General features: G+C 43.1%; 2 protein-coding genes across 4 annotated transcripts; both read left to right on the plus strand.

Annotated features, from left to right (window-relative positions):
* Positions 1 to 290: 290 nt before the first annotated feature.
* On the plus strand, positions 291 to 27707 carry LOC110523352 (KN motif and ankyrin repeat domain-containing protein 1). Of its 2 annotated transcripts, XM_021601976.3 has the most exons (13): positions 291 to 524; positions 16657 to 16782; positions 17879 to 18714; positions 18976 to 20884; positions 21044 to 21205; positions 21718 to 21826; positions 23760 to 23930; positions 24099 to 24186; positions 25617 to 25836; positions 26184 to 26326; positions 26501 to 26701; positions 26811 to 26909; positions 27048 to 27707. In XM_021601976.3, the coding sequence occupies exons 2-13, from the start codon at positions 16746 to 16748 to the stop codon at positions 27108 to 27110; spliced, it is 4038 nt and encodes a 1345-aa protein (XP_021457651.3). In that variant the 5' UTR covers positions 291 to 524; positions 16657 to 16745; the 3' UTR covers positions 27111 to 27707. The 2 variants fall into 2 exon arrangements, with proteins under 2 accessions (XP_021457651.3, XP_090090157.1); XM_090234031.1 differs by lacking the exons at positions 291 to 524; positions 16657 to 16782 and adding an exon at positions 17133 to 17271.
* An 18486-nt stretch (positions 27708 to 46193) lies between these two features.
* LOC110523353 (SWI/SNF-related matrix-associated actin-dependent regulator of chromatin subfamily A member 2) lies at positions 46194 to 53401 on the plus strand. Of its 2 annotated transcripts, none has more exons than XM_036976966.2 (6): positions 46194 to 46747; positions 49695 to 49924; positions 50348 to 50453; positions 51949 to 52050; positions 52213 to 52351; positions 52647 to 53401. In XM_036976966.2, exons 1-6 carry the CDS (start codon positions 46580 to 46582, stop codon positions 52784 to 52786), a joined length of 885 nt encoding a protein of 294 aa, XP_036832861.1. In that variant the 5' UTR covers positions 46194 to 46579; the 3' UTR covers positions 52787 to 53401. The 2 variants fall into 2 exon arrangements, with proteins under 2 accessions (XP_036832861.1, XP_036832862.1); XM_036976967.2 differs by having other exon boundaries at positions 46352 to 46747; positions 49698 to 49924.
* Positions 53402 to 72089: the final 18688 nt, after the last annotated feature.

Here is a 72089-nt window from a genome sequence, read left to right on the forward strand (position 1 = left end):
TGTGTTTAAATGATGTGTGTGTGTCTAGGTGCAGCTGCCCTACAATGATAGACTATGTTGTCCTAACTCACTCACAGTTCCACATTGTGTCACGCATCTGTAAATAGACACCAAAAGGATGTAGGCTACTTTGCATTTCAGAACCAGTCACCAGCGGTTTGAGTCAGCGTTTGAAAAAGCTTCATCAATATTTCATCCATATGGAATCAACCCATTCTCACCATCAACAGAAGCACGTTCACGAGCGTCGCTCAGCTCTCGGTGGTGCTTTGTTGACACATTTCTGCGCATGGGCAGTGAAAGGGCCGGTGGATAGTGAAACATTGGATCGGACAGAATAAATGAGTGGCGCACCAAACTGAAGGCCAAAGGAAGTGAAATTGGATGAAAAGTAAATTATGTAGCGTGAATGTTCACGAGAAGTTGTAAAACGAGTTGTATGCACGATTTTTACATTTTATTTTTTACTTTAAACACTTATTCAACAATGGCATGCTAAACGTTTGCACAACTCTCTGATCCAGGTGAGTCGAATTAATTAGCTAATTATTTAAACGTTCATGCATTAATGTGACTTTTTTTCTTAAATGTTCGTAGTAACTTTTACCTCTTGTCTGTATATATAAACATTTGTCTGCCACATAAACGTATTGTAGGAAAAGGATTTCGATATAGACCTATGTCAACATGCTGTGGACGTTTTATTGCACCCAACCGACCACTACACTCAGGGTAACGTACCGCTGTACATTTGTTTTTACTTTCGATATTCTGAGTTCGGTCGTCAATAGCTCTCCGGCGGGAGGTACTAGGATGATGAGTGATATATCTAGTATAAGATGACTCTAGAGGGCAAGGTACACCCTTTGTATTTACCTATAGTAGGACTATTACCTTAATAACAGAGCCGAAGGAGGTAATATACTGTGTTCTAGCGCTCAGGTGTTTTAGGGACCGTCGTAAAGGTGCAATACCGGCGTTTGCACGAAAGCAAAAAAAAGAAAAAGATTTTGCATTCTCATCCTGGGGTAGCCCTACATGAATATTACACACACTGCTTCCAGTCACTGAATGGACTAACATTTTTATTAGTAACCTCTAACTACTGTGCTATATTTGACCCATTTACAAGGATACTTTTCAAAAGCTTCCTATCCATGTGAGATGGATAAAACCACATAATATGAAGTCACTGACATCGCTCATCCATGCTACAGAACATTCATTAGAATTCCAGTTCACCAGTTACCTGATTTTTATAGGCATATTTCTTATGATGGGTAGGTATGGTGCAGTGTGTTCCTTGACATCTCAAATTAAAGGTACACCTTTTATTTTTTTCATAATTCCCCACCTTTGATTTTCTACAAATATTTATCCTATTACAGCTGTGGTTAATAAAATGACATACAGATCAAATGTTCAATAGCTTCCAGTCCAAATGACATGTACACCTAAAACAACTTGATGCTAGGTCACCTCCACTGACCTCCTTCATATTTAGACTAAACAGGGAAGCATACTTGTTTTCAGTTTGGATATGACTGGGCTTATCACCACTTTAGGGCACCACAACGGTGCTGGCGATAGAGGGCGGCTTGAGAACGTTCATAACAATGGCATGACGCGACCAAGTGATGGAGGTGCAACCTATGAATAGGGGAAATGTTTCTAGAAAATCTAAGAAAAAAATGCTTTCATAATAAAGGTCAGGGAACACACATTTGTCTGTGGATCGGAAGCCATTATAATTACTTATAATCATATTACTTTAAAATGTGAATTCTAATGGGGGTATCATGGATTAGGGACATCAGTCACTTTGCTACAAGTGATTTGAGCTATCTAGGTCATGCAAGTAGGCTACAGTAGCTTGTGTATGAGTTAGAAATGTGACCCAATTCAGGAAACTAGGCATATGTCGCAAGTCACGACTTCACAGGAGAGCCATTTTGAATGTAAAAAATATTTATTTATCAAATGCGGTTTTTGTCAGAAATGCCTTCTCGAACATGTGAACGTTCATGTGCCTTAATAACAAATTTGTATGCCATCTGTAAATATGAATAAAATTGTTCAATTGTGAGCCTTGTTGGTTAAGTCACAGAAAAAGTTAGCAACCTTCCCACTAGCCATGATTGGCTGAGATGAGTATGTATGTATAGCTAAAGAGATGGAGAATACACCTGTCTCCGGATTACATATTCAAACTAAGGGAAACTGTGGCATGGCATTCCTGACAGTGAGACGTGTCCATGCACGATGATGTGTGTATATATATATATATATATAGAAAGTTGTTTAATTTCAAGCTGAAGTGTACTGTTAGCCAGCTAACGTTAGCTGGCTGGCTCCCTAGCTGACATTATTATTTGTTTCCCAGAGCCGTTTGCTGTTCTAGTTAGAGCCTAATGTTAGCTAGCTAACATTAAACATGGTTGGTTAGCTGCCAGCACTGTGGCCTTGTTGGCACTGTTCATTGTTGTTTAACTAGCTAAAGTTAGCTGGCTGGCTTGTTAGCTAAAGTGACGTGTGTACAACACCCGTTGAATATGGCCAGTGTCAGTAAACATCTGCAAAAAAGCTAAATTAAATTGTTGCCAGCAGAGCTGGTTAGGCTGTTTTCATGTCATCCAGGGGTAACCAAATCATCAGCCAGAGCGTCAAGTGTGCGCTTTGAGAGCAAAACAAGATGGGTAGGGCTAAAGCTTAAGAGGGTGCGAACAATGCTGAATGGATATAGCCAAAGAAGAGCTCCTCACTAGATAGCAAAACTTTCAAAGATGATTTTCTCAAAAGTGAATTTACCAGTTGATCAACTTTCAAAGCAGAATTACTTTCCCATTGTTCCTCACATGCAGTGTATGATATACCATTTTGTAGCTCTGAGTCTCTACTTTTATCTAATGTAAAAAAATACAATTTTGCTACATAAGACCGAATCCAAGTGGTGAGTCATAAATATCATAGGCCTGTTTTTTTTTAGCTATATTTTTACATAAAATCCTTTAAAATTAAACGATCACATTTTAACATGTAATTGTTGTGGGAGAAGACATAATTAGTTTAAGATCTCTAGATAATTTGAATAGTTAGAAGTAAAAATGTTTAGCTGATTGCACTTTTAAGACGGTCCCTTAGCGTGGAGTGCATAATTGCACCCATTGAAACCAACTGAAGTCACTTTTTGAAAACATGGGGAAGGGAGGGAAACGTCTGTACTTTGCTCTTTATCGTTATCTGATTCTAGGTAAACTCAGCAAAAAAAGACATCCTCTCAATGTCAACTGCGTTTATTTTCCTGCAGGAAGGGTACCACATGAGGGAGGAGGATGTCTTCCCTGAAACGTACAGCGTTGAGATTGCCTGCAATGACAACAAGCTCAGTCCGATGATGCTGTAACACACCGCCCCAGACCATGACGGCCTCGGTGTAACGCTCATTCCTTCGACGATAAACGAGAATCTGACCATCAACCCTGTGAGACAAAACCGCGACTCGTCAATGAAGAGCACTTTTCGCCAGTCCTGTCTCTTCCAGCGACGGTGGGTTTGTGCCCATAGGCGGCGTTGTTGCCGGTGATGTCTGGTGAGGACCTGCCTTACAACAGGCCTACAAGCCCTCAGTCCAGCTTCTCTCAGCCTATTGTGGACAGTCTGAGCACTGATGGAGGGATTGTGCGTTCCTGGTGTAACTCGGGCAGTTGTTGTTGCCATCCTGTACCTGTCCCGCAGGTGTGATGTTCGGATGTACCGATCCTGTGCAGGTGTTGTTCCATGTGGTCTTCCACAGCGAGGACGATCAGTTGTCCGTCCTGTCTCCCTGTAGTGCTGTCTTACAGTACGGACATTGCAATTTATTGCCCTAGCCACATTAGCAGTCCTCATGCCTCCTTGCAGCATGCCTAAGGCATGTTCATGCAAATGAGCAGGGACCCTGGGCATCTTTCTTTTGGTGTTTTTCCAGAGTCAGTAGAAAGGCCTCTAGTGTCCTAAGTTTTCATAACTGTGGCCTTAATTGCCTACTGTTGAAAGCTGTTAGTGTCTTCGAGACCGTTCCACAGGTGCATGTTCATTAATTGTTTATGGCTCATCGAACAAGCATGGGAAACCGTGTTTAAACCCTTTACAGTGAAGGTCTGTGAAGTTATTTGGATTTTTACGAATTATCTTTGAAAGACTGTGTCCTGAAAAAGGGACGTTTCTTTTTTTGCTACGTTTATATCATCCTAGGACCTTCTGTCGACGTAATCTCTGAATATCAAACCAATCATTTTTGTTTTTACTTAGGCCTGAAACTTTACAAATGTGTTCTTCCCAAATTATGCTATTCTCCTATTTTTGTTTTTTATTGGACCAATGAATCCTGCCTCAATCTACACCACTGCAAACCATGCATATTCATTTGGTGTTTGGACTGAGCGGCTGAAAATGATGGATGTGATGGGCTATTATGATCTAAAAAGGTTTGATCGATGGATGGATGGAGAAGTTAAGAAATAGGACTATTCTGTACCAGTCCCCCAAATCCAGGTAATCCATAGATCTGGCAAAATTGTTCCTGGTTGTAATTTGTACCAAGTAGAGATAATCTCACACATCAAAGCATTCATGCACTGGTCTGGTTAGAGATTTCTGAGAAACCATAGGGTAGAAGTATTTTGTAGGACTTTTATTGGATATTTAGTCTTGAGAAATTTATTTTTTTTAACAATATGAAAACATTCCTCTTTGCATTCAGCAAGGTTTAAGTGGGATTACTTCCAGGGCTGGGACTTTGACATCCAGTCACCAAATGCATGGTTTATAGTTACACGCTTTCTGACAATCAGGTCTCCCTTAGTGTCTCCCATCTGTGTCAGGAGCTTGTTCATTTTGGATCACAGTGAAATATTAGACTGTAGTGAGGAAGTTTCAACATGGTTTCAGTCACAAGGAAATGAAAAGGACTTGGAGATGGGTCACAGCTCAGAAACATTCAGGATCCACTGTCCTAGAGTGCTGTGTAGAGTTCTAAAGGCTTGGTGTGTGTGTGTGGTGTTGGTTGTTCAGCCTCCTCAGCTCAGTGTCTGTTATAAAGGCCCTCTCAGAGAAAGGCCCTCTCAGGTTTCTGCCCTCACAGCAGAGACTGGGCCAGGGAAGGATCACCTTGGCAACAGGGCTTCTGTGTCAACCAGTGTGCTGAATGGGAACATCCTCGCTGAGGGAGAGCAAGATAAAATAGGTGCTGGAGGTCTTTTCTCAGGACAATATCAGCATGAAGCCTTGTTCTCTTCCATTTCCTCCCCCTCTTTCCTCTGTCATTTGTCCCTCTCTCCTTCAGTTTGCTCGTCCTTCTTTTCATCCCATTCCCTATAACTTATTTTCAACTTCATTTCGCCTCGTACCTAAGAACAGCCCTTAGCTGTGCTATATTGGCAAATATACCACACCACCTCAGACCTTATTGCTTTAATGTACCATGGCTAAGGGCTGTTCTTCTGCACGACAAGAAGTGGAGTGCCTGGATACAGCCCTTAGCAGTGGTATATTGGCTATTATAAACTGGTTGCCAACATTAATAGAACAATAAACAAGTATCTATACATCATACTAGTGATATATTGTCAAGACTCAAACTTGAATTCATGTTCCAGCTGTGTGGTGCCCTCCCAAGCCTCCTTCCCAGCACATTCTATGCATGCTTTGAGGCAGACAATAACGAGCCATCCAGGAAGACTCTTGCTGCTCCGCACGACCAGATTCTTTCGCTCTCCAAGGCTGACGTGAGAAACTCACAAAGCCACCGGTCCAGATGGTATCCCTGGCCGTGTCCTCAGTGTTCTGACATCTTCTTTGAGATCTTCAACCTGTCCCAGGCTGTAGTTCTCACCTGCTTCAAGGAGACCATCGTCACAGTGCCCAAGAAAAACAAGGTGACGTGCCCAAATGACCCGGACATCATGAAGTGCTTCGAGAGGCTGGTCATGGCCCACATCAAGGCTTGCATGGCAGGCACACTGGACAACTCCAATTTGACTACCGCTCCAACAGATCCATGGAAAATTCCCACTGCTATTCACACAGCTGTAACTCATATGGACAAGAGAAACATCTATGTGAGAATGCTGTTCATCGACCCACAGTTCATCATTCAACAGTATTGTTCCCACCAAGCTCAGAGCCTGGGTCTGGACACCACCCTCTGCAACAACTGGATCCTGGACTTTCTGACGGGCAGACCACAGGCTGTGAGGATTAGCAACAACACCTCATCCACACTGACTCTTAACACCCCACAGGGGTGTGTCCTCTGCCCTCTGCTGTGCTTCCTGTTCACACACGACTGCGTGGCTTTGAACAAAACCCACTCGATCATCAAGTTAGCTGATGACACCAAGGTTGTAGGCCTGATAACCAACAACAACGAATCAGCCTATAGGGAGGAGGTAAGTGAACTTGCATTGAGATGCCAGGACAACAACTTTGCCCTCAACGTCAGAAAAACAAAAGAGTTGATTGTTGCAGAGGAGCGAACATCAACAGGACTGCAGTAGAGAGAGTCAGCAGTTTTGAGTTAATCTGCGTCCACATCACTGAGGACTTGACATGGACGAACAACACCACCACTATTGTCAAGAGGGCGCAACAGCGTCTTCTTCCTAAGGCAACTGAATAAATTCTCTCCAAATAATACTGCTGCACGATCATGAGTATCATGGCCTGGTGCGAGAATTGCTCCATCCACGACCTCAAGCCCCCCCCAGCGGGTGGTGAAGATGGCCCAGTACATCACTGGGACGGTGCTCTCACCCCTCCAGGACATCTACTGGAAACGGTGCTTGAGGAAGGCCCACAGCATCATCAAGGAACCCACACAAACCAGCCACGAGCTGTTCACTCCCTTAACATCAGGCAGACGCTATCGGAACATGAGGTCTGATACCAACAGGTTCAGAGACCGTTTCTATCTACAAGCCATTAGACTGCTGAAGACGAACTGGACTGACCACCTCCTCTGACTCTCCGGACCTTACCGCACGCAGACACACATACAGTACCAGTCAGAAGTTTGGACACACCTACACATTCAAGGGTTTTTCTTAATGTTTTATTATTTTCTACATTCTAGAATAATAGCGAAGACATGATACAGTGCCTTGCGAAAGTATTCGGCCCCCTTGAACTTTGCGACCTTTTGCCACATTTCAGGCTTCAAACATAAAGATATAAAACTGTATTTTTTGTGAAGAATAAACAACAAGTGGGACACAATCATGAAGTGGAACGACATTTATTGGATATTTCAAACTTTTTTAACAAATCAAAAACTGAAAAATTGGGCGTGCAAAATTATTCAGCCCCCTTAAGTTAATACTTTGTAGCGCCACCTTTTGCTGCGATTACAGCTGTAAGTTGCTTGGGGTATGTCTCTATCAGTTTTGCACATCGAGAGACTGACATTTTTTCCCATTCCTCCTTGCAAAACAGCTCGAGCTCAGTGAGGTTGGATGGAGAGCATTTGTGAACAGCAGTTTTTAGTTCTTTCCACAGATTCTCGATTGGATTCAGGTCTGGACTTTGACTTGGCCATTCTAACACCTGGATATGTTTATTTTTGAACCATTCCATTGTAGATTTTGCTTTATGTTTTGGATCATTGTCTTGTTGGAAGACAAATTTCCGTCCCAGTCTCAGGTCTTTTGCAGACTCCATCAGGTGGTCCTGTATTTGGCTCAATCCATCTTCCCATCAATTTTAACCATCTTCCCTGTCCATGCTGAAGAAAAGCAGGCCCAAACCATGATGCTGCCACCACCATGTTTGACAGTGGGGATGGTGTGTTCAGCTGTGTTGCTTTTACGCCAAACATAACGTTTTGCATTGTTGCCAAAAAGTTCAATTTTGGTTTCATCTGACCAGAGCACCTTCTTCCACATGTTTGGTGTGTCTCCCAGGTGGCTTGTGGCAAACTTTAAACAACACTTTTTATGGATATCTTTAAGAAATGGCTTTCTTCTTGCCACTCTTCCATAAAGGCCAGATTTGTGCAATATACGACTGATTGTTGTCCTATGGACAGAGTCTCCCACCTCAGCTGTAGATCTCTGCAGTTCATCCAGAGTGATCATGGGCCTCTTGGCTGCATCTTTGATCAGTCTTCTTCTTGTATGAGCTGAAAGTTTAGAGGGACGGCCAGGTCTTGGTAGATTTGCAGTGGTCTGATACTCCTTCCATTTCAATATTATTGCTTGCACAGTGCTCCTTGGGATGTTTAAAGCTTGGGAAATATTTTTTGTATCCAAATCCGGCTTTAAACTTCTTCACAACAGTATCTCGGACCTGCCTGGTGTGTTCCTTGTTCTTCATGATGCTCTCTGCGCTTTTAACGGACCTCTGAGACTATCACAGTGCAGGTGCATTTATACGGAGACTTGATTACACACAGGTGGATTGTATTTATCATCATTAGTCATTTAGGTCAACATTGGATCATTCAGAGATCCTCACTGAACTTCTGGAGAGAGTTTGCTGCACTGAAAGTAAAGGGGCTGAATAATTTTGCACGCCCAATTTTTCAGTTTTTGATTTGTTAAAAAAGTTTGAAATATCCAATAAATGTCGTTCCACTTCATGATTGTGTCCCACTTGTTGTTGATTCTTCACAAAAAAATACAGTTTTATATCTTTATGTTTGAAGCCTGAAATGTGGCAAAAGGTCGCAAAGTTCAAGGGGGCCGAATACTTTCGCAAGGCACTGTAACTATGAAAAAAATCAAACTTTGTCACATGCGCCGAATACAACATGTGTAGACATTACTGTGAAATGCTTACTTACAAGCCCTTAACACTGCAGTTCAAGAGAAAGTTAAAATATTTAGCAAATAAACTAACTCGATAACAATAACGAGGCTATATACAGGGAGTACCGGTACGGAAGTACAGGTTTGTTGAGGTAATTTGTACATGCAGGTATGGGTGAAGTAAATAGATAATAAACGGCCTGTAGCAGAAGTGTAAATGTATTTATTTTTTTAAATGGGGGGGTTGTCGATGTAAATATTCCGGTGGCCATTTGATTAATTGTTCAGCAGTCTTATTGCTTGGGGTTAGAAGCAGTTAAGGAGCCTTTAAGTCCTAGACTTAGCGCTCCGAAACCGCTTGTCGTGCGGTAGCGGATAGAACAGTCTATGACATGGGTGACTGGAGTCTTTGACAATTTTTTGGGCCTTCCTCTAACACCGCCTAATGTATATAGGTCCTGGATGGCAGGAAGCTTGGGCCCTGTGATGTACTGGGCCGTACGCACCACCCTCTGTAGGGCCTTACAGTCAGATGCCGAGCAGTTACCATACCAGGCGGTGATGCAACCAGTCAGGATGCTCTCGATGGTGCAGCTGTAGAACCTTTTGAGGATCTGGGGACCCATGCCAAATCTTTTGTCTCCTGAGGGCGAAAAGGTGTTGTGCTGCTGTCTTCATGACTGTCTTGGTGTGTTTGGACGATGATAGTTCATTGTTGATGTGGACACCAAGGAACTGGAACTCTCGACCTGCTACAGCACCGTTGATGTTCGGCCCGCATTTTGCTGTAGTCCACGATCAGCTCTTTAGTCTTGCTCACATTGATGGAGGGGTTGTTTTCCTGGTACCACACTGCCAGGTCTCTGACCTCCTCTCTATAGGCCGTCTCATCGTTGTTGGTGATCAGGCCTACCACTGTTGTCGTCAGCAAACTTAATGATGGTGTTGGAGTTGAAGAGGGAGTAAGCCAGGGGACTAAGCACACACCCCTGAGGGGCCCCAGTGTTGAGGATCAGTGTGGCAGTTGTTGTTGCCTACCATTACCACCTGCGGGCGGGCCGTCAGGAAGTCCAGGATCCAGTTGCGGAGGGATGTGTTTAGTCCCAGTGTCCTTAGCTTAGTGATAAGCTTTGTGGGCACTATGGTGTTGAATGCTGAGCTGTAGTCAATGAACAGCATTCTCACATAGGTGTTCCTCTTTCCCCGATGGGAAAGGGCAGTATGGTGTTCAATTTGATATTGCGTCATCTGTTGGGGTGGTATGCGAATTGGAGTGGGTCTAGGCGTATATGGGAGGATGCTGTTGATGTGAGTCATGACCAGCCTTTCAAAGCACTTCATGGGAAAGGGAGATACCTAGTCAGTTGTCCAACTTAAATGTGTCTTCAGCATTTAACCCAACCCCTCTGAATCATAGAGGTGCGGGGGGCTACCTTCGGGGAACAGGGACAGAACGACAGATTTTTACCTTATCAGCTCGGGGATTTGATCCAGCAACCTTCCAGTTAATGGCCCTGGCTACCGATGTGAGTGCTACGGGGAGGTAATCATATAGGTAGGTTACCTTCGCTTTCTTGGGCACAGGGACTTTGGTGGTCTGCTTGAAATATGTAGGTATTGTAGACTCGGTCAGGGAGAGGTTGAAAATGTCAGTGAAGACACTTGCCAGTACACGTCTTGGTCCCGCAGCATTGTGAATGTTGACCTATTTAAAGAACTTGCTCACATCGGCTACGGAAAATGTGATCACACAGTCGTCCAGAACAGCTGGTGCTCTCAGTGTTTCTTGCCTCGACGCGAGCATAAAAGGCATTTCGCTCATCTGGTAGGCTCGTGTCACTGGGCAGCTCGCGGCTGGGTTTCCCTTTGTAGTCCGTAATAGCTTTCAAGTCCTGCTTGTTTGATGGTTTGTCTGAGGGCATAGCAGGATTTCTTATAACGTCCCGATTAGTGTCTCACTCCTTGAATGCGCCAGCTCTAGCCTTTAGCTTGATGTGGACGTTGCCTATAATCCATGGCTTTTGGTTGGGATATGTATGTACGGTCACTGTGGGGACGACGTTGTTGATGCACTTATTGATGAAGCCGATGATTGAGGTGGTATATTCCTCAATGCGATTTGATGAATCCAGGAATATTATTCCAGTCTGTGCTATCAAAACATTCCTGTAGAGTAGCATCCACATCTTCTGACCACTTCCGTATTGAGCGAGTCACTGGTACTTCCTGCTTTAGTTTTTTCTTGTAAGCAGGAATCAGGAGGATAGAATTAAGGTCAGATTTGCCAAATGGACAGCGGCAGAGAGCTTTGTATGCATCTCTGTGTGTGGCGTAAAGGTGGTCTAGAGTGTTTTTCCCCCTCTGGTTGCACATGTGACATGCAGGTAGAAATTAGGGAAAAATGGATTTAATGTCCCAGAAGCTCTGCTTCTGGATTAGCATTTTTTTGTTTGCTTATGGCCTTATACAGCTGGTTGAGTGTGGTCTTAGTGCCAGCATCGGTTTGTGGTGGTAAATAGACGGCTGCAAATAATATCGCTGAGAACTCTCTTGGTAGTGTGGTCTACAGCTTATCATAAGGTACTCTACCACAGGGAAGCAATACTTCAAGACTTCATTAATATTAAACAATGTGCACCAGCTGTTATTGACAAATAGATATACACCCCCGCCCCTCGTCTTACCAGACGTAGCTCTTCTGTCCAGCCGGTGCATGGAAAATCCCGCCAGCTCTATATTATCCATGTCGTCTTTCTGCTACGACTCGGTGAAACATAAGATATTACAGTTTTTAATGTCCCGTTCGTAGTATAATCTTGGTCGTAGGTCATTCATTTTATTTTCCAATGATTGCACGTTGGCCAATAGAACGGATGGCAGTGGGGGTTTACTCACTCGCCTACGAATTCTCAGAAGGCAGCCAGATCTCTGCCCCATTTTCTCCATCTTTTCTTCACGCTGTTATGTTCTAATTCTCAGAGTAAAAAAACTCAACGGACACTATGAAAGCTTAACCAAGTTTATTCTTCCAAGAGGATCAATACAGCTGCATTAGACAAAGACATTTTCACACAAGCACGGATATTTAACATTTTAACAGTCCCCTCCTACACATCTGAACAGCCAATGCATTTCTGTTGCTAGACAGAACCTTAGTGATATCTGTTCTTCCTCACGTCATCTGACCTGACCTCTACCCCAAAGTGCTCACTCCTCCCCAACTCACGGCTGTCATGGTGCCTGGTACCAGACTGTGTCTCTTCTCCACCCAGAAGATCCCTGATGGCTAACAATAACATATCCTGACATAATGTAAACGTTCTACATTACCTGCTCTCCCTCAGTGACATGAATAAGTACATTTCATATTCTCAGAACCCAACAATGCAAATGACAGGGATTTGGGCACGTTCCCAAGAAAGCAGTATATCCTTCGCGTTGGACTCTGCCAGTTCGAGGTGAGTAATCGCTGTTCTGATGTCCAGAAGTTATTTTCGGTCAGAAGAGACGGTAACAGCAACATTCTGTTCAAAATAAGTTAAACAATGTGAAATAAAATAGCAAAATAGCACAGTTGGAGCACGTAAAACGTAAGCCATCCCCTCCGGCGCCATTCGACCTGAAATAACACATGGAATCATGTAGTAACCGAGAAAGGGTTAAACTAATCAAAGTATATGTTTAACACTAAGTAGCCACCTTTTGCGTTGATGACAGCTTTGCACACTCTTGGTATTCTCTCAACTAGCTTCATGAGGTAGTCACCTGGAATGCATTTCAATTAGCAGGTGGGGCTTGTTTAAAAGTGAATTTGTGGAATTTCTTTCCTTAATGCTTTTGAGCCAATCAGTTGTGTTGTGACAAGATAGGGGTGGTATACAGAAGATAGCCCTATTTCGTAAAAGACCAAAGAGAAATGACAGTCCATCATTACTTTAAGACATGAAGGTCAGTCAATACGAAACATTTCAAGAACTTTGAAAGTTTCTTCAAGAGCAGTCGCAAAAACCATTGTGCACTATAATGAAACTGGCTCATGAGGACCACCACAGGAAAGGAAGACCCAGAGTTACCTCTGCTGCATAGGATAAGTTCATTAGAGTTAACTGCACCTGAGATTGCAGGCCAAATAAATGCTTCACAGAGTTCAAGTAACAGACACCCCTCAACATCAACTGTTCAGAGGAGACTGCGTGAATCAGGCCTTCATGGTCGAATTGCTGCAAAGAAACAAATAATAAGAAGAGACTTGCTTGGGCCAAGAAACACGAGCAATGGACACTAGACCAGTGGAAATCTGTCCTTTGGTCTGATGAGTCCAAATGTGAGATTATTTTTGGTTCTAATGGATTATCTCTGCCTGTGTGGTTCCCACCGTGAAGCATGGATATGGTGTGATGGTGCTTTGCTGCTGACAATGTCAGTGATTTATTTAGAATTCCAGGCACACTCAAACGGCATGCCTACCACAGCATTCTGCCATCCCATCTGGTTTGCGCTTAGTGAGACTATCATTTGTTTTTCAACAGGACAATGACCCATCACACCAACAGGCTGTGTAAGGGCTATTTGACCAAGGAGAGTGGTGAAGTGCCGCATCAGATGACCTGGCCTCACCTGAACTCAATCCAATTGAGATGGTTTGGGATGAGTTGGACCGCAGAGTGAAGGAAAATCAGCCAACAAGTGCTCAGCATATGTGGGAACTCCTTCGAGACTGTTGAAAAAGCATTCCAGGTGAAGCTGGTTGAGATATTGCCAAGTTTGTGCAAAGCTGTCATCAAGGCAACGGGTGGCTTCTTTCAAGAATCTAAAATGTAACTTTTTTTCATTACTACATGATTCCTTTTGTTATTTCATAGTTTTTATGTCTTCACTATTCTACAATGTAGAAAATAGTAAAAATAAATAAAACCCCTTGAATCAGTAGGTGTGTCCAAACGTTTGACTGGTACTGTGTGTGAGATATATTGCATTCTACTGAACCATTTACTTAAATTCTTATCTTTTATTATTTCTTATTGTTCCATTGTTGAAGGAACCTGCAAGTGAGCATTTCGTTGGACAGTGTATCCCGTACATACGACTAATAAAATGCTCAGCTTTCAACACCATATTTCCCACAAAGCTCATTACTAAGCTGAGGACCCTAGGACTAAACACATCCCTCTGCAACTGGATTCTGGACTTACTGACGTGCCGCCCCCAGGTGGTAAGGCTAGGCAACATCTGCCACGCTGATCCTCAGCACAGGGGCCCCTCAGGGGTGCGTGCTTAGTCCCCTCCTGTACTCCCTGTTCAACCACGACTGCGTGGCCAAGCACAACTCGCGGACATCACAACAGTGGTAGGCCTGATCACCGACAATGAGACAGCCTATAGGGAGGAGGCCAGAGACCTGGCATTATGGTGCCAGGACAACAACCTCTCCCTCAACATAAGCAAGACAAAGGAGATAATTGTGGACGACAAGAAAAGGAGGGCCGAACAGGCCCCTATTAACATCGACGGGGCTGTAGTGGAGCAGGTCGAGATTTCCAGTTCCTTGATGTCCACATCACCAACGAACTATCATTGTCCAAACACACCAAGACAGTCTTGAATAAGGCAGGACAACACATTTTCCCCCTCAGGAGACTGAAAAGATTTGGCATTGTTCCCCAGATCCTCAAAGTTATATAGCTTCACCATCGAGAGCATCCTGACCGGTTGCAACACCACCTGGTATGGCAACTGCTCAGCGCTACAGAGGCTAGTGCGTACGGCCCAGTACACCACTGGGGCCAAGCTTCCTTTCATCCAGTACCTAATATACTAGGCGATGTCAGAGGAAGGCCCAAAACATTGTCAAAGACTCCAGTCACCCAAGTCATAGACTGTTCTCTCTGCTACCGCACGGCAAGCGGTATCGGAGCCTTTAATCCGCTACTCGCTGTTTATTATCTATGCATAGTCATTTTGCCCCTACCTACATGTACAAATAACCTCGACTAACCTTTACCCCAGCACATTGACTCAGTACCGGTACCCCCTGTATTTAGCCTTATTATTATTTTATTTTTTACTTTAGTTTGTTTTGTAAATATTTTCTTAACTCTTTTTTAACTGCATTGTTGGATAAGGGCTTGTAAGTAACCATTTCATGTTGAGGTCTGCACCTGTTGTATTCGGCACGTGACAAATAAAATTTGATTTTGATTTGACACACGGCTGAAATGCTGTAATAGCCAATCAGCATCCAGGACCCAAACTACTCAGTTTATAATGAAGTATAGAACACCAAGTTTGTTCTTTCTTCTCTCCTGAAGTTACACAGCCAGCTTCCTTCTCACACAAGCAGACAAATCCATAATTGACCTCTGGCATGCTTGTGAGTTTTTCTGTGGCTACTTAGTGTTAAATGTCCTAAACTCCCAGTTGTCTGCCGAGGAAAATCTGAACCAAATTGCATTCACTGACTTCATCCAAGAGGATGTCTTTAAGAAATGGACCAGTACAAACAGCCATATATCCAAATTCTGCCTCCTCACCCAACAATGGCAGGACCTGTGAACCTCTAAATATAATATAAGCTGTTGATGAGTGTGTTCTTCAGGCCACCTGGCCCTGATGCAGGTGTCTTGGACTGGGTCAATAAGGGTTGGCTTGGCTCAGGGGCAGTCTCTGACTGTCCTGGATGTTCTCAGTTTGGCCCTGCATCATGGACTCATTTCCATATCTGTCTACTCTGTGTGACAAAATAGTCTGATTTGGGCTTGAATGTTTTTTTTCTAATTTTCATGATTGGCCAAATCAAATGTTGCCAATTCTGCTCAGCTCTTACCAAACATGTTATTCTCCAAGCCCTACAGATGGCAGTGCAGGGTTAGGTTGGGTCGAGGCAGGCTGCTGCTGCATCTGTTCTGCCTTGGCTCTGAGCTGGAGCCAATGGTGGCTTCTCACCACCACCTAACAGTCCTAACCAGAGTCCTCAAATAGAGAGCTTTTTATGGGGCAGAGCGGAGCGTTTCCAACCAAAATCAACCCTCCCTGCCAGCTTCACCCCATACATAAACTATGCAGTGATTTGAATGGGATCATAAGGACTTGGAGCAGCCTGACAGAATTTGACATACTTTTAATTTTAGAGTTGTGAAGTGTAGTTCACAAGTCCCAATGCCAAACATGTCCCTCCTTACCTGCTTCAGATTGGCATGTGCTGATTAAGTGCTAGGCTGCATGCATTCCACACAGTCCTAAGCCAGTGTGTGTTTTCAGAGTCCAGCCATAGAAATAGAATTTGAACACCATTATGTATTGAGTTGACACTACTGTTGTCTGCAGCACTACATATGTACCTGGACAGTGTCAGAAGTTGACAGTAGGAATTGGCTGGATTAGAAAGGTGTGAGAAAGAGCAGGTTCATAGGACAGAACTCTTTTGTGTGTCCCAAATAGCACCCTATTCCCTATATGTAGTGTACTACTCTGGTCAAAAGTAGTGCACTGCATAGAGACTTGCTGTGAGGAATAGCCTTTTTATAAGAGAACCCCTTCCTAGTAGAAATGTTCCTTCAATGAAATTACATTACTCTCTAAAGAAGACAATGGTCTGTCTTAATCAGACTGGGTGCTTCTTCTTTACAGGAAAAGGGATACAGTATTATAATGCGGGTGACAAGCATACTAGTGCAGTAAGAACTGTTTGATTCTAAGGATCGGTGTTGAGCTTTGTTATCTCTGCAGAATTATCCCTCATACAGTATGTCTCATTTAGTATTTAGTTACATGTGTAAGCACTGTTTATCTGTTATTGACTGTGTGTGTGAGAAAAGGAGAAGATATGCTTTATATTCTTCCAAGATATTATAAGATATTTCTGTCTATTCGACAGTCTTCCAAGATGCACATTAGGCCTTGAGCTGGACTTCACACATGGATGGACTCAGAACCATTTCTTTGCCATAAGGATCAACTGTACCAATGGATCAAGACACACACATTTACAGAAATGGCCAAGGTATTGTACAATTGTTGTTTCTGTCCTTACCTAAGTGGTGTCCTAGTCATTCACTGAGGTTGTGAAGGAGTTGTAACGCTGTGAAGGACAGTAAACTGCTGATAACCCGAATTCTGATATGCATAGTTAGTCAATATCCTTATGTAAGTGAGCAGCTAAAATATTTGTAAAAGGAGCAAGTTTATAGAATGAATGCCAAGAAAATGGTTGGGCAATATAATTACTTGCACAGTAATTATAGAGTTCAGTTGGTCCAGTCTAAGTAGAGAGGCTTACTGATTGGAGGGTTCTGTCAGCCAATGACGTTCCATTCTGTGTTGGTATAGTCTACTCTTGGCCGATCTCATTTTGCCTCATTGGAAAGACTGGAGAGGATAGGGTATTGTCAGAAAAGTTAGGAGAGGCAACAATCTTAATACAGGGAGGAGAGAACCAAGGACAACAATACCATGTAGGCCTACTGGATTGAAAATTATGTTCAACATTTAGGTAAGGCTGATGCCACTCAGTACTGTTAAATTTGAAAAAATACTTTGTCGTTACTTGAACTTGTATCTTCCTTTATTTGCCTTACAAATTTCAGAAACATACGTGCAAATATTATTGGTTAGATTTAGCCAAATATGTCTTCATCTATATTCTAAAGAAATATCTCTAAAGAATCTTGATTCAGACAATTAATTAATTAATTAATTAATAAATAAATAAATTGATTCAAATTGAATGCTTTTAGTTCTAGGTCATCGGATGACAAATCAAATACTGGTATGTCTAGGCCTATTGCATTCAAAATCTTTATTGCAAACTAACAGTAGTTGTACATGATACAGTTTGACAACTTTGTCTTCTACATTTAACTGAATCATGATTTCTACCCTATGTTTGATACCAGGGAAAGCTCTCAGGAATCTGATAATTTCCACATTCCTGCCTGCTGTCTTTCATTTCCTCATATCAACCAACCCAATGTTTTGTTTAATATTTCTTCATGAATTCAAGAGCCATAACATAACTTCCTGCTTTCTTCTCCTCTGGTCCTGATGGTAGGACATGTACAATTGAACAATAGTCATTTTCTTTAACTCTCTTCTACCAGGTAACAGGGGAAGGTCAGTCAGTGCTACTGAGGAGACCACCCCCTACTATCTGGAGACGCCTTACGGCTACCAGCTGGACCTGGACTTCCTCAAGTACGTGGACGACATTCAGAACGGCTCCACCATTAATAGGCTGAGGAAGAAGCCCCTCAGGGCGACCAACAGCAGGGCAGAAGCGCAAAGTGGCACCACACCCAGCCAATCATGGACCTCATCGGAATCCCTGTCCTCGGCGAGTAGTGGTGACACGCGGGTGAGTCAGTCTGCCATGTCGACCGGTAACCGAGGAAGACCCCCTCTTCCTCCACCCCACAGTGCCTCTACCACCAGCAACACCACCCCGTCTAGTCAGGAGGGGTCCTCCGTCCCTCTGAAACCCCAAGAGGGGAAGCCTGCTCTGGCCGTCCGCTCCCTGAACACCCCCAGGTTCAACCCTCTAGTGGAGAAGACCCTGGTGGAGACCCGTAGGCGCTTAGAGCAGGAGAAAACCTCCAGCACCACCCCAGCCCAGCCCCACCCTGAGCCACATCCCCGCCGGCGCCTAGCCAGCTTCGGGGGAGTGGGCTCCAGTGGCTCCCTGTCCGCCTTCACCGGCTGGGGTTCCTACAACCAGAACAACAGCGGAAATGTCAACAAGCCCCATGCTGAAGGTGAGCTTTCCCTGCCCCTATCCCTCCACCACGGCTCTTCCCTGGGCAGCGGAGGGTCCCTGAGACCCAGCCCCCAGAGCTCTGGCAGGGATACCCCAGTCACGGGCCTCAGCCCCCTGCACCTGCAGCATGTCAGGGACCAGATGGTGATGGCCATCCAGAGGCTGAAGGAGCTGGAGGAACAGGTCAGCATTGAATTAAATAGAACACTAGAATGGACATTGGCATCAGGTGTAAAATCTTAGCCATCTTGGTCAGGGAATCTTTCATTCTAGAAACTGACTTAATGTGGTAAAATAAAGTATAAAAGATATTGTGTGTTTCAATCCCAGTATTAATTTATATTTAAAAAATATCAGTATAATGATTTTGTAGATTTGCTTGCACACTGTTAGTTAGCTAGCTAGTCAGTTTTAATTAGCTGATTTTAATGTATCTTTACGCAGGTGAGGAGCATCCCTGTTCTACAGGTGAAGATCTCTGTCCTCCAGGAGGAGAAGAGACAGCTGGTCTCTCGGATGAAGAACCAGGACCAAGAAGAGCTGAGTGACGTGTTCCGGAAGAGAGCCCACAGCACGGGCAGCGCCGGTCGGTTCCGGGTTGGGAAGGGCTCTGAACTTCTAGGGAAACCTGAAGATGGGCTGGAGAACAAGGCAGAGCACAACAGTGCCTCCTCTGGCCTGAAGGAGTTCCAGCAGCTGACTGCTGAGATGGAGGCTTTGGAGAGGACCATCAAGGGTGGTCGCTTGCAAGCACGGCATGGCCTCAACCAGAACACATTACGCAGCAACTGCAGAGCTCACAAATCAGTAGCCATCGGCATTGATGAAGACTTAGATGCCATCTTAGATGTCAGGTCCTCAAAACAACACAGGGACATCGCTTTGAAGACCAAGCCCACAGACACACGATGCATAGCAACGGGTGTAACTGAGGCCCACCTCGTTGTCACCGCGGATAAGGGGTCGGAGCTAGATGCCCAGCAGAGAATCATAGAAGCCCTGAAGGAGAGGGTGTGTCAGTTGGAGGCAGAGGTAAAGGAGTCCACCCTGCAGATGGAGATGGGCAGGCTGAAGCTGGAGCTACAGGCTGCCGGGGCCAGGAACAAGGCTGATAAAGGCTCCATCGCCAGGCCATCCACCCACAGCACCTCCACAGCCACGGAGGCCCCGGAGGCCAGGCCCAAGGCCCAGACCAGGAGCCTGGGGGTGGGCAACCACACAGAGGTCCAGGACGCCTCTGCTGGAGGTAGGCTGGAGGTGGAGGGGTGGGGCTGTAGTGTTGGAGTGTCCTGTAGGCCGGAGCTGAAGAGTGTGAGCTCAGGACCAGAGGTACCGATGACTTGGTGGGTGGTCAGAGAGAGAGTGGAGACCCAGGACCAATGTGTTGGGAGACAGGTGGTGATGGTCACCCAAGGTGTGGGGACAGGGGTGAGGGTGTGTGAGGCAGGTGTCAACACAGATCTGACCATGGAGAGTTTGGCTGCAGCGAGAAGATGGGGGATGGGGGAGTGTCAGTTGGTGTCGGTGGGGAGCGGGGACTGTACGGTCGACGACGTGATGAGTGCTGTAAAGGAGGTCGGCATGGCAACCGACCCTCCAGTCAGAGGGGTGGATTCAGGTGTCATGGTGTCACCTCAGACGTTCTCCCAGCGCACCAACACATCACCAACACTCAGCTCGGTCTCCCGTTTCACAAACACCTGCCGCTTGTTCAACACCACCTCCAGCACCAACACCGTGCTCAACACCCAGGAGAAACACACCAACACCGTGCACACCGTCACCCGGAACATCGCTGTTGGCAACAGCAGGGTCCTAGAGCTAATCCAGACCGTTGCTAAGACCCGCTCCGTTGGCATTGAAACGACCGTGCCATGGGGAGGAAACGCAGAACAACCAACCCAAACCAATGCGGCCGTCACCAAGGCAACGACCAGAGACGCTGGGGTCGGGATGACTAACGTGAACGACAACTTCCTGGTTGGACTGAAGACCCGGAACATCGCCTGTGGTCCTTCCTGTCTCCCCGACCCCACCAAGACCAGGAGTATTGGGATCGGGGTGGGTGAGGGGCGCATACGGGACCTTGCAGGACCACCATCACTGACACAGACATCCCATTCTCACCAGGCCCAGGGCCAATCCCAGTTAGAGCCTGGTCTGGACCACTACATAGAGAAGATGCAGTGTCTGCTGAGGGAGCAGCAGGGCCTGCTGACTGAGAGCTATAGTGAGCTGGGAGAGGTGTTCATCCAGCCGGCGTCAGACAACACCACCCTCATCATGTCACCCGTCAACTCTGCCATGATACAGGGAGGCACAGAGGACAGGCCAATACCCTCACAATCCACAGGTATGGATATAGTCTGTCTAGTCTTTACACTCACAGTTTGCATCTGCGGTGGGTATTTACTAGGGATAATTGTTTTGTATTATGGACATTTTTCTTTATACACAATAATCCAGTGGGTGATTTCTTCCTCTCTCCCTTCTCTCTGTCTCCCTTGTACAGATTGTGTACAGTTCCAGTCCATTGCAGGGCCCGGCCAGTTCACTAACACCTCACCTAAGAGAAACACAGAAAGGTCAGGGGTCAGCCAGTGTTTCACTAAGGAGTCAGAGGTCAAGCAAAAGATACTACGCATAGAACACCAAACATCCTCTGCATTGCACGGTGTGTTTTTTTGTTTTGTTGGTATGTGTCAGTTTGTTTGTGTGTGCATGTAAGGGGCTGAATTCAGTTGTATCCCAGTGGTGCCTTTAAATAGTTCCATAATGTTGATGGGTTGAGAGCGGGAGAAAAATAGAAACTAAAGGAGCATTCTGCTGGCAGACCGCTCCCTAGAAGAAGCCTGGCCTCCTTTGAACCAGTAGAACCATGGAGGAGGAAATAGCTCTTTCTCTGGTTTGGCATTGGCTCTGGAAGACCTACTATTGAAATATTTGGGTGGATGCTGAGTTTTGGAAAGCACACATCTCTCACTACACAGCGGTCTGTGGCTGACAGGCTGGAGCTGAAATTGTATGTCTATGTATGAGTGTTTGTATATTTGAGAGAGTTTGTACTCTCTGTAGAAAGTACTAGGTGAAGTAGACATTCAATAAGTTAAACAAATTCTCAGAACTTCACAACAAGTGGTTCACAACAATCAAATTAGAATTCATTGGGAAACATTAACCCTCCAGGTCAGCCCACGACCGCCAACATGCTGAGGTCCATCATGAAGAAACAAGATGGTGACCGAGGCTACACTGGAACCAGGAAGAGCCTGAAGTTTGTGGGCGTGACCACAGGGTGAGGGTCTGATAAAACAGTACCAGTCAAAAGTTTGGACACACCTACTTATTCAAGGATTTTTTTATTTTTATTTAGACTATTCTATATTGTAGAATAATAGTGAAGACATCAAAACTATGAAATAACACATATGGAATCATGTAGTAACCAAAAAATTGTTAAATAAAATTAATATATTTTAGATTCTTCAAAGTAGCCACCCTTTGCCTTGACAGCTTTGCACACACTTGGGATTATCTCAACCAACTTCACCTGGAATTTCCAACAGTCTTGAATGAGTTCCCACATATGCTGAGCACTTGGCTTTTCCTTCACTCTGCGGTCCAACCCAAACCATCTCAATTGGGTTGAGGTCAGGTGATTGTGGAGTCCAGGTCATCTGATGCAGCACTTCATCACTCTCCTTCTTGGTCAAATAGCCCTTACACAGCCTGGAGGTGTGTTATGGGTCATTGTCCTTTTGAAAAATAAATGATAGTCCCATTAAGCGCAAACCAGATGGACTGGCATATCGCTGCAGAATGCTGTGGTAGCCATGCTGGTTAAGTGTGCCTTGAATTCTAAGTAAATCAACAATAGTGTCACCAGCAAAGCACCATATCACCACCACCTCCATGCTTCACGGTGGAAACCACACATGCAGAGGTCATCCGTTCACCTACTCTGTGTCTCACAAAGACACGGCGGTTGGAACCAAAAACCTCAAATTTGGACTTATCAGACCAAAGGACAGATTTCCACCAGTCTAATGTCCATTGCTTGTGTTTCTTGGCCCAAGCAAGTCTCTTCTTATTGGTGTGCTTTAGTAGTGGTTTCTTTGCAGCAATTCAAGCATAAAGGCCTGATTCACGGAGTCTCCTCTTCTTATTGGTGTGCTTTAATAGTGGTTTCTTTGCAGCAATTTAACCACGAAGGCTTGTTTCACGCAGTCTCCTCTGAACAGTTGATGTTGAGATGTGTTTGTTACTTAAACTCTGTGAAGCATTATTTTGGGCTGCAATTTTGGAGGTGCAGTTAACTCTAATGAACTTATCCTCTGCAGCAGAGAACTCTAGGTCTTCCTTTCCTGTGGCGGTCCTCATGAGAGCCAGTTTCATTATAGCACTTGATGGTTTTAGCGACTGCACTTTAAGAAACTTGAAATATTCCGTATTGACTGACTTTCATGTCTTGAAATAATGATGGACTGTCATTTATCTTTGCTTATTTGATCTGTTCTTGCCATAATATGGACTTGGTCTTTTGCCAAATAGCCCTATCTTTTGTATAACAACCCTACCTTGTCACAACACAACTGATTGGCTCAAACACATTAAGAAGGAAAGAAATTCCACAAATGAACTTTTAACAAGGCACACCTGTTAATTCAAATGCATTCCAGGTGACTACCTCATGAAGCTGGTTGAGAGAATGTGTTATTGGCTTATTTGAAGAATCAAACATCTTGCATATATTTTGATTTGTTTAACACTTTCTGGTTATTACATGATTCAATGTGTTATTTCATAGTGTTGATGTCTTCACTATTATTCCATAATGTAGAAAATAGTGAAAATAAAGAAAAACCCTTGAATAAGCAGGTGTCCAAACTTTTGGCTGGTACTGTGTGTGTGTGTGTGTGTATATATATATATATATATATATATATATATATATATATATATATATATATATATATATATATATATATATATATATATATATATATATATATATATATATATATATATATATATATATATATATATATATATATATATATATTAGTTTTATTCTGATCAGACTGATATGTTTCACTGGTTAAAATCTTCTCAGTTCTGTGTGTTGGCTGCAGGTTCAAGTCTACATATTATGGATTAAACATATTTAGTTTGTGTAAGCTATGGCCTAGTAGAGGAAAGTTTGAAATAACTGAGGGTATTGGCTGCAGGTGTGAGTCCATGTCAACTAGTGAACCATCCAGCTCTGAAGAAGAAGAGAAGAACGGGAACGGGAGGTGGAGGGAGGTCTGTGGCCTCCAGGATCGGAGCCGAACGGGCGGGAACAAAGGCGTGGCCAACAGAGAATGTAGTGGCCATGGGAGGACGGAGATACAGGAGAGGTGAATATGGTAGTGGTTTTAGGGAATGTACTTCACTTAATCCCCTCAGGGAGCATCAGCCATCAATAAGTTTGCATCGCACTCGGGGAATTATTCTCCAGCTTGTTCAGGGTATATAGTTATTGTGCAATTAGTGTATCAAATAACTACTAGGTCCTATCCCTACAGTTTTCAGTTGAGTGAGAAGATGCTGTCTGCTTGCCATGCACTGAAGACCCATCTGAGTGACGACCAGATTTTATCCAGCAGAGAACTGGTGAGTACTGCTAAACAGAGGCCAGTGGCACAAGTAGACTGAATGGAAGTGCGTATGTATGAATGTGTTTTTGTTTGTCTGTTAACAAGAATGTATGGGAATGGTCATGAACATTACTGGTTAATGACTACAATTGTGACTTTAGGAGCTATCTAATTGCCTGTGTCCCTTTGCTTCATCATACAAGAATTTATGAAACCATATAAAATGTTGGCACGAGGTCAACTCGATGTCTTGGAATCTAAACTAGAGGAAAAAATATTTCATTTGTGACATGTATAACTGAGGAATGTGCCGACTCCTGTAATTTTCTGCCGTCTGGTAGTGTTTCTGGGCAGGGACTTCAAGGCCTGGTTGTGTATGAGTTACATAGACACCCTCTCTCTCTCTGTGTTCCACCCAGACAACAACATCTAGCTCTGTCTTGGTTTACGTCCTTTATGCCTCTTGAAACCAAACTAACTCTGACGCCACCATATGTGTTCCACATCATCTGCTTTTTATCTTGTCATAGTGACTGGTTGAGTGATAGAAAACAGAAGGAGAAAGAAGAGCAGGGATGTAGTGATTAGTCCAAACAGTTTCAAAATGGAATGTTTTGCAACAAAAATTTCTACTTGACAAATTCAGGTACTGTAGGTCCCTCCCCCCATTTTGTTCTGGTTGCTTCTGTTTAAGTAACGTTTTGCAACAGTTGGTATAATGAATACACCCCAGGGGAGAAAGAAGAGCAGGGATGGAGAGACTGAGGTCAGAATTATTCCCATATTACAAGAACAGGATGATATCCAGAAGTGTTTCGGCCCTCCAGGACTGACATTGAACCTAAGTTCCTGAACCTAATACCTAATGTTCTGAAGACCACTCAAAATGCCCTGGGCACTAGTCCCCTGTAATAGTTATTTTTGTGGTGAGAGGGAAGTCGTGGATGATCTGTAACTGCCATCGGCAGTCAGTCAGTCTTCCCCCTAAGGAAGAGGGTTTGGTGAGGTCAAAGGAACTGAAGTATTGGCTGATTATGTTTATTTTCATTCAGTAATGTCCCTATAATTACAATATGTCTTTGGTAATTCACTGTTCAAAATTCTCTGCACACACTGCATGATGGAGGGTTGCTAAATTACAGTACTGCGTGTTCGTCCTGACAGACAACAACGCCTGTTTGTGCTTTTTCCGAATTAAAAACACGAAGGCTTGACAGTGTGTCTTTGTTTGGCTGCATTTGTTTTAGCTCACCCTGGTTTGCAGGGTTTGGACCTTTAGACCATGCCATTGGTTCTGAAGTGAAATCTCTGCCTGTCCAGGCGAGCTAGAACAAATTCACCCAATGTAGGTCTCTACAAGGAGTGTGTGTATGTCAAATGTTTGTGTGCCCATACATGTTGGTTGACGTCCTGCTTAGAATGTATTATCCTGTGTCCCACCCTCAGCGGTCCTGCCTGAACATGCTGCAGCACGAGTGGTTCCGTGTGTCCAGTCAGAAGTCAGCTGCTCCGGCTGTGGTGGGGGACTATTTAACGGCGTTCCGGTCAGTTTCTCCAGCCGTGCAGAGACACGTAGCCAACTTGGCAGACGGTAACGGTAACACAGCACTCCACTACAGCGTGTCCCACTCCAACTTCACCGTCGTAAAGAGGATGCTGCTGGCAGGTACTGATTCTGACTCAGACCTGAACCTGACTTCCATTTAAACCTCTCACTCATATGATGTTCTGTTGAGTACATTAATCTAAAATGTGTTCTTTCAAAGTATATAAAAGTTTGCGGTGGTCATGTGAGGTGAAATGTGTATATTCTGGGATGTGAGTACTCAGTTTGTTTGGTTGACCTGACAAAGCAGTGAATTGGGAGCTTTAACAGTGTGCGGGCCTTCTTGTTCTATACTTCTTTCAGAGTATCCCCGCAATCTGGTCAGAGTTTTAACTGAGCTACCCGTAGTGTTATTTTTAATTCTGTGCCATTGTTTTGTCACCTTTCTTCTTTGGCTTCCATTCAAGATGTGTGTAACGTGAACAAGCAGAACAAGGCAGGATATACCCCCATCATGCTGGCTGCCCTGGCTGCTGTGGAGGCCCCAGAGGACATGGAGGTGGTGGAGGAGCTCTTCATTAAAGGAGATGTTAATGCCAAGGCCAGCCAGGTATGTGGAGGGCCAGAGGTATGCGGGGGGGGGTTTAAGCTTTGACAAGTTAAGTCCGAGCTTGTCTGGTCACTGGCTGAGTGTGTTGACTTCAAGCTCCCGAGTGGCCATCTCTTTGAGCCCATCTTTTTGTCTTTGACCTCTTACTGCTGACCTCTAACCCTTGACCCCCAGGCTGGTCAGACAGCCCTGATGCTGGCAGTGAGCCACGGCAGGATGGACATGGTGCGGGCCCTGCTGGCCAAGGGGGCAGAGGTCAACCTTCAGGATGATGAGGGCTCTACAGCTCTAATGTGTGCCAGCGAACACGGCCACGCTGAGATAGTCAGGCTGCTGCTGGCCAAGCCAGGCTGTAACGCCACCCTGAGTGACAGCGTGAGTTACTGTGTGTGTGTTTGTCACTCACCGTAGCAGACTATCACTGTGTTAGTGTCTTTGTTTGTCTGATTCACTGTTTGTGCCCTGTTTGTCTGTGTGTATGCAGGATGAGAGCACGGCCCTGTCCATAGCTCTTGAGGCTGGACATAAAGACATAGCAGTGCTGCTCTATGCCCATGTCAACTTCTCCAAATGCCAGGCCGGGGTTGGTAACACGCAATATCTATAGATCGGGTCCCTCAGTTCGTTTTTATATACCTATTCTATAAAATGATGTACATCTGTTCCATACCAACTAATCGTGTGCATATGGTGTGTGTGTGCATCCACCCTCTTTCCATAGGGAACCCCTCGTCTCGGTAGAAATACACCCCCCAGTTCCGCTGGAAGAGCCGTCTTTGAATGAAACTACCCGCAAGCCCCTCAAACCTCCACCCTTGCTGCTACACATAGACGTATGCTTAGTGTATGGAATCATTTGTGAAGGTTCTATGTGGCCCTTATATAGGGTTTATGAAGGCTTCAAAGTTTACGTTCGTTTTAAAGTTGATGCCCTCGTATCCAAGCACTCAACAAGCGATCTGAGACCACAATTGTAAATGTTAGCCTAATGAAACGAACGAATGATGTAGCCTATATGGACTGCCTCTTCTCTTGTCCAGGCTGACAGCCTGAAACTTAGAGGTTGCTAGGCAAATCACTCTCCTACAGTAATTATATCCCCACAACCTGTGGCCTTTCTTTGTATGAGTTTAATTTCTGACATTTTAGTCTCTAGATTGAATACATTGCATATACACGCAGATAATTTCATTCTATGCCCTCAAACAATATATTTGCATATATTTTTGATGTGATTGTCATTGTATATATCATATATTTAAGCCCATTGGAAGTACAGTTATGCATTTACAATTAGTATATTAGTGTTAAATGTTTCATTGTTAGTATAATGCTCTGTGCCTTATGCTTTTAATTAATACAATAAACTGAAGTACCTCAATATCTTCCATGTGATTTTTACCCTTTCTAAATAAACAACAGGAAAGACAGTTGATATTTGTACTTGGTGCCACCTGCTGGGACTTTCTGCTTGAACAGCTTCAGAACATCACTGTGTGAGAAACAGAACTCTGTAATGTTTCCTCCTGGTGGTGCTGTGGTGAATGGTTATGATATAACGCAACAGGAAAATATTTCTACATTGTTAAAAACCAACACATACCACTGATGCCGGGGAGTATCAGGTGAATTCTACATGCCGGAAAGGTTTAGTTTTAGCAATACAAAAGCCTTCTCAAATTCTGCTTCCTTTGTCCTAGAGAGGCTGCATATTTTATTATCTTCTGTTTGCTCTTCTGTTCACCGTGGTCCGAGGGCGAAGAAGTAGTGCTAGCAACAGGATTCATTTGTGAATGTCATCACAGTATTTCTCTGACTCACTCAGTAGGGCCTCACAGAAGTTTTCCAATAGTTACAGCAGTATTGTCTGCAACAAACCATTCTTCTGCGGCCCTCACCTCTAAATGGTCGTTGTCTGGTTCGTTTGATTTCCTTCAGAAGCTAACAGAGAGCGAGGGAAACTCTGATTGTAGAAATTTTACTTGAGGTAAGAGGATGCAAGTCTAACTTTAGCGCAAACCCCATCTCCCTCCCACCTCCAGAATTGACAGCCTGCCCCCATTAGAACTTATGTTCTGTTCTTACTGTTCTCCAAATGCTGAGAAATGTGTCACCTTAACAGTGAAATGTCTGAGTATTTGGAAGCGAGTGAAGGTGATTAGCAGTTTCCCCTCGTTAAAACTGAGGGATTAAATGAGATGAAGCAGATACTTCCCCTCATTCATCTCCATCCTAGGTTGTGTCCCAAATGGCATCCTATTCCCTTTAGAGTAGGAAACTATATAGCCCATAGCTTTCTGGTCAAAAGAAATGCACTACATTTGTGTGTGTTTGAGAGAGCGTGCTTGAGCATGTCCCTCAATTCCATCTTCACATTCATATGCACAAACACATACCGACACAAACACACACTTGTACACTAATCATATGCTGTTGCTACTGTTCTTTATTGTAGCACTGTTATTATGTTCTGATGCCTAGTTACTTTACCCTGTCTTCATGTACATACAGTGCCTTCAGTGAGTATTCACACCCCTTGACTTTTGCCACATTTTGTGTTATAAAGTGGGATTAAAATGGATTTAATTGTAAATTGTCATCCATCTACACAAAATACTCTGTCAAAGAAAAATGTGAGAATTAAAAATGAATGAAAAATAAAACACTAATGTCTTGATTAGCGAGTTGATACATGTTAGAAACACCATTGGCAGCGATTACAGCTTGGAGTCTTTTTGGGTAAGTCTCAAAGAGCTTTGCACACCTTGATCAAATTGTATTTGTCAGACCTTAGCATTTCAAGGTAACTTACAAGCCCTTAACTTTATTTTTTTGTAAACCTGCATTGTTGGTTAAGAAAATAATTAGGAAACTAACTACAGTAAAAAAAGAAAAGTAACACAAATAAACAATAACGAGGCTATATACAGGGGTACTGGTACTGAGTCGATGTGTGGTGGTACAGGTTAGTCAGGCTATATACAGGGGTACTGGTACTGAGTCGATGTGTGGTGGTACAGGTTAGTCAGGCTATATACAGGGGTACTGGTACTGAGTCGATGTGTGGTGGTACAGGTTAGTTGAGGTAATTTGTACATGTAGGTAGGGGTAAAGTGACTATGCTTTGACAATAAACAGCGAGTAGCAGCAGTGTAAAAACAAAGGAGGGGGGGGGGGGGGGGGTCAATGCAAATAGTCCGGGTGGTCATTTGATTAATTGTTCAGCAGTCTTATGGCTTTGGTGAAGAAGCAGTTAAGGAACCTTGGGACCTAGACTTGGCACTCCGGTACCGTTTGGCTTGCGGTAGCAAAGATAACAGTCTATAACTTGGGTGACTGGACTCTTAGACAATTATTTTGGGTCTTCCTCTGACTCTGCATAGTATATAGGTCCTGGATGGCAGGAAGCTTGGCCCCAGTGATGCCTTATGGTCTGATGCCATAAGTTGCCACACCAGGCGGTGATGCAACCGGTTAGGATGCTCTTGATGGAGTAGCTGTCAAACCTTTTGAGGATCTGGGGACCCATGCCAAATCTCTTCAGTGTCCCGAGGGGGAAAAGGCATTGTCATGCCCTCCTAATTACTTTCTTGGTGTGTTTGGACCATGAGATTGTTGGTGAATTGGGGAGTGTTTGACCCTCCTTTTCCTGTAGTCCACGGGCTTGTTCTTTTATTTTGCTCATGTTGAGGGAGAGGTTGTTGTCCTGGCACCACACTGCCAGGTCTCTAACCTCCTCCCTATACAGTCGTGGCCAAAAGTTTTGAGAATGGCACAAATATACATTTTCACAAAGTCTGCTGCCTCAATTTGTATGATGGCAATTTGCATATACTCCAGAATGTTATGAAGAGTGATCCGATTAATTGCAAAGTCCCTCTTTGCTATGCAAATGAACTGAATCCCCCAAAAACATTTCCACTGTATTTCAGCCCTGCCACGAATGGACCAGCTGACATGTCAGTGACTCTCTCGTTAACACAGGTGTGAGTGTTGACAAGGACAAGACTGGAAATTTCTCTGTCATGCTGATTGAGTTCGAATAACAGACTGGAAGCCTCAAAAGGAGGGTGGTGCTTGGAATCATTGTTCTTCCTCTGTCAACCATGGTTACCTGCAAGGAAACACATGCTGTCATCGACATTCAATGTCGTCTTGGTTAGCAACTCCAGTGTATGTTTGGTCTTGTGATTTAGGTTTATTGTCCTGCTGAAAGGTGAATTTGTCTCCCAGTGTTCGTTGACAAGTAGAATGAACCAGGTTTTCCTGTAGGATTTTAACTGTGCTTAGCTGTATTACATTTTCTTTAAATCCTAAAAAACTCCATAGTCCTTGCCGATGACAAGCATACACATAAAATGATGCAGCTACCACCATGCTTGAAAATATGCTGTCAAGGCAAAGGGTGGCTATTTTGAAGAATATCAAATATATTTGTTAAACACTTTTTTGGTTACCACATGATTCCATATGTTATTTCATATTTTTGATTAGCTAACGTTCTTGATTCTAGTTACTAAGTTAAATAAAACATCTCAAATGTTATAGCTACTTACTATAAACTTCCTTCAGGTAGTTTTTGAACAGCTTCACACTTTGTTACTCCAGTTGTCAGTTTGATCACACACCATTTACACACTCATTGTGGCGCCCCAAATTAAAAAATGACTGTTGGAACTCAACCGCAGAAAATACTTGATTATTGTTGCTAGGCTACCAGTTACAGTGATTTTAGTTTGTGTGCACCTTAATGCAGAGTGAATACAAAAATTATAGCTAGTGTATGAAAGAATGACATGGATTTAATATTTGTCAAATTATTGAGCATGTCCTCAAATAAGCATCAGAAACTGTCCTTATTTAGCATATCAAAAAGCAAATCAAGATCCTGATATGGACCTCAGGCAAGAGCATATGAATTGTATGTGCTGAGAAAATACACTATATAGGCCAACTGTATTTTTCATCATAGAGAAAATAAGATGTCCACATAGGCCTATCTCAGGATATCTAATGAGTCAATATCCGGCCATATCATGTATGATATCCTGAGGGAAAGATTTTTACATCAAATAAATATGTATTTCATATTTGTCAAGTTATTGAGCATGTGCGGAAAACTCAAATGCATCTGATATCGTCCTTATTTTCACCATATCAAAAAGTATATCAAGATCCTGATATGGACCTCAGCCAAGACAAACATAGGCCTATCTGGAATTAATATAGCTTAACATATTGAATACTGAGAAAACACAGATATGCGATGTTGTAAACAGTCAGTATTTGTCAACATGAAGAGAGAAAATAGGATGTCTTAGGATATGGAATGAGTCCATATCCGGCCATAGGAAATGTCCATGTGTGATATTCGGAGTAATCCAATATCATATACACTGAGTATACCAAACATCTGAACAGCCTGAATTCGTCGGGGCATGGAGTGTGGATTTAACAAGTGACATCAATAAGGGATCATCGCTCTCACCTGGTCTGTCTTTGTCATGGAAAGAGCAGGTGTTCTTAATGTTTTGTTCACTCTGTGTATGTCTGAAATACGTGCCAATCCACAAAACTAAATGCATTGGAAATGGTCTGTTTTCTCTAGAATATGAACAACTTGTCATTGACTATGTTGACTCTGCAGACATACAGAGAGAGATAGCAAAACATAGACAGAAAGATAGAGAGCCTATTTCCATTTCTTAGTCAGCAGGCTGGATAACTTCTGTACTCCTTCCCTTTTGTTCCATCCTCCTTCCTTCCATCCAAGTTAGAAGATTCCTGCAAAAGAAGAGAATCAAGAATTGAGTAAGGCAGTTGAGAGTTGTAACGTTAGAATTAGTGTTGAGGGGGAGCAGGGACAGACAAAATGTGTTGTACTGTCAAATACAAGATACACAAAAATACAACGATCCCTGATGAATCAGGAACAAATTCACACCCATGTTGGGGGGGTTCCACATTTCAAGAATTAGGCTAGCTCACAATGTCTCTCTTAAACACACACACGCACAAACAATATTAATGTTTCCTATATGTGTATTTATCAACCATCTCTCTCTCAATCTCTTTCTCTCTCTCTCTCACACACACAGCTAGCATGTTGACATGATGACAATCTTCCTATAAATGATTGATAATTTCTCCCCCCTCTCTCTCTCACACAGAACACACACATGCACACATACAGCTAGCATGACAATGTTGACATTACAATGTTTTCTAAAGGTATCATCTCTCTCTCTCACACACATTTACTGTCATTAATTAAACAGATATCAAAATGTCAAAACGTTAGCTACCTAGCTAAAACCAATGGCTACAACAGGTAAAAATGAGAATTTACAATGTCCATGGAGGATTAGCCATAGAGCTAACATTAGCTAGCTAGCAAATATTTCCTTGACATTCTTCTACCGAACAAACCACTGCTTTACTTACAAAAGTAAAACAGTGCAGGAGAACACTGACTACCACTTAGCAGTCAAATCTTTTCAAATGTTTTGTGTAAATTTTGAGAAACTGACATTTTCCAGCTCTGTTTTTGGGTAGCATCCCCAGTGCTCTGTCCCAACCGCAGTATAGAGTGTTGACCGCTCTGTCCCAACTGCAGTATGGAGTGTTGACCGCTCTGTCCCAACTGCAATATGGAGTGTTGACCGCTCTGTCCCAACTGCAGTATGGACTGTTGACTGATGCGCTCGAGCAAGCAGACTGCCTGTGCACAGAGATCTATTGCTGAGTGTGAAGCACATATTCAAATCCTAGTTTTATCTGGAACTGATATGCCCACCTCCTTATTTAGATACTGAAATTAAAATTAGATTACTGCACACTTTATGTTAATTGCTTAAAATCTTTAAGGGAAAATATAATAGTCATATTTTCAGGGTCAAATTCAGGTGCTATAATTTTGGACACATTATTGATGGAAATAAATGCGATATAAATTGGGTTTTGTAAATCCTGGTGGATTATAGTAGGATTTTGAAATGAAAGACAGGCCTATGTGTTATTTAGTTAGTCATAATTGAGTTGGTCATAATCAAACATCGAAACAACATTCAGTGCAACATACAAAATGTGCAGCCAACACACACAGCAAGATGTAGTAAAAGTGAAAGCATTTATAGCATCAGAGATTCTCTAAATTAGGGACCATCTTTGATAGCTATAGGACTGCAGAGACTGTCACACATTTTTGCTTTTAATGATCTAGCAAATTTGATGACTAGGAAGTGAAATATATCAAATTTCTTTGGTATTACATCACCTGCCGAATAAAAACCTCAAATGACCCTACTCCTGAAAATTTTAATCGGGACAGATAAGCTGAAGTTGACTCAGCCCGAGTACCATTAGCCATAGCCCATAGTAATATGATCTGCCGGACTTGGGAAGAGCTCGGCCGGCATTAAGCTACTCTGAGTCCGAGTCCATGCTGAGTCCCCCGAGTCTCAAACGGAATAGGCCCGAGCCCAGCGTGTTGACTGGGTACAGTATGCCACGAGACCCAAAGCCGCTTTGGTGCACTCTGCCAGCTGTTGTTTGCCAAGAGTGCTAAGCTGAACCAGGCAAAACCTGATGAAAAAAGAATATTACTCCAATTTTATTAACTGTAATGATGCCCACAAACACCATGTTACATGTTTATATAGATTGGTGTTTATTAATTGAGTAGCATTTCGATAACTGGTCAGTAGTTCAATCAGATTTAAACCAAAAACTAGATATCAACCCAAAATACTTCATGAAAAATATGTATTTTATTCAAATCAAATTGTACAAATCAAATTGTCACATGTGCCTACTACATGTGTAGACAGACCTTACAGTGAAATTCTTACTAACAAGCCCTTAACCAACAATGCAGTTTATTTTTTTTTAAAAGCAAGGGATAAGAATAACAAATAATTAAAGAGCAGCATAAAAAAATCAATAGCGGGGCTATATACAGGGTGTTACGGTACTGAGTCAATGTGGAGGCTATATACAGGGGGTACCGGTACAGAGTCAATGTGAAGGCTATATACAGGGGGTACCGGTACAGAGTCAATGTGGAGGCTATATATACAGGGTGTTACGGTACAGAGTCAATGTGGAGGCTATATACAGGGTGTTACGGTACAGAGCCAATGTGGAGGCTATATACAGGGGGTACCTGTACTGAGTCAATGTGCGGGGGCACCGGTGTCGAGGTAATTGAGGTACATGTAGGTAGAGTTATTAAAGTGACTATTTGTATTTTTATTTGCTTCACCTTTATTTAACCAGGTAAGCCAGTTGAGAACAAGTTCTCATTTACAACTGCGACCTGGCCAAGATAAAGCAAAGCAGTGCGACAAAAAACAAAAACACAGAGTTACACATAAATAAACGTACAGTCATTAACACAATATAAAAAAATCTATGTACAGTGTGGGCAAATGTAGAAGAGTAGGGAGGTAAAGCAATAAATAGGCCAAAGAGGTGAAATAATTACAATTTATCATTAACACTCTAGTGATAGATTTGCAGATGATGATGTGCAAGTAGAGATACCGGGGTGCAAAAGAGCAATAAAATAAATAACATTTTGGGGATGAGGTAGTTGGGTGTGCTGTTTACAGATTGGCTGTGTACAGGTACAGTAAACTGCTCTGACAGCTGATGCTTAAAGTTAGAGACTCCAGCTTGAGTGATTTTTGCAATCCGTTCCAGTCATTGGAAGCAGAGAACTGGAAGGAAAGGTGGCCAAAGGGAGTGTTGGCTTTGGGGATGACCAGTGAAATATACCTGCTGGAGCGTGCTACGGGTGGGTGCTGCTATGGTGACCAGTGAGCTGAGATAAGGTGGGGCTTTACCTAGCAAAGACTTATAGATGACCTGGAGCCAGTGGGTTTGGCGACGAATCTGTAGCAAGAGCCAGCAAATGAGAGCATACAGGTTGCAGTGGTGGGTAGTATATGGGGCTTTGGTGACAAAAAGGATGGCACTGTGATAGACTACATCCAATTTTCTGAGTAGAGTGTTGGAGGCTATTTTGTAAATGAAATCTCCGAAGTCAAGGATCGGTAGGATAGTCAGTTTTACGAGGGTATGTTTGGCAGCATGAGTGAAGGAGGCTTTGTTGCGAAATAGGAAGCAGATTCTAGATTTAATTTTGGATTGGAGATGCTTAATGTGAGTCTGGAAGGAGAGTTTACAGTCTAACCAGACACCTAGGTATTTGTAGTTGTCTACATATACTAAGTCAGAACTGTCCACAGTAGTGATGCTAGTCGGGCGGGCGGGTGTGGGCAGCAAGAGCATGCATTTAGTTTTACTAGCATTTAAAAGCAGTTGGAGGCCACGGAAGGAGTTTTGTATGGCATTGAAGCTCGTTTGGAGGTTTGTTAACACAGTGTCCAAAGAAGTGCCAGATGTATACAGAATGGTGTCGTCTGCATAGAGGTGGATCGGAGAATCACCAGCAGCAAGAGCGACATCATTGATATATACAGAGAAAAGTGTCGGCCCGAGAATTGAACCCTCATAGAGACTGCCAGAGGTCCAGACAACAGGCCCTCCGATTTGACACACTGAACTCTATCTGAGAAGTCGTTGATGAACCAGGCGAGGCAGTCATTTGAGAAGCCAAGGCTATTTAGTCTGCCGATAAGAATGCGGTGATTGACAGAGTCGAAAGCCTTGGCCAGGTTGATGAATACGGCTGCACAGTATTGTCTTTTATCGATGGCGGTTATGATATCGTTTAGGACCTTGAGCGTGGCTGAGGTGCACCCATAACCAGCTCGGAAACCAGATTGCATAGTGGAGAAGGAACGGTGTGATTCGAAATGTTCGGTGATCTGTTAACTTGGCTATGGAAGATTTTAGATTAGGCAGGGCAGGATGGATAGAGGTCTATAACAGTTTGGGTCTAGAGTGTCTCCCCCTTTGAAGAGGGGGATGACTGCGGCAGCTTTCCAATCTTTGGGGATCTCAGACGATACAAAAGAGAGGTTGAACAGGCTAGTAATAGGGGTTGCAACAATTTCAGTGGATAATTTTAGAAAGAGAGGGTCCAGATTGTCTAGCCCAGCTGATTTGTAGGGATCCAGATTTTGCAGCTCTTTCAGAACATCAGCTGTCTGGATTTGGGTGAAGGAGAAGCGGGGGGGGGGGGGGGGGGGCTTGGGCAAGTTGCTGCAGGGGGTGCAGAGGTGTTGGCTTGGGTAGAGGTAGCCAGGTGGAAGGCATGGCCAGCCGTAAAAAAATTGAAATGATTGATTATCATAGATTTATTTACTGGTGGTGACAGTATTTCCTAGCCTCAGTGGGCAGCTGGGAGGAGGTGCTCTTATTCTCCATGGACTTTAGTGTCCCAAAACGTTTTGGAATTAGTGCAACAGGATGCAAATTTCTGTTTGAAAAAGCTATTTTTAGCTTTCCTAACTGACTGTGTATATTGGTTCCTGACTTCCCTGAGAAGTTGCATATCGCGGGGCTATTCCATGCTAATGCAGAACGCCACAGGATGTTTTTGTGCTGTTCAAGGGTAGTCAAGTCTGGGGTGAACCAAGGGCTATATCTGTTCTTAGTTCTAACATTTTTGAATGAGGCATGCTTATTGAAGATTGTGAAAGCACTTTTAAACAGCAACCAGGCATCCTCTACTGACGGTATAAGGTCAATATCCTTCCAGGATACCCGGGCCAGGTTGATTAGATTGGTCTGCTTGCTGAAGTGTTTTAGGGAGCGTTTGACAGTGATGAGGGGTGGTCGTTTGACCACGGACCCATTACAGACGCAGGCAATGAGGCAGTGATCGCTGAAATCCTGGTTGAATACAGCAGATGTGTATTTAGAGGGCAAGTTGGTCAGCCCAAGGTTACTGATTTAGGGTTGTACCTGGTAGATTCCTTGATAATTTGTGTGAGATTGAGGGCATCTAGTTTAGATTGTAGGATGGCGGTGTGTTAATTAAGCATAACCCAGTGTAGGTCAACCTAACAGTACGAACTCTGAAGATAGATGGGGGGCAATCAATTCACATTTGGTGTCCAGGGCACAGCTAGGGGCTGAGGGGGGACTATAACAAGCTGCAACGGTGAGAGACTTGTTTCTGGAAAGGTTGATTATTAAAAGTAGAAGCTCGAATTGTTTGGGCACAAACCTGGATAGTATGACAGAACTCTGAATGCAATCTCTGCAGTAGATTGCAACTCCAACCCCTTTGGCAGTTCTATCTTGTCGGAAAATGTTGCAGCTGGGGATGAAAATTTCTTGATTTTTGGTGGCCTTCCTAAAATAGGATTCATACACGGCTAAGACATCCGGGTTGGCAGAGTGTGCTAATGCAGTGAATAAAACATACTTAGGGAGGAGGCTTCTAATGTTAACATGCATGAAACCAAGGCTTTTACGGTTACAGAAGTCAACAAATGAGAGTGGCTGGGGAATGGGAGTGGTGCTGGGGCTGCAGGGGTTAACCTATACATCACCAGAGGAACAGAGGATGAGTAGGATAAGGGTACGGCTAAAGGTTATAAGAACTGGTTGTCTATTGCATTCGGAACAGAGAGTAAAAGGATCAGATTTCTGGGCTTGGAAGAATAGATTCAAGGCATAATGTACAGACAAGTGTATGGTAGGATGTGAGTACAGTGGAGGTAAACCTAGGCATTGAGTGACGATGAGAGAGGTTTTGTCTCTAGAGGCACCAGTTTAAGCCAGGTGAGGTCAGCGCATGTGTGGGGGGTGGAACAAAAGGGCTATCTAAGGCATATTGGGCAGGGCTGGGGGCTCTACAGTGAGATAAGACAATGATCACTAACCAAAACAGCAATAGACAAGGCATATTGACATTAGGAAGAGGCATGTGTAGCCGAGTGATCATAGGGTCCAATGAGTAGCAATAGATGAGTCAGGGAGCCGATTCAGTAGTCACTACTACACTAGGCGAGCTGGAGACACGGCGATTCAGACAGCTAGCGGGCTGGTGCTAGCAGATGGGCCTCTGGGGACGTCGCAACGGAAGAACCTGTTGAAACCACCTCGGACGATTACGTCGACAGACCAGTCGTGATGGAGCGGCGGGGCTCCGTGTCTGCAGTAAAGGGTTCAGGCCAATTGGCAAAAGGTCTATTGTAGCCCAATAATTGGCTGGTGGACCTCTTCGGCTAGCAGGGAGATGGGCCTAGCTCGAGGCTAGCTCAAGGCTAACTAATGCTTTCTTCTGGACAGAGACATTAGCCAGGAGTAGCCACTCGGATTGCAGCTAGCTGGCTGCGATGATCCGGTGTAAAGGTTCAGAGGTTGCGTTAGGAATCCAGAGATGTGGAAGAGAAAAAGCAGTCCGATATGCTCTGGGTTGATATCGCCCTGTGCAGACTGGCAGGTATTGACTGAGCTGAGGCTTGCTGGTGTCCGAGTTAATGGTGAAGACCGCTAGCAGTGGTTAACTGACTACTAGCTAGTAGCTAGTTTGCTGGCTTGCTTCTGATGGGGGTTCTGGTTCTAAAGAAAATGAAAATAGCAGATCCGTACCACATTGGGTGAGGCGGGTTGCAGGAGAGAGTATATTCAGTCCGTAGATGGAAAGTGAGATTAAAATATATACAAAATATATACTAAAAAACAAGGAAGAAATCGATATTTACAGGACGAGACAAGAGAGAAAACACACGTCCGACTGCTACGCCATCTTGCAATGAAAAAATGCATAGATAATAACAGAGAGTAGCAGCAGTGTAGAAGGGGGGGGGGGGGCTTTGCAAATAGTCTGTGTAGCCATTTAATTAGATGTTCAGGAGTCTTATGGCTTAGGGGTAGGCGCTGTTTAGAAGCCTCTTGGACCTAGACTTGGCGCTCTGGTACCGCTTGCCATGTGGTAGCAGAGAGAATAGTCTATGACTAGGGTGGCTGGAGTCTTTGACAATTTTTAGGGCCTTCCTCTGACACCACCTGGTATAGAGGTCCTGAATGGCAGGAAGCTTGGACCCAGTGATGTACTGGGCCGTACACACTACCCTCTGTAGAGCCTTGCGGTCGGAGGCCGAGCAGTTACCACACCAGGCAGTGATGCAACCCGCCAGGATGCTCTCGATGGTGCAGTTGTAAAACCTTTTGAGGATCTAAAGACCCATGCCAAATCTTTTCAGTCTCTTGAGGGGGAATAGGTTTTGTCATGCCCTCTTCATGACTGTCTTGGTGTGCTTGGACCATGTTAGTTTGTTGGTGATGTGGACGCCAAGGAACTTGAAGCGCTCAACCTGCTCCACTACAGCCCCGTCGATGAGAATGGGGGCGTGCTCGGTCCTCCTTTTCCTGTACTCCACAATCATCTCCTTTGTCTTGATCACGTTAAGGGAGAGGTTGCTGTCCTTGCACCACACGGTCTGGTCTCTGATCTCCTCCCTATAGGCTGTTTCATCGTTGTCGGTGATCAGGCCTACCACTATTGTGCCATCAGCAAACGTAATCATGGTGTTGGAGTCGTGCCTGGCCGTGCAGTCATGAGGGAACAGCGAGTACAGGAGGGGACTGAGCACGCACCCCTGAGGGCCCCCCGTGTTGAGGATCAGCGTGGCGGATGTGTTGTTACCTACCCTTACTACCTGGGGGCGGTCCGTCAGGAAGTCCAGGATACAGCTGCAGAGGGAGGTGTTTAGTCCCAGGGTCCTTAGCTTAGTGATGAGCTTTTAGGGCACTATGGTGTTGAACGCTGAACTGTAATCAATGAATAGCATTCTCACATAGGTGTTCCTTTTGTCTAGCTGTGAAAGGGCAGTGTGGAGTGCAATAGAGACTGCATCATCTGTGATCCACAGATGTGGATCTGTTGGTGTGGTATGCAAATTGGAGTGGGTCTAGGGATAATGATATTGATGTGATCCATGACCAGCCTTTCAAAGCATTTCATGGCTACAGATGTGAGTGCTATGGGTCGGTAGTCATTTCGGCAGGTTACCTTCACTTTCTTGGGCACAGGGACTATGGTGGTCTGCTTGAAACATGTTGGTATTACAGACTCAGACAGGAAGAGGTTGAAAATGTCAGTGAAGACACTTGCCAGTTGGTCAGCGCATGCTCGGAGTACGCATCCTAATAATCCATCTGGCTCTGCGGCCTTGTGAATGTTGACCTGTTTAAAGGTGTTACTCACATCCATCCTGTTTGGCCCTGTCCGGGGTGTCATCGGATGGGGCCACAGTGTCTCCTGACCCCTCCTGTCTCAGCCTCCAGTATTTATGCTGCAGTAGTTTATGTGTCGGGGGGCTAGGGTCAGTTTGTTATATCTGGAGTACTTCTCCTGTCCTATCCGGTGTCCTGTGTGAATTTAAGTATGCTCTCTCTAATTCTCTCTTTCTCTCTTTCTTTCTCTCTCTCGGAGGACCTGAGCCCTAGGACCATGCCTCAGGACTACCTGACATGATGCCTCCTTGCTGTCCCCAGTCCACCTCCAGTTTCAACTGCTCTGCCTGTGATTATTATTATTTGACCATGCTGGTCATTTATGAACATTTGAACATCTTGGCCATGTTCTGTTATAATCTCCACCTGGCACAGCCAGAAGAGGACTGGCCACCCCACATAGCCTGGTTCCTCTCTAGGTTTCTTCCTAGGTTTTGGCCTTTCTAGGGAGTTTTTCCTAGCCACCGTGCTTCTACACCTGCATTGCTTGCTGTTTGGGGTTTTAGGCTGGGTTTCTGTACAGCACTTTGAGATATCAGCTGATGTACGAAGGGCTATATAAAAACATTTGATTTGATTCGATTTGACATCGGCTGCAGAGGGCGTGATCACGCATTCGTCCGGAACAGCTGATGCTCTCATGTATGTTTCAGTGTTATTTGCCTCAAAACGAGCACAGAAGTTATTTAGCTTGTCTGGTAGGCTCGTGTCAATGGGCAGCTCTCGGCTGTGCTTCCCTTTATAGTCTGTAAGGGTTTGTAAGCCCTGCCACATCGGAACCGGTGTAGTACGATTCGATCTTAGTTCTGTATTGACGCTTTACCTGTTTGATGGTTCGTCGGAGGGCATAGCAGGATTTTTTTAAGCTTCTGGGTTAGAGTCCCGCACCTTGAAAGCGGCAGCTCTACTCTTTAGCTCAGTGTGAATGTTGCCTGTAATCCATGGCTTCTGGTTGGGGTATGTATGTACAGTCACTTTGGGGACGAAGCCCTCAATGCACTTATTGATAAAGCCAGTGACTGATGTGGTGTTCTCCTCAAGGCCATCGGAAGAACATATTCCAGTCTGTACTAGCAAAACAGTCCTATAGTTTAGCATTAGCTTCATCTGACCATCTTTTATAGACCGAGTCACTGGTGCTTCCTGCTTTAATATTTGCTTGTAAGCAGGAATCAGAAGGATAGAATTATGGTCAGATTTGCCAAATGGAGGGTGAGGAAGAGCTTTGTACATGTCTCTGTGTGTGGAGTAAAGGTGGTCTAGAATTGTTTTCCCTCTGGTTGCACATTAACATGCTGATTGAAATTAGGAAAACTGATTAAACTTTCCTTGCATTAAAGTCCCAGCCACATGGAGTGCCACCTCTGGATGAGTGTTTTCCTGTTTGCTTATGGCAGTATACAGCTCATTGAGTGTGGTTTTAGTGCCAGCATTGGTGGTATGTAGACAGTTACGAAAAATACAGATGAAAACTCTCTAGGTAGATAGTGTGGTCTACAGCTTATCATGAGATACTCAGGCGAACAAAACCTCAAGACTTCCTAGATATCATGCACCAGCTGTTGTTTACATATATGCATAGGCCCCTGCCCTGTGTCTTACCAGAGGCTGCTGTTCTATCCTGCTGATAGAGTGCATTACCCGCCAGCTGGATGTTCTTAGGGTCATCATTCAGCCACGACTCGGTTAAACTTAAGATTTTACCGTTTTTAATGTCCCGTAGTTAGGATATAGGTGCTTTTAGTTTGACCCATTTATTTTACAGCGATTGAACGTTAGCTAGCAGGACGGAAGGCAAAGGCAGATTAGCCACTCGTCATCTGATCCTAACAAGGCACCCTGTTATTTTTCCGCGAAATCTCAGTTTCCTTCTCCATCGAATGATGGGGATCTGGGTCTGGTCGGGTGTCTGTAGTATATCCCTCTCGTCCAAGTCATTGAAGAAAAACGTTTTGTTTAATCTGAGGTGAGCAATCGCAGTTCTGATGCCCAGAAGCTGTTTTCGGTCATTAGAGACAGTAGCAGCAACATTATGTATAAAACAAGTTACAAACAATGCTAAAAAACAAACAAAATAGCACAGTTGGTTAAAAGCCGATAAAATGGCAGCCATCCCCTCCGGCACCATCTTTAATCCTTTAATCCACAATCTGGTTGTAAAACGTTCTGACCAGATATCAACCAGTAAAATACGTCTTTATCACATCGTATGCCAACTGGGATATAACTCCATTCTTATGTATTTTATTCCTCTCATGTTGCTATTTTTACTAGATTTAAAAAAAAAACTCTGCATCGTTGGGAATGGTTTGTAAGCAAGCAGTAAAGTCTATACCCGTTGTATTTGGCGCATGTGACAAATATAATTAGATTTGATGATTAGATTTTTTGTTTGATTCCCCAAGTCAGTGATGGAATACAGAAGCATAACTGCCTCTGAGGTCCACCATCAAAATGTGCTGTTGCTATGGTAACAAGCAGCAGCAGAAATTATGTTTTGAGCAAGTAGCGTTCTTGGCGGAGATGAAAATAAAATTATATTTCTGTCTCAATGGAATGAACATGTCTAGACACTGTTACTCATACATCCAAATCAATATTTGCAAATAAAATCAACTCTTCACAACATTGATTTGATATCGATCGTCTCGCTAACATCAAAGGTCCAACCAAGAGGTTTTTCTTTTTCCTATTTAATCGCCCCTGTTGCCATGGTGAGGGCAGGACCATGAGGGATTATTACCACAAAAAAATGTAATTTCAAGATGGAGCAATAATAAGAACATTAGCCTGAAGTGGCGTATTGGCCGAATGATGTCATGTTCTATGCAGGACAGACACAGACAGTATGCCTGAACATGGCTGGAATAGCAGATAATTCCTGGGACAGGAGACTCGAGGACAATGACTAGGATGAAGATCATGCAGAAAAATTTAAGTACAAATGTAATCAAACAAGTCCAATTCAAATATTAATATTTCCATTAGAACATGCCTGACATACTTTGCTGAATTCATATCAACAGGTCCCTGGTCAAGGTCTTTCAGAATGCTTCATAGCCTCTGTTCGGACAGCCTCTGATCAACTACTACCTTGAGAGCAAGGTAATTTCAGTTTTATGTAAATGGTTCACCAACCCCAGTTTTTTTGTTTTTGTTTTTGGTTGTTGAAATTACAACCTACAACATAATAATACCATAAAGATCAATGTTTAAAAAATAAACTACAAAATCATTTTATTTTAATGAAATACATTTCAAAATGCATGTACTTACATTTTAAAATACAGAAATGAATTTGCAAGTACTCTGCCCGAACAAAAACAACATTCTCACCAACGGTTACAAAAACTTCTTACTTGTTATTACTGTGATATGTTGTTGTTTAGCTACGTCAGTTGAATGCACTGACTGTAAGTCATTCTGGATAAGAGTGTCTGCTAAATGACCGAAATGTGAAAGTGAACATACCAAAATGAACCACAAAGCACACTGGGTATTATAATTGGCCGTGTTACGGGGTAGAGCTCATTACAATAATACACAGAATGCTTTGCAACTGTACATTTTTAATTATAAACTCAGCTAATGTAAACTGTGTTTATTTTCAGCAAACTTAACATGTGTAAATATTTGTATGAACATAAGATTCAACAACAGAGACATAAACTGAACAAGTTCCACAGACATGTGACTAACAGAAATTGAATAATGAGTCCCTGAACAAAAGGGTGTCAAAATAAAAAGTAACAGTTAGTATCTGGTGTGGCCACCAGCTGCATTAAGTACTGCAGTGCATCTCCTCCTCATGGACTGCACCAGATTTGCCAGTTCTTGTTGTGAGATGTTACTCCACTCTTCCACCAAGGCACCTGCAAGTTCCTGGAAATTTCTGGGGGGAATGGCCCTCGCCCTCACCCTCCAATCCAACAGGTCCCAGACGTGCTCAATGGGATTGAGATCCAGGCTCTTCGCGGGCCATGGCAGAACACTAACATTCCTGTCTTGCAGGAAATCATGCACAGAACGAGCAGTATGGCTGGTGACATTGTCATGCTGGAGGGTCATGTCAGGATGAGCCTGCAGGAAGGGTACCACATGAGGGAGGAGGATGTCTTCACAGTAATGCACAGCGTTGAGATTGCCAGCAATTACAACAAGCTCATTCCGATGATGCTGTGACACACCGCCCCAGACCATGACGGACCCTCCGCCTCTAAATTGATCACGCTCCAGAGTACAGGCCTCGATGTAACGCTCATTCCTTCGTCAAAAAAGTGTGAATCCGAACATCACCCCAGGTGAAACAAACCGGGACTCGTCAGTGAAGATCACTTTTTGCCAGTCCTGTCTGAACCAGCGACGGTGGGTTTGTGCCCATGGGTGACGTTGTTGCCTGGTATGGTTCCCAATCAGAGGCAGCTGTCTATCGTTGTCTCTGATTGGGGATCATATTTAGGCAGCCTTTTCCCACCTGTTGTTTGTGAGATCTTGGTTTGGTACTGTGCTGTTTAGCCCTACTAATCTTTACGTTTAGTTTGTAATTGTTGTTTTTTCGGTGTTCATTGAATAAAATTAAGATGTATGCCTACCACGCTGCACCTTGGTCCGATACTTCCATCAACGAGCATAACAGATGGAGCGATTGTGCGTTTCTGGTGTAACCACGGGAAGTTGTTGATGCCATCCTGTACCTGTCCCACAGGTGTAATGTTCGGATGTACTGATCCTGTGCAGGTGTTGTTTCAAGTGGTGTGCCACTGCGAGGACGATCAGCTGTCTGTCTTGTCTCCCTGTAGCGCGGTCTTAGGCGTCTCACAGTACGGACATTGTAATTTATTGCCCTGGCCACATCTGCAGTCTTCATGCCTCCTTGCAGCATGCCTAAGGCACGTTCACACAGATGAGCAGAGACGCTGGGCATCTTTCTTTTGGGTTTTTTCAGTCAGTAGAAAGGCCTCTTTAATGTCCTACGTTTTCATAACTGTGACCTTAATTGCCTGTCGTCTGTAAGCTGTTAGTGTCTTAATGACCGTTCCACAGGTGCATGTTCATTAATTGTTTATGGTTTATTGAACAAGCATGTGAAACAGTGTTTAAACCCTTTACAATGAAGATCTGTGAAGTTTTTTGGATTTTTACAAATTATCTTTGAAAGACAGGGGCCTGAACAACGGACGTTTCTTTTTTTGCTGAGTTTACATTGATATTATTTTATTGAGCAGATGCTCTTATCACACCATAGTGTCACACCGTAGACTTTTGATACCAATAAAGGGTGAAAAGGGGCCACAAAATTGTGAAACACACAAAATATATATATATTCTAAAATAATTTTAAAAAAAATATTTTTTAGAAAAGTAATTTGTATTTTGAAAATACAAATTACAGCTCTCGAATGTATCTTGTTAGAAAATACATTGGAGTGTAGTTCAGCCCAGTGCACTACAAATGACAAAATACTCAAGTATTTAGTTGAAATACATATTGAAATACATGTAACATGAATACTGCCCATCTCTGGTTGGCATCAGGTTTCCTAGTGGAGTCCCTGAATCAGAGCTTCAGAATGTCTGGAATGAATTGTGTCTAAACACACACACACACACACACACACTCACTACATGACCTAAAACCTTGAATTACCACCAGCATGACATCATCGTGGCAGCACTGAGCTTGAATAATTTGTGTTCAGACTGAGCCATGTGTGTGTAACATGCACATTATAGACCACCCCTCCCCCGACCACACACTCAGCCTCCACATAGAGTCTAATCCCCACATGCTGAAACGTAATGCAAAAATCGTTCATGAAAAAAAAATGGACCCGATAACTTTAACAGGATCGGGGGAAAAAAAGCGTCTGGCAACAGTCGATATTAAAACATGCAGAGGCAGACGAGCTTGGGGCCTTACTGAGAGGAATGAGACTGCAGCAGAGGGGAGAGGAGAGGGAGAGCTGCCTACTGCAGCCTGCCTGCCACACAGAGTCAGAGACAGATGACTACTAGTATTATCACGTTATTTTCCCCCGCTCAGCTACCCGTTGATTTGTGTATGAAAACCTAGCGCTTTTCTTTTACTCCTGCATGCTTGCCCCCCTTCTGGGTTTCTGCTTTTCGAGTGATCAGCTGATGAAGAGGCTAGCAGCTCGCCGCTATGCTGGTTTGCTAATTCTCTCCCCTCCAGCTGCAGCCGCAGCCCATCCAGCTACAACCCATTCTGATCCACAGAGTCAGACTGCAGACTGCAGCCAGGTAAATATTTGTCCTTCCTTCTTTCATTGTCTTCCTTCATTCGCCCTCGCTTCCTCTATTTATTCTGAGGATAGGATTCAGCCAGGCTGGATCGCACAGACCGGCACAGAGGGAGAGAGGGAGACAGGAGAGAGAGAGAGAGCGTGTGTGTGAGTGTCTGTCTGTCTGTGTAAGTGTCTGCAGTGTCTGTGTGAGCGGGAGAGGAAGTGAGTGTGTAGGTGTGAGCTGTAACAGATGAGGGGGTATCGTCTGCCAGTCGAGGAGGGGAAGGAAGAGGCAGGCTTGTTTGGTGATGATGGTACAAGCATAGAGCAACACATGCACGCACGCACGCACGCACACACACACACACACACACACACACACACACACACACACACACACACACACACACACACACACACACACACACACACACACACACACACACACACACACACACACACACACACACACACACACACACACACACACACACACACAGGGTGTTTAGCTGTTTTATCCATCTTTTAGGATTACTCTGTATCCCATTGCATTCCACTGTAGCCCTGTAGAGAAGGCTTTATAATGATAACCTTAAATGATAACCTGAACGATTATCTGCATGATGTCTTTTGTTGTCCTTTTTACTGTTCTTTTTGCGCTCGATCATTCTCTTTTGTTCATGCTTTTCTCGCTTTCACTGTGTGTGTGTGTGTGTGTGCGCAAGTGTTTATAAGTGTACGTGTGTGGAAGTGCACATGCATATTCCACCGTTGGTAATGTCATACAGATCCTTCGTCATTGATGATGGTCATTAGGCCACTTTCGATATGGTCCCCCAGGGTGTGTTTGTCTGTGTGTGTCTGTGTTTATGGTGAGAGGGAGGGGGTTGACTGATCGTATATGCATTCATAAGCACAGATTACATATTAATTTAAATATACAGTTGCATGCACTTTCATCTCTGTTTCCTTGTAGATTTTCACATTCTAATACAATATAATATGACGTGGGTGTGCACTATTTTGGCTGCATTTCTGTATGGTTCATACATCAATATTCCGTTCAGATTGGAGTGCATTCCTCAGTCTCTGCTGAATGTGAACACATATTCACACCCTCTCTCCCCCTCCCTCTCTCCCTCCCTCTCTCCCTCTCTCTCTCTCCCTCCCTCTCTCCCTCTCTCCCTCCCTCTCTCCCTCTCTCCCTCCCTCTCTCCCTCCCTCCCTCTCCCTCTCTCCCTCCTTCTCTCTCTCTTTCTCTCTCCTCTCTCTCTTTCTCTCCCTCCCTCCCTCCCTGCCAGCCTGGACAAGTAATGCTGCATGCATACGTCTACTTTAATTGCCTTTGTGTAAAATACAGCAGTTGCTTACTGCAGACATTTGCAGCTATGAGAGATTAAAATAAGATAGACACCACCATGGTGAATCTCCATCTCCATTGTTTTGCCTCAGACTTTAGTGTTTCCACCTCCACGGCCTGGTTCCTGGGCCATAGCCTCAGTGGACCTGCTTTGACTTGGGACCAAGGCAGCATTTACATAACAGCATTTACATAACATTGGCTAACTGCGAACATGGGTTTACACCTTCCACAGTTAACACCTTCTCACAAAGAAACTGACCAGTATTTAACCCTTTTTTTAGGCACTAAAGTACTTCCATATATGCGTACATTCATTTTTTTAAACTGGTGCCAGGCTGCCTTCAGGCAAGTCTTGTGAGGCTTGTGGGTGTCCTAGAGCAAAACATGTACATGTTCGTTTGAGTCCCACCTTTCCATGGTGGGGTCATATTAGTGTATAGACCAAACTGTTCGGACGCTACAGACAGAAATGAGCAGATCTTCGGTAATGACTTGTAAGGGTCCTATCTTTCCAGAGGGGTCATATTAGTTTGTAGGCCAAACCGTTCAGAGGCTGCAGACATTTCCGAGAAGACCGATTTTTGGGATGTCTCCTGGTATAATAAACACAGCAAATGCGGAAGGGGAAGAGCACATGCAAAAAAACATATCTCTAGCGTAAACAGATTGAGTTCTATGGGGATTTTTCAATTATGCTAATGTGATTTCTGTGGGGTGCAGACATCAACTCTAGGTTAATGAATAATTTAATAGTGAAATCAATAATCTATGCACATTTAGTTCATTCTTTGAAATAGTTTTTGGAAGAGGCTGTTGAATTGTTTTTCAAGGTCAAACTGTCTAAATCGTTAAGTCATCTAACTGCTAGACTTTCTTCAGAGAGGAGATCAATTGAACAGCTATTTAAGAACCACTAAACTGTCAGGAGTGTAGCTGACAGGAGTTACAGGGGTCAAATCACTGTCAAGAGCACAGTTGTTTCTTATCCCATCCCCAAACTTATTTCCAAATCCAAATTTGGTCCTATTGCATTTACATTTTATTGGGCCAATCTTTCTCCTCTTGAATAAGAAGATAACTTGTACACAACTCTGATTAATGTGTGTAAATTCTCTCTCCACTCAAAATATTTGTTAATCGGTACATTCCGGGCGGCAGGTAGCCTAGAGGTGGGCGGCAGGTAGCCTAGCGCTTAAGAGCGTTGGGCCAGTAACCGGAAGGTTGATTGGTTCAAATCCCTCTGCCGGCAATGTGGATAAATCTGCTGTTCTGCCCTCGAGCAAGGCAATCAACCCCCAACAACAGCAGCTCCCCGGGCACCAATGACATCAATCAAGGCTACACACTGCACCGGTTTGATTCAGTCGGCTTGGGTTAAATGTGGAATAACATTTCAGTTAAATGCATTCAGTTGTGCAACTTTCTAGGTATCCCCTTTCCCACTTCCAGCAGCTTGTGCATTCCTATATCCATCCTTTGTTTTCTGTGGTTCCCAGGAAGTGTAGATGTTCCTTAAGTAACAGCTAATTGAGATCCAAATAAACAAACAAATCCTCTCCCCTTCTTTTCTTCCTCCTCCTTGACCTCCCCCCATGTGGAGGAGAACGGGGCCTTGGAGGACATGGAGGAGGACATCAGCCTAAAGAAACGGAAAGGTGATCACCATGGCGACAAAGACTCTGAGTCCCGAGACTCCGGCCAGGAGGCTGGAGGTGAAAAGGTCAAGAAACGCAGAGGTAGACCTCCGGCAAAGAAACTGCCCCCCAACCCTCCCGAGCTCACCAAGCAGCTTAACACACTGGTGGACATGGTTATCAACTACAAAGACGGGTGAGATTACCAGGGAGAATTGGGGGCGCTGTGGTAATTATGTATTAATGGGTAATGCAATTATATCCACACAATATTAATTAACTACTTATTAGCGATGTGTAGATATGAAGGGCAATGGTGTTTGATGTCAGACCATGTAGGGAATGGTTAGACATGAATTACTTATATTTTGTGCCTCTATTTCACAGTGTGAGCATTGTGTTGCAGAAATGATGAGACAGAGAGGACCAGCCCTGACTTCAAAAATAGCATGTTTTCTTTCAAATTCTTTAGTTGCACTTGATTAGACTTGCCTGGAACAATGGAACTAAATCTGGCCAATCTGCCTCTCCAGGGAGTCTCAATCAAACGCTCAAAGCATTTGAAATAAAACAAATACTATTGTTGGTTGGTAACAGTGCCTGTGCATACTAATTCCAGGTTGGGCCGTCAGATCAGCAAAGGCTTTGTCCAGCTGCCTTCTAGGAAGGAGGTGCCAGAGTACTACGAGTTGATCCGCAAGCCTGTGGACTTCAGGAGGATCAGGGTAGGCCCTGCGGACCATCTACACTGCATCTATAGGCACAACACCAACCCACCCAAATCTTACCACAGCACCAACTCTCAGCCTTTCAGCCTACTGGTGGCTCACCACTAACCCACCAACTGATCTGCTCTTCCCCCAAATCTTCCCACATACCAACTGGACCAAAGCCTGTTAACGCAGTCATAGATGAAAGCGCTAACCTTTCATCTGTCTAACTGTCCTTCCACAACCCTGTGGTTGTCATTAACAAATTAATATACAGCATTTCCCAGCATCATCCAAGCAAACCTTTCTGTTGATGTTCAGGTACTATACTGAACAAAAATATAAATGCAACATGTAAAGTGTTGGTCCCATGTTTCATGAGCTGATATAAAATATCCCAAAAATGTTCCATACTCACAAAAAGCTTATTTCTCTCAAATGTGGTGCACAAATGTGTTTATTTCCTTATTAGTGAACAGTTCTCATTTTCCAAGATAATCAGACAGGAGTGGCATATCAAGAAGCTGATTAAACAGCACGATCACTACGAAGGTGCACCTTGTGCTTGGGACAATAAAAGGCCACTATAAAATGTACACAATGCCACAGATGTCTCAAGTTTTGAGAGAGCATGCAATTGGCATAATAACTGCAGGAATGTCCACCAGAGCTGTTGCCAGAGAATTTCATGTTCATTTCTCTACCATAAGCTGCCTCCAACCTCGTTTTAGAGAATTTTGTAGTACGTCCAACCGGCCTCACTACTGCAGACCAGTGTATAGAGTTGTGTGGGCGAGTGGTTTGCTGATGTCAACGTTGTGAACAAAGTGCCCCATGGTGGCGGTGGGGTTATGGTATGTGCAGGAATAAGCTACAGACAATGAACACAATTGCATGTTATCAATGACAAATTGAATGCAAGAGATACCATGACGAGATTCTGAGGCCCGTTGTCGTGCCATTCATCCGCCACCATCACCTCATGTTTCAGCATGATAATGTACGGCCCCCATGTTGCAAGTATCTGTACACAATTCCTTGAAGCTGAAAATGGCCTGCATACTCACCAGACATGTCACTCACTGAGCATGTTTGGGACGCTCTGGATCGACGTGTACGACAATATCCAGCAGCATCGCACAGCCACTGAAGAAGAGAGGGACACCATTCCACAGGCCACAATCAACAGCCAGATCAACTCTATGTGAAGGAGATGTTGCGCTGCATGATGCAAATGGTGGTCACACCAGATACTGTATGGTTTTCTGATCCACGCCCCTACCTTTAAAAATAAAAGGTATCTGTAACTAACAGATGCTTATCTGTATTCCCAGTCATATGAAATCCGTAGATTAGGGCCTAATGCATTTATTTCAATTGACTGATTTCCTTATATGAACAGTAACATCTTTGAAATTGTTGCATGTTGCATTTATATTTTTGTTCAGTATAATGTGCATTGTATTTATGTGAGAGTACATGTTTTCTGTCCATGTGTGTTTTTTTGTAGGAGCGTGTGCGCAATCACAAGTACCGGAGTGTGGGAGATCTGGAGAAGGACATCATACTGCTGTGTCACAATGCCCAGACCTTCAACTTGGAGGGATCTCAGGTTTGCCTCAGGGATGTGATCTAGGCCTGCTGGAGTTCACACCACTGCCTACCGTTTCTACATGAAATCCACATGCCATGATGCCCCCAGCTCTTGATTGTGAGAGGCTAATTCGGTGGCTAATTTGGTTCATGTTATGTTATATGTGTGTGTTTGCTTTAGATATTTGAGGACTCAATCGTTCTCAAGTCTGTTTTTGAGAGTGCACGACAGAGGATCGTCATTGACGATGAGGAGAAAAAGGACAGCACTGCCATCTGTGACGATGGAGGTCGAGACAATCAGTTTGGTTCATCAGAAGGTGAGAGACCCGGCCTTTGTGATCTCAAAATAAACTGTTTGAATGACACATTCTTTTAAAACCCCAAATAGTAAGATCAAGATGATGCAGTTCAGTTAACAATGAGAAGACCATTTTCACTTTTACACACCCAAACCATTGTGAGTCTTATCAAGCATTATAATTATTTAGATTTTTTGAATAGCTTGAAAGGATTTATTTTCTCAAAGATCAATGACAGAACAAACTATTATGTGGTTGTCATTATAAAAAGGATATACGATATGTTGTTCCTTTCTCGATCCTCTCTTTTCAGTGAAAACGGTGACAAAGCAGGTGAAACAGAGGATGAAGAAAGAAGAGCGGAGCAGAAAGATGAAGGTCAAGAAGACAGTCTACAGTGATGTAGACAGCGATGAGGATCTGGAGGACAATACAGCTAAAGATGAGGGTTGACCTGGAGGACCAATGCTAGTTAATTTATCCTCTTTCTTTCTCTCCGCTGTCACTGTTTTTGCAATGCAGCTTATTAGTTCTCACCTTGATAAAGATTTGTCTCATCTCAAGTCAAGAAGGCTACTCAAAGAAGGAATTTACATACCTAATGATGTTGGTCCTCAAGTAATTCATGCAGCCTTAAACTTTCATGTCTCTTTACTATTATTTTGCCTTTTTGTTCTTTGGGATTTTATGGTGTTGCTCTCTTGGTCCTCATATGGAAGCTATTGTGTGTATCCTTAATGCTTAACCAGAGGTTATCTCCTACCTCTTTTTTCATGAATTGTTTTTGTATTTGAAAATGTTATTACTGTATGTGTGAAATGACTTCATACGTCTTGGAGCATGATGATGTATTTCTGCTAAGACGGAGACCGCCCTCAGAGAGTGGCGCATGTTGATGACATCAATATATGTTGTGTTACAGGTGTGGGAGATGGCAGAAAATGGTTGGTCAGTTCTTCAATATGACTAGGATGGACACTACTGGATTGTTTCAAATCTCAAAATGTGTGGATTTAAAATGAAATATGATTCTGTAATAAAACTCCAAATGGGAGAATTGTATTTGAACAATATTGTGTGTTCTGAATGACCTGACCACCAACATTGATTTCATACTTAGTTAGCAGATGTAAACAGATAAAGTTGTACTGTTTCAGCTGTAAGTTTTATATTGTATACTCATGGGCTTCTTGTGTTATTTTTCATCTTTTTCAGTTTGGTTTAGAGTGGCAACTGCCAAGTCCCAGGTGACAAACAAGGAGGAAATAGATCTTCCAGCAGGAGACTGTAGGGATTTGTGTTGAGCTATTTTGTGTTTCTCTCTCTTGGCAATAAAGATGGTCGGTCCTTGGCAGAACATGTCAACAACCAATGGGGAGACCAATTCTGGCAAGAAGTACAAGTTGCTGCAGTAGCTGTACTAAGATCAATTCTGGCAAGAAGTACAAGTTGCTGCAGTAGCTGTACTAAGATCAATTCTGGCAAGAAGTTGCTACAGTTCTTCTATACTAATCATGAGTTGTGTAAAAAAAGCAATACATCAGTCAGTGTAGCCAGCAGAAACATATTCTATAGCCCACAGACTGATTATATGGATATTCTTGTATTGTTCAAAGTAACTGTCCACTGAAAATCTCCCTTTTAAAAGTTCATAGTTTGTTAAGTCATGCCCAAATAATATTGTTGACTCATCCTATACTCCTATTGGTGGCCAAAGCATAAATTAGATAGAAAAAAAAACTTAAATGAGAGAAAACACACCTCAAACTTGTATCTCAAACAGACTGTATAACTTTAGACCGTCACCCCCCTTTTGACCTTCCTCCTTTTCCGCAGCAACCAGTGATCCGGGTCAACAGCAGTAACTTTAGACCGTCCCCTCGCCCATACCTGGGCGCGACCCAGGGACCCTCTGCACACGTCAACAACAGTCACCCACGAAGCATCGTTACCCATCGCTCCACAAAAGCCGCGGCCCTTGCAGAGCAAGGGGAACCACTACTTCAAGGTCTCAGAGCAAGTGACGTCACCGATTGAAACGCTATTTAGCGCGTACCGCTAACTAAGCTAGCCGTTTCACATCCGTTACATGTGCAAAAAAATGCTTGCTCTTTCCTCGTAGAATATGGTCTCATACTCCTGAGGAGAATGAGCTGGCCAATCAGCGGTCTACTCTCATGAATATTTTTTATGACCAGTATACACCCACACTATTCCAATGCAGAATAGGAGCTTTTTAACATGTTTAATTACCGTTTTTTGGAAGGAAAACGATTTCACTCACAAGTGACCGACCGCCTTCATTCTCTCTTGTGTAACAACATTTGAAATAGTGTTTTTTACAATAGATAAAAGCAGAGACACAGAGCTACAGAATGGTATATCATACACTGCATTTGAGGAACAATGGGAAAGTAATTCTGCTTTGAAAGTTGATAAACTTGTAACCTCACTTTTGAGATAATGGCCTTTGAATGTTTTGGTACCTACTGGACAGCTCTTCTTTGTCTCCACCCATTCAGCATTGTTCACACCCTCTTAAGCTTTAGCCCCACCCGTCTCTAAAGGTTGATCCTAGCATTCTGTCCTAACAACAGCAGTCAAGCACCCAAGCTAACTGGCTGGTTAGCTTGCTAGCTACTTCCAGACACAAATGAGAGAACAGCTAACTGACCATTTTACTACTCCCCATAGCAGAGCTAGTTAGGCTGTTTTATGTTATCCACAGCGTTGGTGATTGCAACTGTGCTGCAACTGTAAATTTGTCACCTATTCTACGCTCTGGCACACTCAGATGAGAGTACTCTGAAATCGAAATAGATAGCCAGAGCTATCAACAGTGGTCGCAGTGACATTCTATTGAAATGGTAGCTAGGTAAACAATGAGCCATCATCCCAACTCAATACGTTACTACCCTGCATGAATCTGCAGGTACAGTTGAAGTTGGAAGTTTACATACAGCTGGGCCAAATAGTTTTTTCACAATCCCTGACATTTAATCCTAGTAAAAATGATCTGTCTTAGGTTAGTTTGGATCACCACTTTTTTTAAAGAATGGTAAATGCCAGAATAATAGTAGAGAGAAAGATTTATTTCAACTTTTATTTATTTTATCACATTCCCAGTAGGTCAGAAGTTTACATACACTCAATTAGTATTTGGTTGCATTGCCTTTAAATTGTTTAACTTGGGTCAAATGTTTTGGGTAGCCTACCACAAGCTTCCCATAATAAGTTGGGAGATGTTTGGCCCATTCCTCCTGACAGAGCTGGTGTAACTGAGTCAGGTTTGTAGGCCTACTTGCTCGCACATGCTTTTTCAGTTCTGCCCACACATTTTCTATAGGCTTGAGGTCAGGGCTTTGTGATGGCCACTCCAATACCTTCACTTTGTTGTCCTTAAGTCATTTTGCCACAACTTTGGAAGTACAGTGCCTTGCGAAAGTATTCGGCCCCCTTGAACTTTGCGACCTTTTGCCACATTTCAGGCTTCAAACATAAAGATATAAAACTGTATTTTTTTGTGAAGAATCAACAACAAGTGGGACACAATCATGAAGTGGAACGACATTTATTGGATATTTCAAACTTTTTTAACAAATCAAAAACTGAAAAATTGGGCGTGCAAAATTATTTAGCCCCCTTAAGTTAATACTTTGTAGCGCCACCTTTTGCTGCGATTACAGCTGTAAGTCGCTTGGGGTATGTCTCTATCAGTTTTGCACATCGAGAGACTGACATTTTTTCCCATTCCTCCTTGCAAAGCAGCTCGAGCTAAGTGAGGTTGGATGGAGAGCATTTGTGAACAGCAGTTTTCAGTTATTTTCACAGATTCTCGATTGGATTCAGGTCTGGACTTTGACTTGGCCATTCTAACACCTGGATATGTTTATTTTTGAACCATTCCATTGTAGATTTTGCTTTATGTTTTGGATCATTGTCTTGTTGGAAGACAAATCTCCGTCCCAGTCTCAGGTCTTTTGCAGACTCCATCAGGTTTTCTTCCAGAATGGTCCTGTATTTGGCTCCATCCATCTTCCCATCAATTTTAACCATCTTCCCTGTCCCTGCTGAAGAAAAGCAGGCCCAAACCATGATGCTGCCACCACCATGTTTGACAGTGGGCACGATGTGTTCAGGGTGATGAGCTGTGTTGCTTTTACGCCAAACATAACGTTTTGCATTGTTGCCAAAAAGTTCAATTTTGGTTTCATCTGACCAGAGCACCTTCTTCCACGTGTTTGGTGTGTCTCCCAGGTGGCTTGTGGCAAACTTTAAACAACACTTTTTATGGATATCTTTAAGAAATGGCTTTCTTCTTGCCACTCTTCCATAAAGGCCAGATTTGTGCAATATACGACTGATTGTTGTCCTATGGACAGAGTCTCCCACCTCAGCTGTAGATCTCTGCAGTTCATCCAGAGTGATCATGGGCCTCTTGGCTGCATCTCTGATTAGTCTTCTCCTTGTATGAGCTGAAAGTTTAGAGGGACGGCCAGGTCTTGGTAGATTTGCAGTGGTCTGATACTCCTTCCATTTCAATATTATCGCTTGCACAGTGCTCCTTGGGATGTTTAAAGCTTGGGAAATCTTTTTGTATCCAAATCCGGCTTTAAACTTCTTCACAACAGTATCTCGGACCTGCCTGGTGTGTTCCTTGTTCTTCATGATGCTCTCTGTGCTTTTAACGGACCTCTGAGACTATCACAGTGCAGGTGCATTTATACGGAGACTTGATTACACACAGGTGGATTGTATTGATCATCATTAGTCATTTAGGTCAACATTGGATCATTCAGAGATCCTCACTGAACTTCTGGAGAGAGTTTGCTGCACTGAACGTAAAGGGGCTGAATAATTTTGCACGCCCAATTTTTCAGTTTTTGATTTGTTAAAAAGTTTGAAATATCCAATAAATGTCGTTCCACTTCATGATTGTGTCCCACTTGTTGTTGATCCTTCACAAAAAAATACAGTTTTATATCTTTATGTTTGAAGCCTGAAATGTGGCAAAAGGTTGCAAAGTTCAAGGGGGCCGAATACTTTCGCAAGGCACTGTATGTCTGTAAACAATTATTAGGAAAATTACGTGTGTCATGTACAAAGTAGATGTACTAACCGACTTATAGTTTGTTAACAAGAAATTTGTGGAGAGGTTGAAATACGAGTTTTAATGACCCCAACCTAAGTGTATGTAAACTTCTGACTTCAACTGTAGCTAACCAACCAGGTTCAATGTTTGCTAGCTAACATTAGGCTATAACTAGCAAAGCAAATGGCTCTGAGAAACAAATAATATTACTACACAGATCATACATGTAACGTTAGCTAGCTGACCCAACAACAGCAGTCAAGCAGCAAGCTAACTGGCTAACGTTGGATAGCTTGCTAGCTACTTCCATACACAAATGAGAGAACAGCTCACTGTCCATTTTACTTGCCCTATTGAAATGAATACATGCATAGTGGAGTCTTTTGTTAAGACATGTAGCTAGCTAGCAAAAAAATGTAACCATAATCCCAACTCATGACGTTACTACCCTGCATGAATCTGCATGTAGCTTATCAACCAGGTTCAATGTTATCTAGCTAACATTAAGCTATAACTAGCAAAGCAAATGGCTCTGAAATACAAATAATAAGATCATACACGTAACTTTTGCTAGCGAGCCAGCCAGATAACATTAGCTAGCTAGCTAACAGTACACTTTAACTTGAAATGAAATTGACTTTCTGTCAAAATTAGAAATGTGTAATATCTGAAAATGTAGCGAGCTAGACTATCTTATACATCATGGATGGACGCTTCTCTCTGTCACGGATGCCATGGTTTCCCTAATTTGAAGATAAAATCAAATCAAAATTGATTGGTCTCATACACGTGGTTAGCAGTTATTGCGAGTGTAGCGGAATGCTTGTGTTTCTTGTTCCATCTCCTTAGTTAACTTTAATTCCACTGATTTCAGAACTACAGAAAGTGGAGGGCAACACTTATGCAGTTCTACGACACAATATATATATATATATATATATATATATAAAAGGTGAGTTAGACAGGATTACCTACACATACTGACCAGCTCAAATAGACAGAAGCATGCTACATGGCAGACCAATCCAAACTAATTTCTCGGCATGTCCAGCCCACTCATTATCTCAGCCAATCATGGCTAGAGGGAAGGTTGCTGTCTTGTTCTGTGGCTAAACCAACTAGGCTTGTAATTTAACAATTGTATTCATATTACAGATGGTATACAAGTTTGTTATTAAGGCACATGAAAGTTCACATGTTCCAGAAGGCATTTCTGCAAAAAAATGCATTTTGATAAACAAAGAAGTTTATGCTTAAATGGCTCTCCTGTGAAGTAGTGACCTGCGACATGTGCCTAGTTTCCTGAAACGAGTCACATACTGTAATTAATCATAGGTCACATTTCATGGAAATCTGGAAACACTGGACAGTTACTTTACTTTTTAGATCCACGTAAGGTTTGCTGAGACACAAGGAGAGAGGTTCATTACTCATTATTGTGCTTATCACTTTTTTGAAAGTAGGATAATGCGGTAGAGAGGGACTTAGCCATCCGCTACACTTGTATAGTCTCAGCCAGGAGAAGGGAGAAAGGTAAGTGAAGTGTATCTAGGCTATTAAATGCCACTCTCTCCCAGAGCCACTTATGACGTGATGAAAAATGTGTCTGAATTGCTTGCATCACTCTTTCTCTCTGAAACAATGATGAATTCATTATGCAAGGAGTAGATTTTGACATGGTATGGAATCTGAAACTGAATGACTGTATTCTGTTCGGTTTTGTGATATGAAAGTCTGTTTACAACAATGTCGTTTACAGAGTACAATACACATAGAACCAATCAGAAGAGGACTAAAACAAATTCAGTCTTAAATTCAATTATTCATAATTCATTTAATTTGAGTGAGGGGTTTTGTTTCAATATCCCAAACCACATTTTCTTTGCACATACTACAGCTCTCTTGTCATGTTCTGACCTTAGTTATTTTGTTATGTCTTTGTTTTAGTATGGTCAGGGCGTGAGTTGGGTGGGTTGTCTATGTTCGTTTTTCTACAGTGCCTTGCGAAAGTATTCGGCCCCCTTGAACTTTGCGACCTTTTGCCACATTTCAGGCTTCAAACATAAAGATATAAAACTGTCTTTTTTTGTGAAGAATCAACAACAAGTGGGACACAATCATGAAGTGGAACGACATTTATTGGATATTTCAAACTTTTTTAACAAATCAAAAACTGAAAAATTGGGCGTGCAAAATTATTCAGCCCCTTTACTTTCAGTGCAGCAAACTCTCTCCAGAAGTTCAGTGAGGATCTCTGAATGATCCAATGTTGACCTAAATGACTAATGATGATAAATACAATCCACCTGTGTGTAATCAAGTCTCCGTATAAATGCACCTGCACTGTGATAGTCTCAGAGGTCCGTCAAAAGCGCAGAGAGCATCATGAAGAACAAGGAACACACCAGGCAGGTCCGAGAAACTGTTGTGAAGAAGTTTACAGCCGGATTTGGATACAAAAAGATTTCCCAAGCTTTAAACATCCCAAGGAGCACAGTGCAAGCGATAATATTGAAATGGAAGGAGTATCAGACCACTGCAAATCTACCAAGACCTGGCCGTCCCTCTAAACTTTCAGCTCATACAAGGAGAAGACTGATCAGAGATGCAGCCAAGAGGCCCATGATCACTCTGGATGAACTGCAGAGATCTACAGCTGAGGTGGGAGACTCTGTCCATAGGACAACAATCAGTTGTATATTGCACAAATCTGGCCTTTATGGAAGAGTGGCAAGAAGAAAGCCATTTCTTAAAGATATCCATAAAAAGTGTTGTTTAAAGTTTGCCACAAGCCACCTGGGAGACACACCAAACATGTGGAAGAAGGTGCTCTGGTCAGATGAAACCAAAATTGAACTTTTTGGCAACAATGCAAAACGTTATGTTTGGCGTAAAAGCAACACAGCTGAACACACCATCCCCACTGTCAAACATGGTGGTGGCAGCATCATGGTTTGGGCCTGCTTTTCTTCAGCAGGGACAGGGAAGATGGTTAAAATTGATGGGAAGATGGATGGAGTCAAATACAGGACCATTCTGGAAGAAAACCTGATGGAGTCTGCAAAAGACCTGAGACTGGGACGGAGATTTGTCTTCCAACAAGACAATGATCCAAAACATAAAGCAAAATCTACAATGGAATGGTTCAAAAATAAACATATCCAGGTGTTAGAATGGCCAAGTCAAAGTCCAGACCTGAATCCAATCGAGAATCTGTGGAAAGAACTGAAAACTGCTGTTCACAAATGCTCTCCATCCAACCTCACTGAGCTCGAGCTGTTTTGCAAGGAGGAATGGGAAAAAATGTCAGTCTCTCGATGTGCAAAACTGATAGAGACATACCCCAAGCGACTTACAGCTGTAATCGCAGCAAAAGGTGGCGCTACAAAGTATTAACTTAAGGGAGCTAAATAATTTTGCACGCCAAATTTTTCTGTTTTTGATTTGTTAAAAAAGTTTGAAATATCCAATAAATGTCGTTCCACTTCATGATTGTGTCCCACTTGTTGTTGATTCTTCACAAAAAAATACAGTTTTATATCTTTATGTTTGAAGCCTGAAATGTGGCAAAAGGTCGCAAAGTTCAAGGGGGCCGAATACTTTCGCAAGGCACTGTATGTTGTGTTCTGTGTTTGGCCTGGTATCGTTCTCAATCAGAGGCAGGTCTCGTTAGTTGTCTCTGATTGAGAATCAAACTTAGGTAGCATTTTCCCACCTGTGTTTGGTGTGTGATTGTTTCCTGTTTGTTGTTTGTGTCACCATTCAGGACTGTTTCGGTTTCCATTTCCATTCACTTTGTTATTTTTGTATTGAGTCGTGTTCAGTTATTATTAAAGTATCATGGACACTTACCACGCTGCGTATTGGTCCGATCCTTGCTACTACTCCTCAGAAGAGGAGGAGGAAACCCGTTACAGAATCACCCACCACCAAAGGACCAAGCAGTGTGGTATCGGGCAGCAGCAGAAGTCTCAGGACTCCTGGACATGGGAGGAGATTCTGGATGGCAAGGGACCCTGGGCACAGGCTGGGGAATATCCCCGCCCCAAGGCAGAGCTGGAGGCAGCGAAAGCCGAGAGGCGGCATTATGAGGAGGCAGCAAGGCAGCACGGCAGCGCGGCTGGGACGAGAGGCAGCCCCAAAAATTTATTGGGGGGAGCACACGGGCGGTGTGGCTAAGTCAGGTAGGAGACCTGAGCCAACTCCCCGTGCTTACCGTGGAGAGAGGTGGACCGTGAGAGGTGGACCGTGAGATGGCACCAGCCCTCCACACGGTGTCACCGGTTCGCCAACTCAGCCCAGTGTGGTCTGTTCCACCTCGCCGCACTGGCCTGGCGACGGTGAGTATCCAGCCAGGTAGGGTTGTGCATGCTCGGTGCTGGAGACCTCCAGTGCGCCTCCACGGTCCGGTCTATCCGGTGCCTCCTCCACGCACCAGGCCTCCGTTGGCAGCCCCACGCACCAGGCTGTCTCTCCGTCTCCTTCCTCCAGGTGCTCCTTCCTGTCCAGCGCTGCCAGAGTTGCCCGTCTGTCCTGAGCTGCCAGAGTCACCCATCTGTCCTGAGCTGCCAGAGCCGCCCGCCAGTCAGGAGCTGCCAGAGCCGTCCGTCACTCCGGCGCTGCCAGAATCGTCCTTCACTCTGGGGCTGCCGGAATCGCCCTTTGGGTGTGTTGTCTATGTTCGTTTTTCTATGTTGTGTTCTGTGTTTGGCCTGGTATGGTTCTCAATCAGAGGCAGGTGTTGTTAGTTGTCTCTGATTGAGAATCATACTTAGGTAGCCTTTTCCCACCTGTGTTTCATGGGTGATTGTTTCCTGTTTGTTGTTTGTGTCACCATTCAGGACTGTTTCGGTTTTCATTTCCATTCACTTTGTTATTTTTGTATTGAGTCGTGTTCAGTTATTATTAAAGTTTCATGGACACTTACCACGCTGCGTATTGGTCCGATCCTTGCTACTCCTCCTCAGAAGAGGAGGAGGAAAGCCGTTACATCTCTCAGTAAGTAATGAGTTCAGTGAGTAATTTACCTGAAGAGGGTCTTTTTTTCCAAAAGAATGGCTGCTGGGAAATTCCTTTTCCCTATCAAACAAATGGGTTTGTACCAAAACTCTAGTGCTGAATTACTAATCGACCCCTAGCCTGTATTACTCACCCGTACATAGAATGTATGCATGCATGATTTTAAGTTGCTTTGGATAAAAATGTCTGCTAAATGCATATTTTATATTCTTGAGGAGGATTGGATAGGTGATGCTTATTGCTTCACCTTGCTTTCTGATTGGCTGGGACCATAGAGATAGATAAAGGACTCTTTATATTAGTTCCAATATAGCGTTGACAGCATGGGCAGCGCCATTGAGGCTATCTACATTTTGAAGTAGTCTGTTTTTTTTTCACGATTGTTTTACCAATATGACTCAAACGGGGTCACCAGGAGGGATCAGCCAATGAATTTGGAAGAACACCCAGTGAACTACATAAAAATCTCAACGGCACTTCCCATGCTAATACTGCCTTTTTGCCACTAGAGGCCTCTATCATTCTCTATGGACGAGCCTTATGTGCCTAGGGCTTAGACTAGGGGTTGTTTCTGGATAAGATCTATAGAAAGATCCGAAGTAACCATGCATCACCCATACTCTCTGTGTCCCCCTCCCCTCTTTACCAGCAGGTGGTGCAATCGAGCCATTCAGTCCAATCATGTCCCTCTCAGATCATCACACAATCAAAACTTCAGTCCCCTGGGACTGCTGCATCTGCTGCTGGTGTTGGTTGCCCTGTCTCACTGAGACTACAGTAACAAATTAAGTAATTCAGTAGGTAGTGACTGAAATGTTTCTGGTTCGAATCCCCGTGCTGACTAGGTGACTCAACCCTTGTTGTTCTGGATAAGAATGACATAAATGTAAGTAATTGACTTTACTGGCTGGAGAGAGGGACCTATAGGTCTCAGAGGAAACAGAAAGGAGGAATAAAAGCAGAGACTGTGGTCTCCAGGGAAAGGAGCAGTGTGCTCTTAAATCAAACTAGAAACTGTCATCTCAAAGTAGGCTATGTATTGTGTACCATAGTAAACAAAACAAAAAATGCTGTGAAACTCATTAGCAAAAGGGCCCTTTTAATTTTATTTAACCTTTTTCTGCAGACCTTTATCCAGTTCCAAAAAAGAACCTTGATGGATGGCTCTGTGTTTGTGTGGCAGTGAACAATGACAGTTGTGCTGTAGTAGCTATAATGTTACTGGGATACCAAACTGCAACTGGGGAAAAATATCCAAGCACTGAAGGTGAGGCCATTAAAATAATTTCCCCAGTAGAGAACCTAACATGCATAAACAACTCACACATTCTCTCACTCTAATACACATACACACACAGCTTCTTTGCTTTACTTCAGCTCTGTGTGCTAAAACAGGTCAACATGAACCCCACTCACATATATATTGTGATACTGTATCTATGTATAATATTAAAATGCTAATGATTTCAGATGTGGTGCCAGCCAGATATCCATGTGGTTGTGAAATTTAATTGTGCCATACATACTAAAAGGGATTCATGAGTTATTCATTTGTAATGCAGGAATTTCAATAGGCATCTGTTTTCCTATACACACAATCATGCTGTCCAGGAAGGAGCTACATTAATAAACAATGGAATTCAGGCCCATTTTAATAAGCCCAATTGTTTTGGTTTCTTTCATTCATTAAAAGGATGTATAACTTTGCCCAACTTCCCAATTTACTGCTCTGTTGTAAATATACCTATTTGCTCAGTATCTAAATGCTGATGGGTATATTTGATGCTCGGATACAATGTCGTAATTTGATTGGCCAAACAAGTTATTGACTAATCAATCTCTAATTGCATTCTTTGTTGGTAGCAGCTGTCTGTGTAATCTCTGTAATGTTTCAGTTTACATTAGAGAGACCAGGACAATGTTTCGCAGTACTGGATATATGCTCAGAATAAGCTTAGAGACACCATTTCTAAAGTTTGTAGGAGGTTGTTATGAGATATCAGATGATGGCATTACTTTCTGCTCTCTTTCTATGTTCAGCGATGACCTCTAAACTATTTTTCCTAGAATCATCCTATTACTTCATTCACCTGAAGTCCACAAATGTCACTACTTCAGTTTATTACCTGTTGAGGAATCCTTTTCTGGTTTGAAATAGAAATGTCATATAAATCATAATAAAAAAAGGGTTTAAGTTATGGTATCCAAAATCTGAATAAATGGAATTCGGGCAATGTGTGTTCACACAGCCGTTTATTCATGCTCTGGGATAATGTGACTCAGGAACTCAGGATAACCATCTCCGCAGCACTCCACCAATCAGGCCTTTATGGTAGAGTGGCTAGACGGAATCCACTACTCAGTAAAAGGCACATGACAAGCCCGCTTGGAGTTTGCCAAAAGGCACCCAAAGGACTCTCAGACCATGAGAAACAAGATTCTCTAGTCTGATGAAACAAAAATGGAACTCATTTGCATGAATGTAAAGCGTCACGTCTGAAGGAAACATGGCACCATCCCTACGGTGAAGCATGGTGGTGGCATCATCATGCTGTGGGGATGTTTTTTAGCGACAGGGACTGGGAGACTAGTAAGAGAGAAAGATGAACAGAGCAAAGTACAGAGATGAAAACCTGATCCAGAGCGCTCAGGACCTCAGATTGGGACGAAGGTTCACCTTCCAACAGTACAATGACCTTAAGCACACAGCCAAGACAATGCAGGAGTGGCTTCGGAAAAGTCTCTGAATGTCCTTGAGTGGCCCAGCCAGAGCTTGGACTTGAACCCGATCTAACATCTCTAGAGAGACCTGAAAATAGCTCAACATCCAATCTGACAGAGCTTGAGAGGATCCTTTCAAGTGGAGAAAAATTGGAGAAACTCCCCAAATACAGGTGTGCCAAGTTTGTAGCGTCATACCCAAGAAGACTCGAGGCTGTAATCGCTTCCAAAGGTGCTACAACAAAGTACTGAGTAAAGGGCCTGAATACTTATGTAAATGTGTTATTTCAGTTTTTTGTTTTAAACATTTGCAAAAAAATTCTATATTTTTTTCTTTGTCATTATGGTGAGGTATTATGTGTAGATTGATGAGGAACTATTTTTATGTAATCAATTTTAGAACAAGGCTGTAATGTAACAAAATGTGGAAAAGGAAAGAGGTCTGAATACTTTTCGAATGCACTGTAAGTAATTTGGGTTTTTCCTCTTTGCATGGCGCAGGTAGGCAGGCAGGCGGCAAGCAGGCAGGCAGGGCAGGAAGGCAGGCAGGCAGGGCAGGCAGGCAGGGCAGTCAGGCAGACAGGCAGGCACACTCACTCTTTCTATGTTTCTCTCTCTCTACAACTCTGACATTCTCCTTTGCATTTCTGAAAAACAACTCCTCAGTTTCAATCTCTGCAACCTCAATACACACTCTGACCTCCCTCCAAACCCCAGTGAGCCCTGCCCTCCCTCCTAACCTGAGATGATTGGTATACTATATAAGACCCCTGGTATGCAAGGTTACTCACTACCTACTCAATGTCCATCTGGACCCTGTAAAACAGCAACTCACAACTTATTTCCTCTGTACTGGCAGGGGAGTAGATAACACAGTCGGACAGTGACAGTCCCATCGTGAATGCCAAAACTGGCTGAAAATCCACCTGCTGTGTCACTTTGACAAGCTAGTCATTTTCCTGAAGTTCCTCACCATTCACAGCTCTCTCCTCAGAACTTAGACAAAACTGTCTGGAACTGAGATAAAAATATATGTAGTGTGAATTCATATTTTCAGCGCTTTTTGGCAGTCCAATTTGTCTTTCATTTGAACGCCCAGAAAAAAAGTTTGAAAGGCAGAAAAGAAGCCAATTACACATATGAATAACCATGAAAATAATTGACCTATAAAATGTGCAGGAGAGTAACAGGGCCAAGTGGCCTTTCAACTGCACTTAGGCCGACCACTGAATTGATCAACCATTCACTCAGGCATAATAGACCAAAAAGAGTTGCAGAGGAGGTGATTGTGTAACAAGGTAATGTTATTACTCACTCTTTTGCAGGTTTTATTATATAATTTCTTCTATCCTAGCCAAATTTCCTCATCTGCTTACATGCACCTCCCTATATCAAGGTGTTTTGGTACTTCCCTTACGCACTACACTTTTCTGCGCACTAACTTTTACTATACCACAGGTCAGTATAATCTACCAGTCTAACTGTTAATCCTTCCCTCAATCCACCATTCATTGTGACAATAGTGGTAGGTGGATTGTTTGTCTAGATCTGCAATAAGCTAACTGTCAATCATACCACACATAAAAGCATTCAAAGCTGAATCAATTTTAAATTTTAAATTTTAAATTTTCAAGAGTCTACAAGAACAAATAGGAATAGCTGACAGGCAGCAGAGAGGCCAGGTGCATCATTGCACATGAAAGAACAGTGAAGATGGCACCGTATTGGATGGCTGCCGTTTTGCAAGCTCCGACCCAACTTTGTTATTTTGTTTATTTTTACTATATTTTCACAAAATGTATCCACTATTATTTCTTACAACCGACAAGAACTCTTGAACATCAGATCGGGGGTTACTTACCCCAATTCCGGCTTCTACTTTGACTCATATGCCGTGATCAGACATGGCAGCTCTGCTTCTAGCTCCGAAACAACTTTGCAGCATTTATTATATATTTGTGTTTTTATTTCTTACATTATTAGCCCAGAACGTTTTTTGTGTTATTACAGGTGCATGCATCTGCTTACATGCACCTCCCTATATCAAGGTGTTTTGGTACTTCCCTTACGCACTACACTTTTCTGCGCACTAACTTTTACTATACCACAGGTCAGTATAATCTACCAGTCTAACTGTTAATCCTTCCCTCAATCCACCATTCATTGTGACAATAGTGGTAGGTGGATTGTTTGTCTAGATCTGCAATAAGCTAACTGTCAATCATACCACACATAAAAGCATTCAAAGCTGAATCAATTTTAAATTTTAAATTTTCAAGAGTCTACAAGAACAAATAGGAATAGCTGACAGGCAGCAGAGAGGCCAGGTGCATCATTGCACATGAAAGAACAGTGAAGATGGCACCGTATTGGATGGCTGCCGTTTTGCAAGCTCCGACCCAACTTTGTTATTTTGTTTATTTTTACTATATTTTCGCAAAATGTATCCACTATTATTTCTTACAACCGACAAGAACTCTTGAACATCAGATCGGGGGTTACTTACCCCAATTCCGGCTTCTACTTTGACTCATATGCCGTGATCAGACATGGCAGCTCTGCTTCTAGCTCCGAAACAACTTTGCAGCATTTATTATATATTTGTGTTTTTATTTCTTACATTATTAGCCCAGAACGTTTTTTGTGTTATTACAGTGACTTGCGAAAGTATTCACCCCTTTGGCATTTTTTCTATTTTGTTGCCTTACAAACTGGAATTAAAATATAATTTTTGGGGGGTGTGTATCATTTGATTTACACAACATGCCTAGCACTTTTAAGATACAAAATATTTCTTGTTCGTTTCACAATGAAAAATAAGACAAAAACACAGAAAACTTGAGCGTGCATTACTATTCACCCCCCAAAGTCAATACTTTCTAGAGCCACCTTCTGCAGCAATCACAGCTGCAAGTCTCTTGGTGTATGTCTCTATGAGCTTGGCACATCTAGCCACTGGGATTTTTGCCCATTCTTCAAGGCAAAACTGCTCCAGCTCCTTCAAATTGGATGGCTTCCGCTGGTGTACAGCAATATTTAATAAGTCATACCACAGATTCTCAATTGGATTGAGGTCTGAGCTTTGACTAGGCCATTCCAAGACATTTAAATGTTTCCCCTTAAACCACTCGAGTGTTGCTTTAGTAGTATGCTTAGGGTCCTTGTTCTGCTGGAAGGTGAACCGCCGTCCCAGTCTCAAATCTCTGGAAGACTGAAACAGGCTTCCCTCAGTAATTTCCCTGTATTTAGCGCCACCCATCATTCCTTCAATTCTGACCAGTTTCCCAGTACGTAACGATGAAAAACATGATGCTACCACCACCATGCTTCACTATGGAGATGGTGTTCTCGGGTTGATGAAAGGTGTTGGGTTTGCGCCAGAGATAGCGTTTTTCTTGATGGCCAAAAAGCAACATTTTTGACACATCTCACCAGAGTACATTCTTCCATATATCTGGGGAGTCTCCTACATGCCTTTTTAAGCAAACACCGAACATGTTTACTTATTTTTTTCTTTAAGCAATGGCTTTTTTCTGGCCATTCTTCCGTAAAGCCCAGCTCTGTGGAGTATACAGCTTAAACTGGTCCCTTGGACAGATACTCCAAGGAGCATTGCAGCTCCTTCAGGGTTATCTTTAGTCTCTTTGTTGCCTCTCTGATTAATGCCCTTCTTGCCTGGTCTGTTAGTTTTGGTGGGCGGCACTCTCTTGGCAGGTTTGTTGTGGTGCCATATTCTTTCAATTTTTTTAATGATGGATTTAATGGTGCTCAGTGGGATGTTCGAAGTTTTTGAAACTTTTTTATAACCCAACCCTGATCTATACTTCTTAACAACGTTGTCCCTGACCTGTGCGGAGAGTTCCTTGGTCTTCATGGTGCCACTTGCTTGGTGGTGCCCCTTGCTTAGTGGTGTTGCAGACTCTGGGTCCTTTCAGAACAGGTGCATATATACTGAGATCATGTGACAGATCATGTGACACTTAGATTGTACACAGGTGGACTTTATTTAATTAATTATGTGACTTCTGAAGGTAATTGGTTGCACCAGATCTTATTTAGGGGCTTCATAATAAAGGGGATGAATACATATGCACGCATCACTTTTCCCTTTTAAATGTTTAAGTATTTTTTTAAACAAGTCATTTTTTTTCATTTCACTTCACCAATTGGGACTATTTTGTGTATGTCAGTTACATGAAATCCAAATAAAAATCTATTTAAATTACAGGTTGTAATGCTACAAAATAGGAAAAATGCCAAGGGGGATGAATACTTTTGCAAGGCACTGTACATACAGCCAGAAAGAGCACCGGTAGCTCACCAGCATTCCGACCAGAAATACGACTTTCCCGGATTGTATTTTTTGTTCGTAATCCCTAAGGCAACTGAACTCATTCAAAAATCTTCTCCAAAATAGAGCCGGTGGAGAAGAGCTAAATCTAGTCCGACTCAGGAGGCGTGCACACCATCCACTGCTTCCTCGTATGTTGCTCACTAATGTTCATTCCCTGGACAATAAAGTAGACAAGCTCAGGGCTAGGATCTCCTCTCTGGATCTCCTTCCAGAGAGACATCAGAGACTATATGTCTGTATATGTATATATTTTTCAGTTTAAACTGTTTCACAGAATCATGCCTCTCTCCAGATACATTGTCCCCATCCATACAGCCAGCTGGCTTCTCAGTACATTGCGCAGACAGGAATAAAGAAGAAAGGCAGAGGTGTATGTTTCATGATTAACTACTCGTGGTGTGATTGTGATAACGTACAGGAACTCAAATCCTTTTGTTCACCCGACCTAAAATACCTCACAATCAAATGTCGACCGTATTCCCTCCCAAGATAATTATCTTCGGTTACAGTCACAGCCGTGTATATTCCCTCTCAAGCCGATACCACAACGGCCCTCAAAGAACTCCACTGGACTTTGTGCAAACTGGAAACCACATATCCTGAGGCTGCCTTTATTGTAGCTGCAGTTTAAAACCTGTTAACGGTACAGGTTCCCCAGGGGGTACCACACCCCCCCGTTCAGCTGAAACGGTGGCGCAGGCAATGCAAAAATATTCTTAGAAATATTTAACCTCCACACATTAACAAGTCCAATACCTCAAATGAAAGATAAACAAAACGAAAACACACCACATATTTATATTAGACCACCACCGAAACAAAGACAAGAGGCAGCCATTTTGTCCCAGAAAATATAAAATTATAAAAGCAGGATTAAAAAATAAATCATTCACTAACCTTTTGAAAATCTTCATCAGATGACAGTCATATGACATGTTACACAGTACATTTATGTTTTGTTCATTAAAATGCATTTTATATCCATAAATCACGGTTTACATTGACGTCATGTTCATAAAATTATCAAAAATGTCCGGAGAAATTATGGAAAGCTACGCCAGATAACAGAAATACTCATCATAAACTTTGACTAAAGATACATGTTTTACATATAGTTAGAAAGATACACTGGTTCTGAATGCAACCGCTGTGTCAGATTTGTTTTTAACGTTACAGAATTAGTTGACTATTCAATAACCTGAGACGGCGCTCAGACGTAAGCAATATTTCTCCTCTATGTTGGAGTCAACAGAAATACAAAATACAACATAAATATTCCCTTACCTTTGATGGTCTTCGATCAGAATGTAGTGGAAGGAGTCATACTTACCCAATACATTGTTTTGTTTCAGTTCGTGTGTCCTTATAGTAGCATCTGCTACCACTTTCAGCTGAAATGCATCCAAAATTACTTCTGGTCCCGAACAGTTGCGCATCAAAACTTCAAAATTACATATTATATGTCGACTAAACTGGTCAAACTAAGTGCAGAATCAAGCTTAAGGATGTTATAAACGTACAAAACAATTCTCAATTCAACCGGAAAATCATACTTCTTCTCAGGCAAGCTGGAACAGAGGAAGGTCTGTGTCCAATTCGCGCCCTAACGCACAAGTATTTTCTCGCGACACCCACTGTTTTGCCTCCCAAAGGGTCAAAGCTCGCGGGATTTGCAAAACTAAACGCTCTACTTAATGAGGACATCTAGTGGAAGACATAGAAAATGTCTCCAGATCCATAGCTGGTTGGGAAGGGTGGGAGCGATGACGTCAAAGTTGCCCGAAGTTTCAGGCTTCCAAAACTAGTTTGGGAGATTGCCTGCCCTGTGAGTTCTGCTATACTTACAGACATAATTCAAACGGTTTTAGAAGCTTTAGAGTGTTTTCTATCCAATAATAATTATTATATGCACATATTAGCAATTTTGGACAGATTTTTTTTCAGTTTACTATGGGCATGCAATTCATCCAAAGGGGGCAGTATGCCTAGCCTTAACAGGTTTTAACCATCGCAATTCTGAGGAAAACGCTCTCAAAACTCTTTCAACACATTGCCTGTAGTACTTGTGGTGGTTCATTTCTTTACTATCAAATGAGGAGAGATAAACGTATCACACAAGTTTGAGTTATACCTAAACTAAATCTTTATTCACTTATTAATAAGGGAGCAGGTCAATACAACACACACATATAAAGTGAATCGGTTGAGCGCTCTACGATAATGATGGCTGGTCGACGAATCAGCCTCAGATGATTTGTTGAGAGCCCCGAGACAAAGGTACAAAGGTCTTTTATAGCCAAGATACACCCCCTTCAGTCTACATGACAAACAACAGATGCATGGAAATGGTCACATGATTAAGATTTGTATGAAATATAATTATAATTGACAGCAGACAGTATTTGATGTTTTTAATGTGTAGAAACCAGGGTCTGAGCCATTTTTCCCTGGAACCTTATAGAACAGAAATATTAACTCATGCTCTGGAATGCGGTATCACCCAAATAAATTGTACATCTCCTGTCAGTGTTAAATCTCCCAGAGGCCCACCTTCAGTACACACAGACAGT

This window comes from Oncorhynchus mykiss, chromosome 5, assembly GCF_057628025.1.
Source record: "Oncorhynchus mykiss isolate SJ-2025 chromosome 5, ASM5762802v1, whole genome shotgun sequence".
Classification (NCBI taxonomy): Eukaryota; Metazoa; Chordata; class Actinopteri; order Salmoniformes; family Salmonidae; genus Oncorhynchus; species Oncorhynchus mykiss.

What these genes read in the sequence shown, in the direction of transcription:
- LOC110523352 (XM_021601976.3), top strand. Translation starts at nt 16,746, where the DNA reads ATGGATCAAGACACACACATTTACAGAAATGGCCAAG. An exon ending in CATTTACAGAAATGGCCAAG is followed by an intron (nt 16,783 to 17,878) that starts GTATTGTACAAT and finishes CTCTTCTACCAG; the next exon opens with GTAACAGGGGAAGGTCAGTC. An exon ending in AAAGAGGATGCTGCTGGCAG is followed by an intron (nt 25,837 to 26,183) that starts GTACTGATTCTG and finishes CTTCCATTCAAG; the next exon opens with ATGTGTGTAACGTGAACAAG.
- LOC110523353 (XM_036976966.2), top strand. Translation starts at nt 46,580, where the DNA reads ATGCTTGCCCCCCTTCTGGGTTTCTGCTTTTCGAGTGATCAGCTGATG. An exon ending in TGGACTTCAGGAGGATCAGG is followed by an intron (nt 50,454 to 51,948) that starts GTAGGCCCTGCG and finishes GTTTTTTTGTAG; the next exon opens with GAGCGTGTGCGCAATCACAA. An exon ending in TCAACTTGGAGGGATCTCAG is followed by an intron (nt 52,051 to 52,212) that starts GTTTGCCTCAGG and finishes TGTTTGCTTTAG; the next exon opens with ATATTTGAGGACTCAATCGT.